The sequence below is a fragment of the Chiloscyllium plagiosum genome, unplaced genomic scaffold, assembly GCF_037043375.1.
Source record: "Chiloscyllium plagiosum isolate Xiang-an unplaced genomic scaffold, Cpla_swu_hap1 HiC_scaffold_6, whole genome shotgun sequence".
Lineage (NCBI taxonomy): Eukaryota > Metazoa > Chordata > Chondrichthyes > Orectolobiformes > Hemiscylliidae > Chiloscyllium > Chiloscyllium plagiosum.
In genome coordinates, this window is record NW_028270144.1 from 9,176,067 (window position 1) to 9,246,186 (window position 70,120).

Consider the following 70,120-nt stretch of genomic DNA (forward strand, 5'->3'; position numbering starts at 1 on the left):
GCATATCTCACTCTTTATTATGCTCCTTGTAAAACAATGTTCAGTAATTTTTAATCTCTGGTTTTCTATCTATTATAAGTGTTTAATATGCTTAGTTGCATAGACTCGCTAGACTTTTCTGGTTACCTTGCTTTGACACTAACTGGCTGCTGTCTAACAGGAAGCAAATGTGACTACACTGCAGCATAAAATTACTACCTTGATATTAAGTTGTGATGTAGAGTGTGTGATTTATATGTAGTTTAATATCGAAGTTTGTGAGACGATTTGTAGCTCGGGTGCTCGTTGTTGTGGTTCTGTTCGCCGAGCTGGGAATTTGTGTTGCAGACGTTTCGTCCCTTGTCTAGGTGACATCCTCAGTGCTTGGGAGTCTCCTGTGAAGCGTTCTGTGATCTTTCCTCTGGCATTTGTAGTGGTTTGAATCTGCCGCTTCCGGTTGTCAGTTCCAGCTGTCCGTTGCAGTGGTCGGTATATTGGGTCCAGGTCGATGTGCTTATTGATTGAATCTGTGGATGAGTGCCATGCCTCCAGGAATTCCCTGGCTGTTCTCTGTTTGGCTTGTCCTATAATAGTAGTGTTGGCCCAGTCGAATTCATGTTGCTTGTCATCTGCGTGTGTGGCTACTAAGGATAGCTGGTCGTGTCATTTTGTGGCTAGTTGGTGTTCATGGATGCGGATCATTAGCTGTCTTCCTGTTTGTAGTGTTTTGTGTAGTCCTTGCATGGGATTTTGTACACTACATTGGTTTTGCTCATGCTGGGTATCGGTTCTTCGTTCTGGTGAGTTGTTGTCTGAGAGTGGCTGTTGGTTTGTGTGCTGTTATGAGTCCTAGTGGTCGCAGTAGTCTGGCTGTCAGTTTGGAAATGCTCTTGATGTATGGTAGTGTGGCTAGTCCTTTGGGTTGCGGCATGTCCTCGTTCCGTTGTCTTTCCCTTAGGCATCTGTTGATGAAATTGCGCAGGTATCCGTTTTGGCAAATACATTGTATAGATGTTCTTCTTCCTCTTTTTGCAGTTCTGGTGTACTGCAGTGTGTTGTGGCCCTTTTGAACAGTGTCTTGATGCAAGTTCTTTTGTGTGTGTTGGGGTGGTTGCTTTCATAGTTCAGGTCTGTGTGTGTGGCTTTCCTGTATACCTTTGTGGTGAATTCTCCGTTCGGTGTTCTCTGTACCATCACGTCTAGGAATGGGAGTTGGTTGTCCTTTTCTTCCTCTCTAGTGAATCGGATTCCTGTGAGTGTGGCGTTGATGATCTGGTGTGTGTTTTCTATTTCTGTGTTTTTAATGATTATAAAGGTGTCATCCACATATCTGACCCAGAGTTTGGGTTGAATTTGCGGTAAGACTGTTTGTTCTAACCTTTGCATTACCGCTTCTGCTATGAGTCCAGAGATGGGTGAGCCCATGGGTGTGCCGTTGATTTGTTCATATATTTGGTTGTTGAATGTGAAGTATGTTGTGAGGCACAGGTCCAGTAGTTTGAGTATGCCATCTTTGTTGATAGGTTCAACGTCCTGTTGTCTGTTCTGTATGTCCAGCAGGTCGGCTATTATTTTTCTGGCTAGGGTTTTGTCGATAGAGGTGAACAGTGCTGTTACATCGAATGAAACCCTGGTTTCTTCCTTGTCTATGTGTATATTTCTGATGATGTCCAAGAACTCCTGCGTTGACTGTATAGAGTGTCTGGATCTGCTGATCAGGTGTTTCAGTTTCTGCTGTAGTTCTTTAGCCAGTTTGTGTGATGGTGTCCCTGGTAGTGATACTATGGTCTGAGTGGGATGTCTGGTTTGTGTACTTTAGGTAGTCAATAGAATCTGGGGGTGTTGTTGCTTTCAGGTTTCATTCTTTGTAGGTCAAACCTGGTTATCTGTCCATTTTTTTTGTAGGTTCCTCAGTGTGTTGTTTATCCTATTGGTGAGCTGTGGGGTGGGGTCAAACTCCCTCTTTTGGTAGGTGTTGGTATATGCAAGTAGTTGTTGTGCTTTTTGGATGTAGTCTGCTTTGTCCAGGATGACCGTCATTCTGCCTTTGTCTGCTAGTATGATTATGTTCTTATCGTTTCTTAGTGATTTTAGTGCTTCTCTCTCCTTGGTGTTGAGGTTATGTGTTTGTCTTTTCCTTGTTGTCAGAGGTACGATACTTTGTCTCATTGTTTGTTGTGTCTCTTCTGTCAGTCCATTGTTCCTGAGCGTGCATTCTAGTACTGCTAGGAAGTCTGCTGTCTTGGCGTCCCTATGATTGTAGTTAAGTCCCTTGGCCAGTGTAGTTCTATCCGTGTCCGTGAGCTGTCTGTGGGAGAGGTTTCTAACCCCGGTGTGTGCTGTGGTGTCCTCTCTGTTGTGTGTTAGTTTGGCCATTTTTTCTTTTAGTGCCGTTTTTTTGCGGTGTGTGGTCCTGTTCTGTCCTATGGTGACAGCCTGTACTATGGTCCGGGTCCATTCCTGATTGGTGGTTTTTGAAATTAACGATTTTTGGCTCGCAATTTCTTGTCTGTATTTGTGAAGTCTGTTGTGAACATCTGTAATCATTACCTGGATCATCCTGAATCCGTTCTGTCTGGCTGCGTCCCTGGCTTGTGGGTTGTTGACTGGTGGTCTGTATCTGACACATGGTGGAAGGATTCGAATCTTTCGGCATTCATGCAGGAACCGGAGTCGTTCGTTTGTGGCGCTTAGGCGGTTGGCACAGGATTCCCATTTCCTGGCTTGTCTTAGCGTCTCTCGCCCGTAGGTGTTCAAAGTTCAAAGCCTCGTTCAAAGCAGAACGAGGACATGCCGCAACCCAAAGGACTAGCCACACTACCTTACATCAAGAGCATTTCCGAACTGACAGCCAGACTACTGCGACCACTAGGACTCATAACAGCACACAAACCAACAGCCACTCTCAGACAACAACTCACCAGAACGAAGGACCCGATACCCAGCATGAGCAAAACCAATGTAGTGTACAAAATCCCATGCAAGGACTACACAAAACACTACATAGGACAAACAGGAAGACAGCTAACGATCCACATCCATGAACACCAACTAGCCACGAAACAACACGAGCAGCTATCCTTAGTAGCCACACATGCAGATGACAAGCAACATGAATTCGACTGGGACAACGCTACTATTATAGGACAAGCCAAACAGAGAACAGCCAGGGAATTCCTAGAGGCATGGCACTCATCCACAGATTCAATCAATAAGCACATCGACCTGGATCCAATATACTGACCACTACAACGGACAGCTGGAACTGACAATCGGAAGTGACAGATACAAACCACTACAAATGCCGGAGGAAACATCACAGAAGCACTTCACAGGAGGCTCCCAAGCACTGAGGATGTCACCTAGACAGGGGACGAAACGTCTGCAACACAAATTCCCAGCTCAGCGAACAGAACCACAACAAGTAGTTTAATATCATTTAGTTTTAGCTTTTAACATTTTCAAGTTTTGAATTAAGGACAAGTGAGTTTTTCTGCGTGTCTGAAAGTTTTAATTATTGACCTGGAAGCATTTCTGTAGCCATGGTGATTTATTTTAAAAACAACTTGATAGAGAGATAACTTTCAGAAATAATAGCTTTGTATACAGTCGGAGTTTTTCTGACAGAGCAAGGTAAACAATTATGCATCAGGGTTTCTGTTTGAAATTTCTGAACTTCTTTATTTTTAAGCTTCAGGAAAATGTCCATTGTTCGAAAGTAAAGGGTTTTATTTATTTCAGTTTGGGGCAAATTTGCAGAAATCCTTGAATAAAAATGGCTGCTTAAAGCATCCTCAGAAAGGAAAGTGATTAATGAAAATATATGGCTTCTGAGTACAGAGTTTAATAATTGCCCCAGACCAGAAATATTTGGATAAAACATCGAGGTTATTTGAAGCAGAGAATGTTTGAACTCAAGTGCATGAAAGCTCCAGGAAGAGACTTTAGATTTTCCAGGCTGGACGTTGAAATCACAGTTAAATTAAAGCTATTGAGATATTTGAGAAAGAGATTTCATTCCTAGAGTCACAGAGTCAGACACATCGTATAAGTTCTGCATCATTGATTCCTTTAGGTACTGTACAAAGGTGTCTTTGGGATCTGTGAAAGACTATTTTTGTGATTAATATGATTATATTTTATCACGTGGTTCAAATCTTGTGGTAGGTGTAAATAGCTTTGGTTTATTTTCTGTTAACTTAATCTATTTTGTAAAATAGACTTCTATCCTATTGTTAAAACCAAATCTGCAACATTGAATTATTTTGTTTCAATGAGAGACCACTTCATGAAACCCAAAACAAAATAAAATATCATCTATCTAGCCAGGCATTAGCTTGGCATCTGACTTGTCTAGTAATAGAATCAACTGGGTTCATACAATAGTACAGAACTTGTATGTCTGGGAATTGACACACAAGGTTGAAGATTTTCATTTTGAACTCATCAGGACAATTTGCAAGAAATACCAATATAAAAGGGAAAACAACCATTTTATACTGTGCAAAAAGAGAGTGCTGATAGGTTTGCGAGTGGACTCTGATTGGTAAAGGCATTGCCATGGAGAATGCAACAATTGGCTGACTGACAGTTGACTGTCAAATTTTGTTTAGATTTAAACCATATGGGTGGACTCTGATTGATCAGGGCATTCTGAGAAATAAGGCAAAAGTGAGGACTGCAGATGCTGGAGATCAGAGTCAAGATTAGTGTGGTGCTGGAAAAGCACAGCAGGTCAAGCAGCATCCGAGGAGCAGGAAAATCGGCCTTTTGGGGCAGGAGCCCAAATGAACTGTCACCTGTTTTGCTTTGTTAGAGAAAGCAGAATGTGTGTACATACACTTTCTATTTTGTGAAGATCAGGGCCTATGTATTAATTTTTGAAGTTTTCAGTGTGCACAAGGACATCACACTATAAGCCAGATTGACAATCTTAAATTGGTTGTCACTCAACATTGAGCACCTAAATATTAATACACAGGGTCCTGACAGAACGAATATTGTTGCTGTTTTAACTCAACATACCAGATGACAGTCACTTTCTGAATCATTTCTCAGGGCTATGCCTTGTCTAATCAGAGTCAAACAGACTGGTTTAACTTTAAATGGGAGTTAATTGTCAGTGATCATCTAATTGGAGCATTCTCCATGGTAACATCTCAACCAATTGGAATCTACTTGTCAGCAAATCAGTACTCTTTTCTCACACAATATAAAAAGGTTGTTTTCCGTTTGTATAGGTCTTTCCTGTAAATCATCCTGACATGCGCAAGACGAAAATCTTGGACAAAATGGCTCTTTTTTTCAGCAATATTCAGTTTTATTCATTTATGGACCATATTTTGCTGGCTAGCCTGGAAAATGTATTAGCCTCATCCTGGAGCTTTCGCCCTACTTGCTTTTCAGAAGCCTGGAGAAAGAACGCCTCATCTTCCACCTTGGGAACCCCCAACCTTACGGGATCAATGTTGATTTCACCAGTTTCCTCATTTCCCCTCCCCCCACCCTATCCCAGATCCAACCTTCCAACCCGGCACCGCCCTTTTGAACTGTCCAACCTGTCCATTTTCCTTCCCACCTATCCACACCACCCTCCTTTCCGACCTAACACTTTCACCCCCATCACTATCTACTTATTGCATTTCAAGCTACCTTCCCTCAAGCCCCCACACCCCTCCCATTTATCTCTCAGTGCCCCTTGGGTCACCGCCTCATTCCTGATGAAAAGCTTATGCTCGAATCAACTCTCCTGCTCCTCGGGTGCTGCCTGACTGGCTGTGCTTTTCCATCACCATACCAAACTACATTTACTTTCTGTTCCAGTACTGGTGTTGTTGTGCAGCAGACTGGACATTTCCTTCCCATCACACTCCTTCAGTTATGTACTCGCCTCATTAATCTAGGCAAAAAGGAGGACTGCAGATGCTGGAAATCAGAGTCTAGATTAGAGTGGTGCTGGAAAGGCGCAGCAGGTCAGGCAGCATCCGAGGAGCAGGAAAATCGACGTTTCAGGCAAAAGCCCTTCATTAGGAAAGGCTTCCTGATGAAGGGCTTTTGCCAAAAACATTAATTTTCCTGCTCCTCAGATGCTGCCTGATCTGCTGTGCTTTTCCAGCAGCACCATCTAATCTAGACTCTCACCTCATTGATCTGTTTATCCCTATGCCAATTTGAAAATATCTCCATTAGTATCTATGGATTTTAACCTCCAAAGGCCCAGTTCATTAATTTAGCTTCAAGTTCCCATTACTCTTTGGTCAAAGCAAGTATGGTCTTGACTTCTCTGCAAGCTGTGTCCAGAGACTATGAGGGTTTGTGCAGGCTGCATACTGTAGGGATTCTATGACGAGCATCAGCTGCTTAGTTGAAGGTTGAGGAACATGTAACTGCACTGTCATTGGGTCTTTTTACCGACTGCCTGAAACCACTTATGGAAACAAAGAAAGCAGAAGCTGGAAGATTGCATGATCGCTAAAGGTTACTTAAACAATATTCCATACCTCATATGCTTAAGATTATGAATGAGTGATGAGTTAAACAAATATAAAGGAAATGTTTACAGCAAATAGACAGGCACGAGCAAATCAGTGTGCGAGAGGAGGAGAGGGAATGATTTCTGGCAATGATTTTAATTACAGGCTCAAAAGCACGAATATTTGTGACATCCCCTGATGAAGATCTGCTGACTCTAATTATGTGTCACTTTAGGTAGAAAACTAGTCTGCGCTCCTGTAGCAGTCGGAAATGTTTCTGCCCCACCACATGTTGGTTATCTATTATTTTTAGTTCAATACTAAATGTGTCACGGTACATTGAATTTGAAGTGTATTCTCGACTTGCAGTTTATGTTACAGGAAGGGTTATAACAAGAATCACAATAATATTGTCACAGTGAATCAATAACTGTAGCTGCAATCCTACACACACATTGTGTAACATCTGATGGCTCCATATCCCAAATATTCTACTTTCATTAAAAAATGAAAGAACTGCAGACACTATAAGTCAGAAAGAAAAATGGAAATTGCTGAGTTAACTCTGTTCCACAACTATGAGGAAGGGTCACTCAACCCAAAACATCAACTCCAATTTCTCTCCATAGATGCTGCCAGATCTGCTGAGCTTTTCCAGCAATTTCTGTTCTTGATTCTATTTTAATTGCTGCACCGCAATTTCTGGACTTCTATCATGAACAGTCTGTTATTATTCCTAGGTTCTTATCTGTGTCTTCATGTGCTAACTGAGTTGCACCACTTGTATACTTTCAAAACATTATGTAATATTTCTCAATATTAAATTTATAAGTCATTTGTTGATAAAATTGCGTAACAGATATAAATTCTTCAGACAGTTATACAGTACGCTCTCTGGCTTTTCTCAGCCATTTTATTATTGATGAACTGTGCATGTTTACAATTGATATCAACATTCAGGATAGAAATGTTTAGAAACGTAAACAAAACTTTCTCTGTCTTGACATGACAGGGATAATGTTCTGAATTTGCATCACCAGCAAGGACCATAATGGTTTAAAAAATTGCACAGTTACATAACCAATTTCTGATAATGGTATCATTAGTTTAGACTCAAAAACTAGCCAATAAATTTCTCATTAGTGATCTGTCCAATATTGTAAACTATTTTATCTTGAGTTCCCAAGATCCAACTGACGTCTAATTTAAATAAAATTCTCCCATGTGCAATTTAATCAAAAAACTATATGAAAATGTAAGGAAGCATGGAATGAGAAATCCATTCAATTGTGACTTTTCTCCATACCATGTAACAGCATGAAGAGACATATGAGTACACGTTCTCCATTCAGTTTCAGTTTGCTAGCTCAATTCATATTCCTATTCCTCCACCCAAAACAACAATGCACCAAGAGACAATTATTTTATCATATGAAATTTTTGATCATCTCAATCTATGGTCCTCAATGTTTCTACAAAAATGGCCCCAATTCATAAGTGAAGAATTCACTCGCTTCATAAAAGACTGAGAAATTCAATGCCTTATAACATTGCTACATTGTCCCCAGTCAAATAGAAAGGCTAGTGAATCATAAGAAAATTAAGGTATCCAGAACAAGGCAATACTCAAATGGAGAAACACTATTATTCATGGGATGAAAAGTAGTCCAATAAAGAGACTAAAGCCATGCCACACCCAAAATACACTTCCAATGGCAAAAAAGCTACTGAAGCCAAAAGTAACTATAGATGTGAGTGACAAATTCAAAGTAAAACTGCAAATAACCAGATTTCATTTTGGCAAGACTGCTAAACCATTGCTAGAGTTAAGCATTGAAGAGTCAGAGCACAAACTTTCAAAGCTCTCAACTTTGGACCTGTACAGCAATTTTCCCCTTGATAATATGCATTGGAATTGAATAACCAGATATACCGTTATATCTGCAGACTCTACACATTACTGGAGAAACTGTCACCCCACTTTAGGTAGCTGATGGGGAAGTTTGAATTCATCACCTGCAGAGTGAATTGATGAGCTATCAGACCTAGAGATCCATAGCAACTCAACAGTGGACATTGAGCAGTCTGGGCAGCAAAGCATGACACAAGGCCAACACTCCTGGAGAAAGAACATCGTGCAGATGAATGGTCAACAGCGTGTACCAATATCATTCTGATCCCAGTATGATATAAAGTCTATGTGCACAAGGCATGTACAAGAGACTGATGAGAACAATGAACTGCTAAAGCATGAGAACAGTCATGTGTATGTTTGTGTAATTTGAGTAACTCAGATTTTTATCTCTGGGTATCAGTGGCTGAGCCAGCATTTATTGCCCATCCCTGGGTGTCCTTGAGAAGGTGATGGTGAACTGCCTTTTTTAAGTGCTGCAGATCTACAATGCAATTACGGATGGAGTTCCAGGATCTTGAACCAATGACACAGAAGGAACAGTGATCCTAAGTCAAGGGTAGTGAGTGGCTTGGAGTAGAATGTGCAGGTGGTGATGCTGCCATGCGTCTGTTGCCATTATCATTGCAGATGGTAGAGGTTACAGGCTTGGAAAGTGCTATCGAAGGAGCCTTGGTGAATTTCTGTAATGCATCTTGTAGATGGTACACACAGCTGCTACAGAGCATTGGTGGGAGAGGAAGTTTATGGATTGTGGATGCAAATTTGTTTGTTTTTCTTGTTTGTTAATGACAAGTGGGATTTTGGTTTCGAATGTAACCTTGGACGAGTTTCTTACCTGGTCTGTCATTGTCATGCAGCCCACAAAACCAGAGGCAACCATTTCACAGGCACTTTAATAGATACAGCACAGACAAGGCTGCTATCCTGTGAGCATAGAACAGAAATGCAGAAGAATCTCAAACAGCTACAGCTATAACAGAGCCAGCTTCAGACTCACGGGCAGAGGGAGTTTGGGTTTACTGGCTGACAGGGGAGGGAACTCTAGACTGTCAGGGGTGTGACAGTGAATGCTGTTGGCCTGAACATGGACAGCATGTTTGTACCCCACAGAGTCATTATCATTTGTTTGGAATGGTGCTTCAGTGAGTGGAGTAATCTTTTGGAAAATAGTGAGACCCTGCAATCGTCCTTAAACACGGTATTGCAGCCCTGAAGGTAGCAGTGTGGGCCACAATGTCAGTAAAAGGGTAACACGGGTGTAGGACTGCTTTCCCATTAGTGAAAGACAACTGGTGATGGTTTTACCTGAGAGTCACTATAATTCAGGTAAGGGAAGAGGTTGAGAAGGATTAACCTTCATATATTCTCAGCTGGTTGCAGGAATTGAACCCTTGCTACTGTCTTCACTCCACATCACAAACTGGCCATCCAGCCAACTGAGTTAACCAAGCCCAAAGAGCAGCAGGCTTTATTTGTATGGTAACCAGCTGCACTTCATGCCTTTCATGTGAGTTTTCACTGAGGCACTGGGTGCCTTCTACTTAAACTCCAAAAGAAGATGAGAAATCAGGATAAGCCATCACTGCACCGGGTTTTGTTCACATGAAGTAAACCTCACTTCCTGGTTAAAAAGAATGGGCTCCAAGGTCAACAACAGCTTGCACTTCTCGGTACATTGTGCCATCATCATTATGAAATACTCCAAGGTACTTCAACTGCAGTATAGAATGTGACACCATCCGAGAGGATGAAAAGAGATTCATGACTATAGCTCCAGTGATGAGGAACTTCAACTATAGAGGTAGATTATAGAAGATGGACCTGTTCTCCTTGGAGAAGAAAAGATTGAGGAGATCTGATGTGAAGGCGAAAGTGAGGACTGCAGATGCTGGAGATTAGAGTCAAGATGAGAGTGGTGTTGGAAAAGCACAGCAGGTCAAGCAACATCCGAGGAACAAGAAAATCGACATTTTGCGAAAAAGCCCTTAATCAGGAATGAGGTTGGGAGCCTTGGGGGTGGAGAGATAAATGGGAGGGGGCTGGGGTGTGATCTGATGTGTAGCCTAGACAGAGTAGAAAGTGAGAAACTATTCCCATTGGTAGAAGTGTCCAGAACCAGAGGTCATCATTTAAGGTGATTATCAACAAAAGCAATAGCAGCATGGGGAAAAGTTATTTTTCTAAGCAGAGAATGGTTTAGTCAAAGATTTCCGTAGTACAGGTTAGGATCCCAAGTAGGGTCACAAGTTGAAATGTTGTGGTTCTGAGCTCTGAGGCAGTAATATCTGACGTCAACCTCCATCCCTTCCCTCTTACTCTCATAGATCTTTTACTATACCCCACTTTACTGCCGGCTCCTGTCTCTCAGATTTTGCTGAGGGATCACAACAACTTAAAATGGGATCACAGTGTAATAATGTTTGGGAGACACTGAATTAGGACTTGGAATGTATTACCTGAGAATGTGCTGGTGGTAGAATCAATCAGGGTCTCAAATGAGAAATGGATCATTGCCTGAAGAGAAAATCTTTGCAAGGTGGTGTGAAAAGGAGGCAGGGAGGGAGTAGATGAGGTGCTGTCACAGAGATGGCATAATTGGGCTTCTTCTGTGCTGTAACTATTCTATAATTCTGTGAAGAAATATATGATACCCACTCACAAAGGGAGATATTAGGGCAAATGACCAAATGTTTGGCTAAAGTGTTTAGACCATCACAATCTTTAATAAGGAGAAAGTGAGGACTGCAGATGCTGGAGATCAGAGTCAAGAGTGTGGTGCTGGAAAATTTATCTCTCAATCTTTAAGTACTAAATGCTGACAAGTAGTGTGGCAATTTAAAGACAGTTGAGGTGTTGTAGAGTTGATGAGATGGTGCATGAACATTACCAACATAAATGAGGAAACTGACATATTTTCTGATGATGTTGCTGATGTACAGTGAGTTCATGAGAAGTAGGAGGGGGCATTGATGGATCCTTTGAGATTACTAGAGGTAACTGTATGGGAACTGGAAGAGAAGCCATTGTACATGATGGTCTGTTTATGCTTTTAAATTTCCTTATGCAATTTATGGTTATCCTCTTCCCTACTGACCACCATACAAACTTTCATGTTATTTGCAAATTTCTTGTACTCATACCCTGATGTTTCAGTCCAAGCCATTATAAAGGTAAAGTTCCCATAGCCCTAGTGTATGATAGGACTTATTATTATAGAGATGAGACTGGTGATAATTTACCCTGAGGGATCACCATGCCTCAGGTGAAGGGAGAGGTTGAAAAGGGGAGTGCTTTGTGGTAACTTCGTTGGTACAGGATTATGAACACATGCTGTTGGTATTACTCTGTATTGCAAACCAGCCATCCAGCCAATTGAGCTAACAGCTCCAATTAATATCTGAAGAGTTAAAATCCCTTATAATTGATCAATGGATTTTGTTGTGAGGTATGACATGGACATTTGATGGACAGTGCATTCTGTAAGGTGAGTGGTGCAGGTGATAGAATGTGGTATGTGAAGATATTTGCACTCACTCATCATTCATTTCAGGTTATTGAGCTTCTTGTGTTACTGTGTCCACTTCCTCATGGCTATACTGCTGATATTGACCCATAATGTTAACTGCTCCAACTGCTTATCTGGAGAGCCATACTGTGGATAGAGAGGCTCTCTACTCACATCACTCTCCTGCACCAAGGCCACCACTGCTGATTCAGATAACAATGGAGCATGTCTGTCTGAAATACTGCACCATTCCTCTGCCTTTTCCATGTCAAAATCAGTTCTGTAATGAAGTTCAGCACATTCTCCAGCCAAATGGAAGGTTCCCTTTAAGAGGTGCTGACTTACTTTTAGTGCTGCTTAGCTCAATGCATACCAGCCTCTCACAATTTTGTGTTTCCTACTCAGGATTCCAGCAATTTCACAGAATACTTGGCATAAGCTCCACACTGCAATCATATAATTAAGCAAAAGGCATTTGTGTTGCTGTGTCAGAATGAATGGGTGCTGCTTAACTGTGTGTAATGATGCCCATGCCTATTTGTGAGTCTTCTTCCCCCCCCCCCCCCCCCCCAAGTGAATCCATGTAATATTATGCATTGAGTAGAATTATCACTGCAAAATCCAAATATAGGAAAAGCATTTTTTTTCTGCTTTGGGAACATTTAAATCCATGTTAGGAGGCAAGTTGCTCAAAAAATTTAGGGAGGCTTATATCAGCACTCTTGGGGCTCCAGTTGTGGTGTCTCTACTTCCAGACCAGGAGGCCTGCCTTCAAGTGTCATCTGCTCCGGATGTGTTTCATCACATGCCTAAAGACAGGGGTTAAAAATGTCTACAGCAGCACTGTAAGGAAGAAACCATTGATATCAGCCTGCCACTCTTGTATAAAAGTGCCCTTATCATTTGCCATGGCAAGTGTGCCATTGTCATCTCTTACACTGATTAAACTGTGCTCTATTTTAGTATTTTTCTTGCTTGCTTAAGTTAGCCATAAAAATCATGGATGTTTAGAGCAAAAAGGGCTTTGTAAAGGACACGATGCAAACTGTATCATATCCATACGAGTCTCTGTTTATGCAATCTTTCCTTATTACTGCACAGGTCATTTCTAATGGTTGCATTTTGGTATAAGTTGATGCTTTTCCGTATGACAGTGATTCTGCATGACTCTGAAGCCATTGTCTGAGACTCCCTCATGGTCAACAAATTCCAAGACATCATATCATTAAAGAAAGCTGGACAGTCTTGTTCAGTCCATTTTAACACTATTCAGGAATCATTCATAAATATGAAGCAGGAAAGATCCAGATGTCCTATCAGTAAAGTATTTCACATAAAGAGGAGAGTGTACGGAGATTAAGAATTAAGAGAGCTGTCTCATTTTGAATGATAACATTATATTCTGGAATTTAAATAGATCATGCCTAGATTTCAAATAAAATGAAACACTGCAGATGCTGGAAATCTAAAACAAACATCAACAATTCTGGAGAAACTCAGCAGATCTGGCAGCATCTGTGGAGAGATAGTGTTTTGAGTCCAAAATGGCTCTTCCTCAGAACTGAAATGAGTTGGAAAATTGTGGCTTTTAATACTAAGTTGTACAAGATTGTGATAAAGTAAAAAGAGAGAAATTATTTTGTCTGGGTCTATAACCAAAGGGTAACACAATTAAGATTTTCAAAAAATTATTTGTATTGCTTGATTGATGTCAATAGCTAAATTGATCCAATGATCCAATTAGGGCCTTCAACCAATTTTACAAATTGGCTTCTCACTGTGTGAATTGAAGTCCATTTCAAAGCTTAATGAATCCATGACTCAGTGACTTTCAGAGACTCCGACAGTTATAATATTTGTAAAGGAAACTGAGATTCATACATTTAAGTAGATATGCTATTGAGCCATAGATCATAGAAAGGTTACAGCACAGAAATAGGCCAATCAACACATGTGTCTGTGCCAGCTAAATAAACTGGCTGCCTCTTCTAATCCCCTTTCTAAAACTCAGTGGCAAGCTTGCAAGTTATACTGCTTAATGTGCAGATCCTTGTTCATTTTAAATAAATTGAGGGTTTTCAACTTCACCAGAAAATATGACAACCATTTGCAGGACACCCACCACTGTGGATAAAACATTTTCCACATATCCTTTCTACTCCCAATAATCTCCTTAAATTTGTGTCCCTTTGTAACTGACCTCTCTGCTAGGGGAAGTACAACTTCCCTGTCTACTCTACCCAACTCCTTTAGTACATCTCAATTATGTCATCCCTCAGACTCATTTGTTCTATAGAAAATCACAGCCTACATAATCTTTCCTCATACCTGCCACTTCCAGACTCCAGAAACATTCCTGTAAATCTCCTCTGTATGCTCTCTCTGACAATTACAGGCAGTGCTGATATGACGCAATAGTTCTGTTCTCATGCGGTCTTGCGTTATAAGAAAATCATGCAATAATCGCGCCATTTAAACTAATGGGGCAGGAATCGTGTCATTGCAGGTAAGGAAAGTTTGTATTCTACAGATTACAGTCTAAATTCTTCAAACGCGTTAAATCCAATTCTCATTAAAGAAACATGCATTATGACATTCCTGTAAAGTGCTGACGAGAATTGCACATTGAACTCCTGCTGTGGATAACCATTGTCTTTTGTATAGTTGCAAAATCTCATCCCTGCTTTTGTATATGAAGGAAAGCATTTGCCTTCTCTATCACATTATCTACCTGCGTTGTCACCTCCAGGGACCCATGGACGTGCATTCCAAGTTTTCTCAATTCCTCCATCCCTCCCAATATCCTCCTGGTTGTTTTGTATTCCTTTTCTCTCTTTGCCCTGCCAAAACACATAACCTCACATTTCTCCCAATTGAATTCTATTTGCCACTTTTCTGCCCACTCAACCAAATCATTGCTCTCAGCCTGCATTCCACAGTCATCCTCTTTACTGTCAACAACTGGGACAGGTATTGTTTTGTTTGAAAATTTCCCAATCATGCCTTCCACATGTAGATCTAAATCATTAATTTAGACCACAAAGAGCAAGGAGCCCAGAATGCAAGTTGTATCACTCTTGTTTCATCTTACATTTTATCATGTTTGACAGTTTTCCAGCAACAATGGAGCTATTTCTGTGTAAAACAAATTATAAGTAGCTTATTGTACTGATCAGTCCCTGTTAGGTTGAAACGAATATCGCTTATTTCTCTTGTTAAGTGTCAATTCTATCAAAATAAACAGGTTTTGAAATCTGAACAACTAAACTATCTGGTTTGTTTTTCCCATTGTATAATGTAAAGCTTTTTTTTGTTTTATTAATATTTTCATATTGATGTAACTTGTTTACTTGCAGCAATACAATAACATGAAATAAAGTTTTGGATTCAGAAGCTAACTTAAACCAAGAGCAATTAAGCTGTTTTTGCTGATAGCTGTGGATAGTCTACAATAGATGGACAAAAATGTAGTGAAATTCCTGTCCAGTGAAAAACCAAGCCAAAGAGGTTAACAGAATATGGTCAACTTTTGATCTGAGCTTGATATCTGTGGTATAACGTGCTCTTGCTTTGCTACCATAGTCAGCATGGAGACAGACACTTTTGTCCAACCAGTATAGCTAACCATAATTCCAAACTAATCTAGTCCCACCTTCCTGTACTTGATCCATATCCTTCCTGAAATAACTGCACGGGAGCCAGTATCCCAATACCAAGTCACCCTTTATTTATTTGTGTACAGTACACTGGCTATGGCCAGCTAGCTTGGAGTCAGTCCACTCAACTGAGGAGATTCTAATCTCCTGGTTATACAACCTATTTTTCAAATCAATCTGTTTCGAGATGTTAGGTGGAACTTGAACCCAGACCTCCCAGTCCAGGGGTACAGAAACGACCACTATACCACAAGAGGGCCCTCTCCTGGTTACATATATTTTCATTATTCTTTTCCCCGCACTACCACCCAACCCTTACATTCTCCCCAGCATTCATATTGTGTGTGCAGGTATGAGACAACAGGTGTATAAATCTTTATTCATTTTCCACCACCAGGAAGAAAGGAAACACCCAAGTGGCCAGTGACAAGCAGTGCCCTTCACATCAAAGGGCAATGCTGTGTGATCAAAAAAGTGAAGGGGAGGGCAGGGATTAAATCAAAATAGAGTTGGAGGGGGAAATAAAGCACTCCACTCCCTGCGGTGCCCACCTCTCCTTGAACAGCTTGAGGTGTTGGTAGACACCGTGTGCTCCTTCTGCAGGGACACTAGGGCATGCTCTCCTGGTTATATGCTCTCCTGGTTCACCCAGGTTAACAACTCCAATCAAAAATCTCATAATCAACGAGGTCAACCTGGATCCAATAGCTATACTTCCAAATATTACTTATTCATATGCTTAGTTAAATTTCTTTTAAACATTGCAACTATACCTGCATCCACTGGACGTTCATTGCACACACAAACCACTGTCTTTCTATAAGAAATTGCCCTCATGTCTTTTTTTAAATGTTTCTTCTCCCCTGAAAAATATACCCCCCGGTTTTAAAATCTCACACCCTAGGGAAAAGCCACCTGCCATTCACTTTATCTATACCCCTCATGTTTTTATAAACTTCTATAAGGTCACCACTCAACCATCAATGCTCAAGCAAAAAAGGTCCAGCATATCCAGCCTCTCCTTATAATTCAAACCCTCCATTCCTGACAACATCCAGGTAAATCTCTTCTGAACCCTCTCCAGCTTAATAATATCCTTCCTGTAGCAGGGAGACCAGAACTGGACACAGTATTCCAGAAGAGGCCTCACGAACGTCCTGTACAACCTCAGTATAATGTCCCAACTCCGCTACTCAAAGATCCGAGCAATGAAGGCAAGCATGCTAAGCATCTTCTTAATCACCCTCTCGATATGTGACACAAACCTCAAAGAATTATGTACCTGAATCTCTTGATCTCTCTGTTCTACAACAAGGACCTACTTTTAATTGTATAAGTCCTGCCCTTGTTTGTTGTACCAAAATGCAATACCATGCATTTGCCCAAACTCCATCTGTTGCTCTTCAGCCCATTGACCCAATTGATTAAGATCTCTTTGTAACCTTAGACAACCTCTTCACTGTCCACTATACCACCAATTGGGTTTAAATGTGACAATCCAACACTTGAATACTCATCTATAAACTTCTTTTCAATTTTGAAAGCTCACTGAATAATGTCGTAGACAGCAGTGCAAACAACCACAAGCATTCAAAGCAGAGAAAAAAAATCAGGCCTTTGTGATTGGATAACGCAAAGCTTGGACAGCAAATCCCTGAAACAAAAGTGGGACAGTAAACTGTGACTTTGTTTGGTTTTATATTGAATACAATTCTTCATTTCATTTTCTTAGGACCTCAGAACTGAAGCAATGGTTGAACATTCCGGATAACATTTTATGAATCATTACATTCACATGGGAAGACATAAGCAACATTGCTCCCAAAGCAGTAATAACAAAGCAAAATTAATGATTCAGAGACATATTAGATAGATTAAATTCCTAAATAAGCTAAATGACTCACAACAAACTAATTCCCAGGCATTGTTGGTAATTGTGTCAGACCATGAAAGATAGACAAAGGAGTTATAAAACAGTAATTGCATACTGGAGTGAAGAAAGTTGAGTGTAAACAAGCCAACCGAGATGGTCATTTCCTTTAATTGAAGGTAACAAAGTAAATGCAGACAAGTACAGATTTCAGCATTACTTTCTGGAACTCCATGCTGTGAAACCTCAATCTCTCCTTTCTAACACTTTAGCTTTTCACCAAAACTTGATTGCCTTGTGTCTCACGAGTGATTCAACAGTCACCCCAGTGATCCCCATCTCTATTTTCCTACTATATCACCAAAAAAAACCTCTTCAAATTATCTTGCTTCTGCAGCACAGTAGCAAATCACTCTACCCAATCCCACCCATCTAATCCTATTAGTAGATCTTCCTTCTCCTTCACTCTCATGTAGTTAGCTTCTGCTTAAATGGAGCAGTACAATAATATCATTGATTGTTCTGTGCTGTTGTGTAGGTGCTATGTCTAGCATTTACTGTCCATTTCTAAATGTCATTGAGAAGGTGATGGTGAGCCACTTCCTTGAATTGCTACAGTTCATGTGGGTAGGTCATGAACTTATTATTTTAGATGATAGTGGTTGCATATGGGGAGGTTCTATCGAAGAAGCAATTTGGCGATTTGCTGTATGGAGAACACATTGCATCTTTAGATACAATGGTAAAGGAAGTGCATGTTAAGGTGCTGGGTAAAGTGACAATGATGCAGACGATTTCATCTTGAATGATGTTACTTTTTTGAATGTTATTGGAGCTGCATTCAGTAAGGCAAGTGGAAAATATTCTATCACACTTCTGACTTGCATCTTGACGATTGTGGCTCGACTGTGGGGAGACAAGGGTGAGTCATTCAGAGCAGTAACTCCTAACTGCTCTTGGAGACACAATAATTATCCAGCTGGTCCAGTTAAAGTTAACAGTTATAGAAACAAGTGGTCTTGGTGACTGTGTGGATATAAGTTTAGCAGCTAATTTGGGGTCAACTACAACAGCAGGATAATCTGGTACAGCTTCAAACAATTGTCAAGTAGAAGGATGGAGTTAATGGTGAGGTAATGGAATTTGTAGCATGGATTGAAGACTATGGTCCAAATCTTCCAGTTCTATTAGCACAGAATAGTGAGGAACTTATTGGGATTGAGAGTTACACAGATTTGGAAGAACTGATAGGTCACCATACACTGGAACCCCAAACTTTCCATTGCCTGAGATGGTTTCATGGCTGCCTCTGCTTGTGGCCCCAACTTGACCTCTCAACATATAAACCTGGGTAGTTTGCCTTCTCCTTATAATCCTGATTTATTGAGTGCTGCTCTTAGAAAGCAGAATGGCAAATAGGAGTGATCAGGAGCCAAAGCTTCACTCTCCTGTCACCCAAAAACACCAACTGCAACCAAACCCCTATCAACACACCCAACTTGCCTCCACACTGACACCCTGGTCATAACCCACCACTGGCATTGCTGACTTACTGATACCCTCTACTCAGTCTCCTACTGACAACACAGCTCAACACCCCTGCTGGACATTACGTATGCTTGAGCAAACATTTCTAGTTTTATAATTGGGGAAAGTCATTGTTGAAGTTCCTGAAGATGGTTCAGTCTAGTGAACTGCTCTGCGGAAATACTTATCAATATCTTTGGCTAAGATGACAAGACCAAAGTAAGGGTGTAGATGGAATACTCTTCCCTGCGATACTCAAAAAGCTTAACAGCATCCAAAACAAAGCAATCCACTTGATATGGCCCCCAATTGCCACCTTAAACAAACAATTCCTCTTCTGACACACTATGTCTGAAGTGCGTACCATCTACAAGATGTACCCCTATAAACTTCCTGGACTTTAATCTCACAATTTAAGACCATAAGACCATCATAGATAGGAAGAGGCATACATTATTTAGCTCTTCAATGTCGAGAGTGTGTGCTGGAAAAGCACAGCAGGCCAGGCAGCATCCGAGGAGCAGGAGAATCGACGTTTCAGGCAAGAGCCCTTCATTTGGCCTCTCAAACCTGCTCTGCCATTTTATAGGATCATGGCTAATCTGACATTCCTCATGTTCAGTTTGCTGCATTTTCCTCATAACTCTTGATTCACCGACTACCAAGAATCTATCTATTGCCATCTTAAATATACACAAGGACTCTGTCCCCACAGCTCTCTGTGGCAAGGAATTCCAAACATTCTCAACCGTCTGAGAGAAGAAATTCCTCCTTTTCTCAGTCCTAAATTGACACCCCTTTATTCTGAGACAATACAGAGCTGAAAATGTGTTGCTGGAAAAGCGCAGCAGGTCAGGCAGCATCCAGGGAACAGGAGAATCGACGTTTCGGGCATAAGCCCTTCTTCAGGAATGAGGAAAGTTTGTCCAGCAGGCTAAGATAAAAGGTAGGGAGGAGAGACTTGGGGGAGGGGTGTCGGAAATGTGATAGGTGGAAAGAGGTCAAGGTGAGGGTGATAGGTCAGACTGGGGTGGGGGCGGAGAGGTCGGGAAGAAGATTGCAGGTTAGGAAGGCGGTGCTGAATTCGATAGATTAGACTGAGACAAGGTGGGGGGAGGGGAAATGAGGAAACTCGTGAAATCCAAGTTCATCCCTTGTGGTTGGAGGGTTCCTAGACGGAAGATGAGGCGCTCTTCCTCCAACCGTCGTTTTGTTGTGGTCTGGCGATGTCTTTGGACTCCTCCATCGCCAGATATGCAGGTCTTTGGACTCCTCCATTGCCAGATATGCAGGTCTTTGGACTCCTCCATCGCCAGACCACAACAAAACAACGGTTGGAGGAAGAGCGCCTCATCTTCCGTCTAGGAACCCTCCAACCACAAGGGATGAACTCAGATTTCACCAGTTTCCTCATTTCCCCTCCCCCCACCTTGTCTCAGTCTAATCCATCGAATTCAGCACCGCCTTCCTAACCTGCAATCTTCTTCCCGACCTCTCCGCCCCCACCCCAGTCTGACCTATCACCCTCACCTTGACCTCTTTCCACCTAGCACATTTCCGACGCCCCTCCCCCAAGTCCCTCCTCCCTACCTTTTATCTTAGCCTGCTGGACAAACTTTCCTCATTCCTGAAGAAGGGCTTATGCCCGAAACGTCGATTCTCCTGTTCCCTGGATGCTGCCTGACCTGCTGCGCTTTTCCAGCAACACATTTTCAGCTCTGATCTCCAGCATCTGCAGACCTCACTTTCTCCTCTGAGACAATACACTCTGGTATGAGATTCTCACATGAGGGGAAACATCCATTCAGCATATATCTTGCCAAGCTCCTTGAGTAGCTTTTATGTCTCAATTGGGTTGGGATAGCTGGACGGCAAGGACAGGTTGGACCGAAGGGTCTGTTTCCATGCTATACATCTCTATGACTCTATGAGTTCACCTATCATTCTTCTAAACTCCAGTGAGTAGACTCCCAGTTTGTTTAGCCTTTGCTGATAAGACAATTCCTTCATATTGGGCATCATCCTGGTAAACCTTCTCTGAATTTCCTCCAAAAATGATAAGGGTACCAAAACGCTTACAGTACTCTAAATGTAATTTCGCCGGCCCCTTGTAGAGCTGCAATTCCCTACTGTTATTCTAAAACCCAGTTGAAATTAGGGCAAACATTCCATCAGCCTTCCTGATTACCTGCTGCACCCATGTACTAGCTTTCTGGGTTTCACAAGTACCTCCCAGTCCCGTTGAACACCTTTTTTCTATTTAACTAATATTCTGTTCTTTTGTTCTTCTTTCCAAAATGAAGAATTTCACATTTTCCTGCATTGCCAACTTTTTGCCCACTTATTTGGTCCATCAATTTCTTTCTGTGAACTATTTGTACCTCTCCCTTAACTTGCCTTTCCATTTATTTTTGTGTTATCTGCAAACTTGGTTCCAGTATATTCACTTCCTTCCTCCAAGTCATTAATATATATTGTGAGCAATTGACTTCCCAGCACTGTTTCTTGTGGATCTACATTGGTCACAGGATAAAAGCAAACTACTGCGGATGCTGGAATCTGGAATCTGAAACCAAAAGAGAAAATGCTGGAAAATCTCAGCAGGTCTGGCAGCATCTGTAAGGAGAGAAAATAATTTGTGTTGCAGATGTTTCGTCCCCTGTCTAGGTGACATCCTCAGTGCTTGGGAGCCTCCTGTGAAGCGCTTCTGTGATCTTTCCTCCGGCATTTATAGTGGTTTGAATCTGCCGCTTCCGGTTGTCAGTTCCAGCTGTCCGTTGCAGTGGTCGGTATATTGGGTCCAGGTCGATGTGCTTATTGATTGAATCTGTGGATGAGTGCCATGCCTCTAGGAATTCCCTGGCTGTTCTCTGTTTGGCTTGTCCTATAATAGTAGTGTTGTCCCAGTCGAATTCATGTTGCTTGTCATCTGTGTGTGGCTACTAAGGATAGCTGGTCGTGTCGTTTCGAATTCGACTGGGACAACGCTACTATTATAGGACAAGCCAAACAGAGAACAGCCAGGGAATTCCTAGAGGCATGGCACTCATCCACAGATTCAATCAATAAGCACATCGACTTGAACCCAATATACTGACCACTGTAGCGGGCAGCTGGAACTGACAACCGGAAGCGGCAGAGACAAACCACTATAAATGCTGGAGGAAATATCACAGAAGCGCTTTACAGGAGGCTCCCAAGCACTGAGGATGTCACCTAGACAGGGGACGAAACATCTGCAACACAAATTCCCAGCTCGGCGAACAGAACCACAACAACGAGTAGCCAAGCTACAAATCTTCTCACAAACTTTGGAGAGAAAAGAGTTGATGTTTCAAGTCTAAATGACCCTTTGTCAAAGCTTTGACAATGAGTCAGTTCGACTCTAAATGTCATCTCTTTTCTCTCCTTACACATGCTGCCAGACCTGCTGAGATTTTCCAGCATTTTCTCTTTTGGTTCCATTGGTCACAGGTTGCATTGTTGCTGATTCATGCCCATTAGCTAACTCTCTATTCACACAATCCCTCCAAAACCATGGGCTATTATCTTACAACTTCCCTTTTGTATGGAACCTTGTTGAACACCTTCGACAAGTCCAAATTTAACACCTGTACTAGTTCCCCTCCATCCACACTGGTTGAGACTTCCTTAAAAAAGTCTAATAAATTTGTAAGACACTACTTGATTAGATTATGATTTTCCAAATGTGCTGCTATTACTTCTTTAATAACTGAATTCAATATTTGATTTCTACCACCTAGAATGACAAGGAAAACATGGAATTACAACTCTTAAAAGTTCCCTTCAATTTCAAAATATTTTGCTGTTCCTTCATCACTTCTGGTTCAAAGCCCTATACTTTCCAATTTGACAGTACTTTAGGAATGATATTCCCTTTAATGTTGTGTGGCGTGTAGTCATTCATGGGTCTTGCACATGCCAATTAATGCTTTGATGCACTGATGTCCAAGTCCGGAAATTGCTGTTGTTAGCGAGTTTTGAGAAGATTTGTAGCTCAGGTTAAGGTTCTGGACGTAGGTGTGCTTGCTGAGCTCAGCGAACACACCTACATCCAGAATCGCTGTTGTGCTCAGACTTTAGAGAGCTTTCTAGCAGCAGCAGAAATGATAGGGAATGGAGTATGGGCGGTTACATCATGTGAATAACGACAAGAAGGCTGATTACCACCACTTTTTCAAGGGCAGTTTGGGATAAGAAATGAATGCAAACCTTATTATCAGCGTACACATCACGTGAATAAATAAAAAATGTTCCTTTGTACACAGTCCGACTCCAGTCATTGGCTTCCTCTAATGCTCATTGCCTTAAGTTTTACAAAATTCCACATTTAGTCAAATTCTGCTTTGACTTCAATAGCAGTCACACTCACCTCATTCCAGGAATTCACAGGAATGGGGTGTTTTTATCCACATTTGCACCAAGTCTGAAAGTCAAAAGCTAAGTGATCCTAACATAACCCCAAGCTGAGCATTGGTGAGCAGGCTCTGAGTCAATGCTGTTTGATAGTAGTTTCAACAATCTCATCACTCCACGGATGATCTAATTGACCGACAGATTAATTGATTGGGTACTTAGGATGTAGCTGGGCAATTTCCTTTATTTGTGAAGGTGAAGTTTTAGATGAGGGAACAAGGGAGAAAGGTTCCGCTGTCAGGTCGTTCTTCACACAAACGGCACTCAATACTAGCAATGCAATTGAAAGGAAGGAAACAGTGAAGACGACCCTCAACAGGTGTAGTAGCATTAGCAGAGTGCCAAATTAAACATGACAATTCTCCTGAACTAATTCATTGCTGCTCCAGTGTTTTTTTTGTACCAGGTTTTTAATCTGCAGTTTTGTTTGACACCTTCAGTTTTCCAATTTCCATGATGTTTTTTTTACTCAAAGGGTTGTGAATCTTTGGAATTCTCTATCCCAAAAGGTTTTGGAAGGTCAGTCTTTGAGTATGCTTAAGGTTGAGATTGATAGATTTCTGATGACCAATGGGGTTATGGGGGTTGGGATGAATAAATGTGTTGGATAAGCCGTAAATGTTAGAGTTGGCTGAATTGCCTCCTCCTGTTCCTCTGTTCCCTATAGTACATTGGAAAAATATATAGACCAATGCATAAATTTAAAAGTCATCAAGGAATCTGGAGAGCAAGCAGGAATATGAGACTGAGATAGAGGATTAGCCAGAGGGGATTTGAAGGGCCAAATGGCTTATTCCTTCGAGTTTCTATTAAGATGTCTTCTATTCTACCTGTACAGAAATGTTAATACATATCTTTGGAGCACATGTTAATTAAACCTAGGCCTCCTGGTTTAGAAGTAGGTACAAAATCACTATGCAACAATAGCTCTAAGTCCAATATTTTATAATCAACCTAGAATGTGGGTCAAATACAGGCAAATGAGACTAGTTGAGAAAACCCGGTTGGATGGACAAGTTAGGCCGAAGGGCTCTGTTCCTGTGCTGTATGACTCTATGACTCCATATCTTTTCTGAGGTGCAATGTTATTCGACAATTCATGTATCGCTGGATATCAGAGTGCGTCTGGGAAAATTAACAAACAGTGAAATTCACAACTAATATTGGAGGAACCTATTTGAGCAAAGTTCACAGCACAGAATCAGATAAGTTAATCGTTGTTTTAAGTGTGTCCAACAGAAAGACTGCAGTAGTGATAGAGTGGGTTCTTTCTTGATTATATATTTTTGGAGATATGTCTCTTGAAGAAACTTAAAATATAAGCCATAACTATTAATTTAACCTAGGGCAGTGTTTTGTAGAGAAATAAGACGGTGTTATTTTCTGGGACTGTAAATTGTGATGGAAAAAAAAATGGCCTTTAGTACAGTGATATGTACTTCTTGTCAGATGTGGCAGTTTAAAGACAGTTTAAGGGTTACTACGGATTATATCTGCCATAAATGCTATTGAATGCGAATCTTATCAGGTTGAATGGATCGGTTGGAGAGCCAGTTAGAAGCAATGAGGAATATGCAACAGTATGTGATGGATGGCAGTTATATGAAGGGGGGGAAAGTCTCAGGTACAGTCACATGGATAGGTTAACTCCAGGAAGGGTAAGAGAGGTAGGCACCAAGTGCAGGAGTCTTCTGTGGATATACCCATTTCAAACAAGTATGTTGTTTTGGAAAATGTAGGGGTGATAGATTCTCAGGAGAACGTCGCATGAACAGCCGTGTCTGGTATTGAGACTGGCTCTAATAAGGGGTACGTCAGCTTCCAAGAGATCAATTGCGTTAGGGGATTCTGTAGTCAGAGGTACAGACAGACATTTCTGTGGCCAACAGCAAAAAAGCAGAATGGTGTGTTGCTTCCCTGGTGCCAGGATCAAGGATGTCTCAGAGAGGGTGCAGAATGTTCTCATGGGGGAGAGGGCCAGCAGGAGGTCATTATCCATATTGGAACCAATGACATAGGAAGGGAAAAGGTTGAGATTCTGAAGGGAGATTGCAGAGAGATGGGCAAAAATTTAAAAAGGAGGTCCTCGAGAGTAGTAATATCTGGATTACTCCTGGTGCTACGAGCTAGTGAGGGCATGAATAGTAGGATAGAGCAGATGAATGCATGGCTGAGGTGCTGGTGTAGGGGAGAGGGATTCACATTTTTGGATCATTGGAATCTCTTTTGGGGTAGAAGTGACCTGTACAAGAAGGACGGATTGCACCTAAATTGTAAGGGGACAATTGTAACATACTGGCATGGAAATTTGCTAGAGCTGCTCGGGAGGATTTAAACTAGTAAGATGGGGGGGGGGGGGGAGATCCAGGGAGATAGTGAGGGGGGGGGGGAGATCCAGGGAGATAGTGAGAAAGGAGATCAATCTGAGACTGGTATAGTTGAAAACAGAAGTGAGTCAAACAGTCAGGGCAAGCAAGGACAAGGTAGAAATAAACTGCATTTATTTCAATGCAAGGGACCTAGCAGGGAAGGCAGATGAACTCAGGGTATGGTTCGGAACATGGGACTGAGATATCATAGCAATTACAGAAACATGGCTCAGGGATGGGCAGGACTGGCAGCTTAATGTTCCAGGATACAAGTGCTACAGGAAGGATAGAAAGGGAGGCAAGAGAGGAGGGGGAGTGGCATTTTTGATAAGGGATAGCATTACAGCTGTGTTGAGGGAGGATATTCCCGGAAATACATCCAGGGAAGTTATTTGGGTGGAACTGAGAAATAAGAAAGGGATGATCACCTTATTGGGATTGTATTATAGACCCCCTAATAGTCAGAGGGAAATTGAGAAACAAACTTGTAAGGAGATCTCAGCTATCTGTAAGAATAACAGGGTAGTTATGGTAGGAGATTTTAACTTTCCAAACATAGATTGGGACTGCCATAGTATTAAAGGTTTAGATGGAGTGGAATTTGTTAAGTGCGTACAAGACAATTTTCTGATTCAGTATGTGGATGTACCTCCTTGAGAAGGTGCAAAACTTGACCTACTCTTGGGAAATAAGGCAGGGCAGATGACTGAGGTGTCAGTGGGGGACCACTTTGGGGTCAGCGACCATAATTCTATTAGATTTAAAATGGTAATGAAAAAGGATAGACGAGATCTAAAAGTTGAAGTTCTAAATTGGAGAGAGGCCACTTTTGATGGTATTAGGCAAGAACTTTCGAAAGCTGATTGGGGGCAGATGTTCGCAGGTAAAGGGATGGCTGGAAAATAGGAAGCCTTCAGAAATGAGATAACAAGAATCCAGAGAAAGTATATTCCTGTCAGGGTGAAAGGAAAGGCTGGTAGGTATAGGGAATGCTGGATGACTAAAGAAATTGAGGATTTGATTAAGAAAAAGAAGGAAGCATATGTAAGATATAGACAGGATAGATCGAGTGAGTGCTTAGAAGAGTATACAGGAAGTAGGAGTATACTTAAAAGGGAAATCAGGAGGGCAAAAAGGGAACATGAGATAGCTTTGGCAAATACAATTAAGGAGAATCCAAAGGGTTTTTACAAATACATTAAGGACAAAAGGGTAACTAGGGAGAGAATAGGGTCCCTCAAAGATCAGCAAGGCGGCCTTTGTGTGGAGCCGTAGAAAATGGGGGAGATACTAAATGAGTATTTTGCATCAGTATTTAATGTGGAAAAGGATATGGAAGATATAGACTATAGGGAAATAGATGGTGACATCTTGCAAAATGTCCAGATTACAGAGGAGGAAGTGCTGGATGTCTTGAAACGGGTAAAGGTGGATAAATCCCAGGACTAGGTGTACCCGAGAACTCTATGGGAAGCTAGAGAAGTGATTGCTGGGTCTCTTGCTGAGATATTTGTATCATCGACAGTTACAGGTGAGGTGCCAGAAGACTGGAGGTTGACAAACGTGATGCCACTGTTTAAGAAGGGTGTTAAGAACAAGCCAGGGAACTATAGACCAGTGAGCCTGACCTTGGTGGTGAGCAAATTGTTGGAGGGAATCCTGAGGGACAGGATGTACATGTATTTGGAAAGGCAAGGGCTGATTAGGGATAGTCAACATGGCTTTGTGCGTGGAAAATCATGTCTCAGAAATTTGATTGAGTTTTTTGATGAAGTAACACAGAGGATTGATGAGGGCAGAGCGGTAGATATGATCTATATGGACTTCCGTAAGGCATTCAACAAGGTTCCCCATGGGAGACTGGTTAGCAAGGTTAGATCTCATGGAATACAGGGAGAACTAGCCATTTGGATACAGAACTGGTTCAAAGGTAGAACACAGAGAGTGGTGGTGGAAGGTTGTTTTTCATACTGTAGGCCTGTGACCAGTGGAGTGCCACAAGGATCCGTGATGGATCCTCTACTTTTTATGATTTACATAAATGATTTGGATGTGAGCATAAGAGATAAAGTTAGTAAGTCTGCAGATGACACCAAAATTGGAGGTGTAGTGGACAGCGAAGAGGGTTACCTCAGATTACAACAGGATCTTGACCAGATGTGCGAATGGGCTGAGAAGTGGCAAATGGAGTTTAATTCAGATAAATGCAAGGTGCTGCATTTTGGGAAAACATATCTTAGCAGGACTTATACACTTAGCAGGACAAAGTCCTAGGGAATGTTGCTGAACAAAGAGACCTTGGAGTGCAGGTTCAAAGCTCCTTGAAAGTGGAGTTGCAGGTAGATAGGATAGTGAAGAAGGTGTTTGGTATGCTTTCTTTTATTGGTCAGAGTATTGAGTACAGGAGTTGGGGCATCATGTTGTGGCTGTACAGGACATTGGTTAGACCACTGTTGGAATATTGCATGCAATTCTGGTCTCCTTCCAATCGGAAAGATGTTGTGAAACTTGAAAGGGTTCTGAAAAGATTTACAAGGATGTTGCCAGAGTTGGAGAATTTGAGCTATAGGGAGAGGCTGAACAGGCTTGGGCTGTTTTCCCTGGAGCGTCGGAGGCTGAGGGGTGACCTTATAGAGGTTTACAAAATTATGAGGGGCATGGATAGGTAAATAGGCAAAGTCTTTTCCCTGGGGTTGTGGAGTCCAGAACTAGAGGACATAGGTTTAGGGTGAGAGGGGAAACACATAAAAGAGACCTAAGGGGCAACGTTTACACGCAGAGTGTGGTATGTATATGGAATGAGCTGCCAGAGGAAGTGGTGGTGGCTGGTACAATTGCAACATTTAGGCATTTGAATAGGTATATGAATAGGAAGTGTTTGGAGGGATATGGGCTGGATGCTGGCAGGTGGGACAAGATTGGGTTGGGATATCTGGTCAGCATGGACGGGTTGGATCAAAGGGTCTGTTTCCAGAGCTGGTGGGATTTGAACCTGTGTCTCCTGGCCCAGAGGTAGGGACATTACCACTGTGCAACAAATGTCAGCTATCTTCCACACAATCTGTTTTCTAATATAATTTACACCTTGAGAGTAGGTGGTGGGGGGTGAGCTTGAATCTATGCTTCCTGGCTCAAAGTTAGGGACAGTACCACTGTGCAATAAAAGCTCTCTCTGTCAGATATCTTTGAATCACGTCATTTTGTTCTGCGATGTTATTACACACCTCTAGAGCAGGTAGGGGACTTGAACCTGAGTCAGAGGCAGGGACACAACCACTGTCCAACAAGGGTTTTCCCTGTCAGATATCTGCTAGCCTTTCTGAGGTATTATTATACACATCTGGAGCAATTTTGAAGTGGGATGTTATTACATACCTCTAGAGCTGGGGGAGGACTTGAACGCGGTTCACCTAGCTCACTGGGCATGGACATTACCACTGGATGTGTCCATACACACGCGCACACATGGCTGGCACGTTGTGACGTTCCCCCACCAAAGGGCACAGGGGGCGCTGGCAGCCGAAGCCGCTCGGCAATCTCCGGAGGCGCGGTGCACTGTGGGTGCAGGTGCCGAAGCCGCTCTGCCATATTTACCAGCGCCGCCATTTTGTCGCTGTTTCTACCGCGTCTCCGTGGGCGAGGCCTCGGGGAACCTGCGGCCGCTGGAAGCCCTGCAAGCCGGGGGAGCGGTGATACTCGAGCAGCGGGCGGGAAGCGCGTTCAGGTTGCCCCCGCCCAACGAGAGAGAAGAGGAGGGGGGGGGGAAGCCTTCGACCGGAGCGTCCACCACACCCGGTGGCTGTGGCGATGGGCCGGTCTCGGAGCCGCAGCTCGTCGCGCTCGAAGCACGCCAAGAGCAGCAAGCACGGCAAGCGGCGGACCCGCTCGCACTCGCGGGACAAGGAGCGGCCCCGCAAACGCTCCAAGTCCCGGGAGAAGAAGAGCCGCCGGCACGCGGCCAACCGGGAGTCGCGCTCCCGCTCCCGCTGCCGGACCACGCCGGAGCGCATCGACATCTTCGGCCGCAACCTGAGCAAGAGGAGCAGCCTGGATGAGAAGCAGAAGCGGGAGGAGGAGGAGAAGAAAGCCGAGCTGGAGAGGCAGCGCAAGATGTGAGTGTCGCCGTTTCCGCGGCCTGCTCCGAATCGCTGAGGCCTCGGCCTCGATTTTGACACCGTCCCGGAATGGTGTCGGGGTGGGGGAGGAGATTTCCTGCTGGGGGAGGGGCCTGTGCTGGCCCTGGGAGTAGGCTTGGGGAATGGGCAGGATGAGGACGGGGGGTGGTGGGAGGCGGCCGAGGGGCCCAGACCTGCTGCAGTGTTTTCAGTTTGGTGATCGATCTAAAATGGCAGCCTCCCCACTCAGTTAAAGAAAGAGTGCCCACACTTTTATGTCCTTCTGGAAAATATAAAGGTCTGACTCCCACTTGTACTGGGGGGGGAGGGAGGGGGGAGAGGTGGAGTCGTTAGTACGTAAACCAGGAGTACCTGATCCTTCTATGGTATTTTAATATTCGTAGTTTCTTTTATGAACTTCCCATATTCCACCCTGTGCATACCCTTGCAGTGATTACATTAAGTCTGCTAATCCTTGGGTAAGAGTTTTGCTAATATACTGTACTGGCTCAGTGCATTGTTTTGAGGGGTTTTGGCAGGGTCATTCCCTATGAAAAGGTTATTTCCCACTGGTTGTTGAAGACAGCACATTAGATTGGATATCACTCTGGCAATTGAAGAACTTTAAAAAAAAAAGTTTCTGTACCATTAAGGTTTGTTTTCCAGTGGAAAGATATGAAATTGATCTAAATTGCATGTGTTTGAATTCTGTAGAAAAATAGATCAGCATGTTGGTGCTTAATGGGTATTACAAACCCATTAACATTCTTGCACTCATTGTACAATGCTTTCCAAAGTTACACCTGGAATTATTTTAGATTAAAATGTGTGCTAAACGTATAACTTTATATGTGTTTAGCTTGCAGTCTGCATACTATTCAGGTTTATATCCAGGACCTTGCAAATGCACTCTGCTGTTGCAGGTTATTCGCGAGATAGGTTTATATTCTTTGAGTCCAGAAGAATGAATGGTGATCTCATTGAAAAACAGTTTCTAAGAGTTGACAGGGTATGTGTAAGAAGGACTTTTCCTTCTGACTGGGGAATCTGCAGTCAGGATCTGGAGTTGATTATTTAGGACCGAGATAATTGTCAGTTCAGTTGAGATCAATATATTTTAGACACTGAATCAGTGACTTAAGAGCAATGGGGCAAGCTGAAATTGAGGTAGATATTGAATCATGAAGCAATCTTGGCCTCTTGCTGATTCATTTTTCTTTTTGTTTCTGCCCTCCAAGAAGATCTTGTCAGAGTCTGTGGAACTCGTTGCTGCTCATTGACTCTATTTCTACATAACTGCCAGCCACCTGAATTATCTACTTTTAAAGAAGTTCTCACCTCGTCTTAGTTACTCTTGTTAATGTTTCTGTCCCCTGGAACTACTCTCCCCTTAAATCTGTCATTAACACCCCTCTCAGAAAAAGTTATTGATCTTTCTGCCCATCTCCATCTCCCCCAACCCTTAATATCTTGAACTTACCTGTTCATTTTATTTCTGTAAATTCATGTTTGGATTGTTCCAATAAGATTTCCACTCCTGCCAGTACTAAAACAGTTCTAACTGAAGCCATAAATTTCATTTATTGTTTCCTTCTGTATGGTGTGTTATCTTTTCTTGACCTGCCAGCAGCCTTTGAGACTTCTTTCTACCATCCTCTTCTCATATATTTGTTATTCAGCTGTGTCAGACTGAACATATCTGGTTTCATTCTTCTTCCAGTCAGATCCAAAGCAATTGCTTTTATTCATATTGCAATGCCAGTGCATCTCTAAAATTCTTCAAAAATCTCCCCACCCCATTGCAGCAACATGTTCCAAATAGCTGAAAATTGTTGTGCCACTTTCTTGACGTCCAGTACTGGAAGCAGTATTTTCCTCCAACTAAATATTGGGATTGGAAGGTTTTCTTCAGTTCCTGTTGCAAACTTTATTCCTCTGCTACCAACTCCCATCACACTCCCTGTCAACTTGAGACCAGCCCAGCTCATTTGTACCCTTGTTATTGTATTTGACTCGGGTCAGTTTTTGACTACATGTCCTTGCAGTCATGAAGACCACTACCCTCCATGTGCATAATATTGTCTGACGTTTGGATGTAAGTTTGCTCGCTGAGCTGGAAGGTTTGTTTTTGGAGTTTGTCTGACTTTGCTCAGTGCAAGCTCATCTGCTAAAACTCTTCTTGTGCTTATGATAAATCTCTTTGCCAAATCCTATGCTTTTCTCACAGACCTCCATAGATTTGGGGTATTCAAAACTCAATATGTCATCCTAACCTGCAACAGCTTCGCATTCATTCATTTCCTGCTGACATGTATTTAATTCTGGTCTGCTTTGATCCCCTCTTTGACCTGGAAGCTCCCATCTCAACACAGTTGAGTTTTGTGCTCCCTCAGTTCTGATCTTGTACGCCACCTACTTTAATCACTCCATTATGCTTTTAGCTACCTCAGGCACAAACATTAGAATTCCATCCCGAAAGCCCTTGATGCACCTTTAAAAACTGCTGATCACTTTTGAGATGTTTACCACCTTTAGAAGACTTTATAAATGTGTTCAGTTCCATTATTCATTTACTGCAAAGCCATTTTTAGTACAAAATTAATTTAGTTTCCACTAGTCTGTTATCCCTGTATTGAATTTGTTTACTGTGTATGCGGAGAGCTTGAGCTATAAGCATATTTCAGTATAAGGAAAGTGAAATGTGTCGTGGTCTGGCAATAAGTGATTGTTGCAAAATATGCCCAGTACACACATTTCTGGTGTCTCTGCTACTATGTAGACTGCCTAAAAGAGATTCTATTGAATAGAGGACACCCCCTTTCTTCCACGGTGTTGACAAATCCAACCAATTCACCTCAATTTTGTACCTGCTTCCAACCCACCTGTTGCCTTCCATTTTCCTGCATGTTCTATATTGGTGAACTACCATGGCACAGGCTAAGGAAGTGGTAACAAAGCAAAACTTGTGGGGAAGAAAATTTGTGGGAGATTCATAGAGTTCATGATAAGAGTGCTTGAAAGACATTGAGAAAAAGACATTGCAAGGCAAACAGGGAGATTTGTAGGAGAGAAGTGGAAGCAATTAAACACTCAGTTTTGGTTTGTTTGGATAGCTGTCTGAGAGAACTCTGCTGCAATACAATAAGATAATTTTAGGGCTGTAATCCAATTTTGGGATACAAATGTAAGCTGCATATAAACATGGATTAAGAAAGAAAGATGTTTGGTTCTCCACTTTTTTTGCAGTCTAAATACTATTGTCCATTACTGGCTTCCACTCCAGGGCTATTCGAGCAAAAGTTCTGAACCCATTCACTTATTTTGTTTTAATCTAAAGTGATGTTGCAAGTCTTCTATGTAGTTCAGGTCCATTTTGCTTGGGGTGGCTATTAAATTAGTGATGAAACTTGCCTTAAAATCAATACTGCTTATTGGTTCTTTATTAAAATATAGACAATCTCAATTCATGCTTGTAAAATTAACACTGTACAAGGTTGATGTGGAATTTTGATCTAAAGATGTCTTGGGGGCTTGATAGTCGCTTTTCTCCTTTTTGAGTAATTGTGTGACTTGTTTAATGGAGAAATTATGTCGATTGTGAACTAAGTAGTCTTTGTTTCTTTTCAGAAGTATGTATGTATGTAAGTGGAATATATATAAGTATATAAGTGGAAATTGAAGCAAAGTTAGAACTAATTCAGAAACAAAGGGGAATTTCTGTGCTTGAAAATAGAATGAGTACCAATCTGTTTTTGTCTATATATCTGCTGCTGTGTATTTCAGTTTTATTTAGATTAAAGATAAAGGTTTTTCAGTTCACCTTCATCTAACACTAATTAAGAAGTGAGAAGATAAAAAGTAACGTCAGTGATCTATCACCTACCACTTCCTCCTCTAACTTTGCTATTGCTAGTGTTGTCAGCTATAATTCCCGATGAAGGGCTTATGCCCGAAACGTCGATTCTCCTGCTTCTCGGATGCTGCCTCACTTGCTGTGCCTTTCTAGCACATCACTCCCGAATCTGATCTCCAGCATCTGTGGTCCACACTTTCTCCTTACCAGCCATTATCAAATGCTCCCTTCCCATGTCTACCCATCTGATCTTTTCATGTTATTCATTGAGGTCATATCATTTAGTGAAAATCAGGTATGGGATAAAGTTCATTCCACACTTTGCAACCCCCTCTCCCAATCTCCACGTATTTTCCAATGAACTTGGAATTGCATCCTCTCTGATATTAAGTTGACATTTCCCAAATAATTTATCACTTCAACTCTTCCAAGGCTGCTGATCATTGCTATATTGCAAATGATTGTATGCCTTGGAAACTCATAGGCTAAAATCTATCACACCACTGTATCTGAACTCAATCTCCTATATTATTGGGGTTATAAGTTCCAGGAGTAGGAGGAAGTATCTTTAACCTATTAATTCTCACCTCATTTTCTCCTTCCCAACTTGCACAATAATGAAAAAATGTGCGTTATTCAAAATAAAGTTTTGGGTCTATGAAATTTCATCAGATTTCATTGTCATTTGTGTGGGTGCTTTCTTTCAAAACAGCTGTGTGGCATGTCTCCTTCAAAGCTAGGATGAACTTTCCTAAAATCAAGTGTAACTATCGGGAGGTGACGTGAAATTAACTGGATTTGCTACTGTAAGCTTTGAAAGTGCAACAGTCATTTCAGATGTTATGTTGTTACCTTATTGTAATTCAGTAGCCCAGTCTTCAATTTCTAATATTGCAAGCATAATTTCTTAAATTATTCATGAGCTATGAAGTACATTATAACAATGCATCAGGAGTGAGAATGATGAATGAGTGTGTGTGTGTGTGTGTGTATATATAATATATGTTACACGTGAAGAATTAAGCTCGATTCAAGCAATACCTCTTTATATCCCTTCATCTGTTCTGACGAAGAGGTCAGTGGGTTTGAAATGTTAACTCCATTTCTCTCTGTAGATGCTGCAAACCTTCTGAGTTTCTCCAGTTTATTTCTGTTTCTGGCCCTTAACTCTTTTCTTCCTTTAACCATTATGTAAAAGTGCAAACTTTGTTGGAGAACAGTAACTCCTGATTATTTTAATATAACTTATGAATGTTGAACCATCCCTGTTCTCAAATACACTTGGAGTAATCGCTGAACAGTCAGGATTGAAATATTTTCTTCTCTTCCTCCACATAATGGTTGAGAGCATTGTGACCAATCTCTTTATTACTTTGGATGAGTGTTAAATTTGAGCTGTTATTGATCTGTTTAATGTGGTGCAGCTTTGACGTGTATTTATCAAATGAACCATGTGAATGTTCTGGAATATAGTTTTTTGAATGCTGCTAAAAATCTCAAAAAATTGATCTTGGAGACTTCAGTTGGCAGACGTAGACTTCAAATGCAATCATGTTAGAAAAAGAACAGAAAACACTTCAGAATCAATGTAGGGTGAATTAACCAACAACAGTATTTTATCCTTTGCTTAAATCAAAATCCAGATTTTAGATGAAGTGGTTGTCTATTTTTGTACATAATGTATATTAGCTGAGGCAACTATTTAACTCCTAAAATAAATGGTCCAGTGGTACAAGCACAAGTACAAGTCTAATGTGCCTGCTCTGCTCCCATATCCTTTTCTTTTTCAAATTTGTTCCTCATTTAACCCCTTTATATGTGTTGACATGCTGTCTCCTCCAGTCACCATCTCTCAGACATTCCATAGGTGCACCGTCCTACGTATTAAAAAAATGCAATGTTTCTGTCTCAGTCCTGACTTTCAATATACTTTTGTCTCACCTTTTTGTCTGGTACTTCCCTGGCCGATTTCACCTTAAACTTAAAAAGGCCTGTACTGATCAAACAATCTGCTCGCATCCTAATTCATTACCCATCATGTTCATTGACCTACTGTGGCTCCTTATCTAACATCACGTTTGAAATTTTTATCCTTGGTTTACTGTTTCTCCATAGCTTTACCTTTTTACATTCCACTGGTCAATTCACCTTCTGAGATCTCTGCAGTTACAGACACTTGTGCATGGCTGGTTTGATTCACTTTAACCATGTCTTAAGTTTTCTAGGTTTTAACCTTGTGAATTTCCTACCTAAAACTCTGGTTCTGTGCATCTCTCCCCTCTTAAGATACTTTATTAAGGTTTTGGTCATCTATCCTAATATTGTCTTGTCTGGTTCTGGTTCTTTTGTCACAAGTATTGCATTAGGATGCTTTGCAATGTTAACTGTGTCATTTAAATAAAGTTGTTCAGTATGTTACATTCAGTCTTCTATGAAAAGCCCCTTCTGTTTAGGAACCAAAAACATTTTCTATCTCAGTTTTTCAATTGGTCTTTGTGTTGCCTCACGCCAATTAGTGGCATGGTGGCACAGTGGTTAGCACTGCTACATCACAGTGCCAGAGACCCAGGTTCAATTCCCACCTCAGGCAACTGTCTGTGTGGAGTTTGCACATTTTCCCCGTGTCTGCTTGGGTTTCCTCCGGGTGCTCCGGTTTCCTCCCACAATCCAAAAATGTGCAGGTTAGGTGAATTAGCCATGCTAAATTGCACGTAGTGTTAGGTGAAGGGTAAATGTAGGGGAATGGGTCTGGGTGGGTTACGTTTCGGCGGGTCGGTGTGAACTTGATGGGCCGAAGGTCCTGTTTCCACGCTGTAAGTAATCTAATCTAAAAAACTAGACTTCACACTTACTTTCTGAGATTTGTATGAGTAGGGTAAAGCTCAGGCTACAGAATATTCCCACTATTGACTTACAAAGATTTCATATAGATTGACAATTATCTTTTAACTTCTATATCTATACTGAGTTCCTGATATTCTATTCACCTTTTTATGACTTTATTTACTTGAGATGCTCCTTTGTCTTGGGAATGTAAGCCCTTGTCCTTTCTACATGATTTTATTTACACATTTGTGCTACGATTTTGTTTCAGATACAGCAGTCTTCATACTGAGGTTGTATATATACCTCAGATAAACATAAAAGATCTCCAGGCACTATTTTAAGTACAATATTTTCTCCGTGTGGCTACCGTTAATTGACCCCAAATGAATATCACCAAAACAAACACTCTGATCATTTTCTGTTTGCTATTTGTGAGGAACTTGCTTTTGAAAATTGATTACCATCTGTGTCTGCAGCTGTAACATCAGAACTAAGAAAAGGATGAAGCTCTTAACCTTCCTCTGCCATTCAGTAAAATTGTGGCTGACTATACCGTGCAAGATGGGAAATGGTGAGCTCGTTGTACTGCACTTAATTACAAATGTCATTTGACAAGGTTCCACATAGGGCATTGTGCAGAGTGGGAGTTCATGGCGTCGGGGTAACATACTGGTAGGGTTAGAAGGCTGGCTGGCATAAATGAATCTTTCTCAGTTTGGCAAAATGTGATGAGTGGGGATCTGCATGGGGTCTGTGGTGTGCCTTCAACTTTGTAAATGTATATAAATGACTCAGATGAGACAGTCAAAGACATCATGGCCACATTTGCAGATAGGAACATAGAAACAGAAGAATGCCATTTAGCTCCTTTGAACCTGTTCCACCATTTAATTAGATCATGGTTGATCTGTGGCCTAAGTCCATGTGCCTACCTTTGGTTCAAATTCCTAATACCTTTACGTTACAAACATTTATCTGTCTCGGAATTTAAATCTACCAAGTGATTCAGCATCCACTGCTTTTTGTGGCAGAGTGTTTCTTTATGTATAGAAGTGCTTCCTAACATCTTTCCTGAACTGGTTTGGCCCTCATTCTCAGATTATGCACCCTGGTTCTAAAATTCCTAATAGTGAAAATAGTTTATTTTTTATCTATCCTGTCTTTTCCTGTTAATATTTTGAAGACTTTGATCAGATCACTCCTTAACCTTCTAAATTCTAGAGAAAACTGGCCAAATTTATATAATATCTCATAACACAAGACAAAGATAAAAATCACACAACACCAGGTTATAGTCCAGGTTATAGTTGTGTGATTTTTAACTTTGTACACCCCAGTCCAACACCGGCATCTCCGAATCATGACAAAGATAGGTAGGAAAATATGTTGTGATGGTGACATAACAAGGATGCAACCCTAGATAGAAGTTGAGTGGGCAAAAATTGAGCAGATGGAATGTAATATGGGAAAATGTGAAGTTGTTCACCTTAATGGAAAGATTAAAGTAAAAGTCAATAGTCACTGCACGGAACAGATCTAAGTAAAGAAAATAGATAGTATTGCTGTGAGCACATATAATTGATGTAAAATTATAGGTATCCAGCAAATTGACTTGGTTTTTCCCTTGTTGGTCTCTTACACACATGCCCAAACAAGATAGCAGGCAAATATCTAGCAAGCATTCATAGTATTATTGGGATGCATTACAACCAGGTATCTAGGTAGTTGTATAGGTGCAGCCATACTCAACTGTTTCATCAATGACCTTTCCTCCACCATAAAATCAGAAATGGGGATGTTCGCTGGTGATGTGATGTTGAGAATCATTCATAATTCTTCAGATGGTGAAGCAATCTATGTGGCAACACTTTGCAGCAGTGAGTAGGCCCAGCAGTACGGACTTGTGACATTGGAGGAGAGTTTGCGTTCCTGGTGGCTTCTAGATTATCAAGGCGGTCCTAACATTGACTCGTGACTGTTACTGCAAAGTATAGTTTGTTTTCAATGGTGTCCGTGTCCAGCACAGATTCAAGGAGGTAGAGATGGTTTGGGCCCAATTTGAGACCCAGAGGCATTGGTGGCTGCATTGGCAAGGTTGAGCCCAAAGCAGACTCGTGGCAGCAGTGGAGTGAATTTGGACAGGTACAGTACCAGGCAGTGTCAATGGTATCTGCATTGGTCAGGGTGTCAGTGAGGGCGAGTGTTGACTTTGGTTCCAGCAGCAATGGCAAGGCTCATCAGGCCCCTGGCCCACGACTGAACTCTTAACAAGAAGGACTTGAAAGTTGGACATTTTTCTTTATTTCTTCATTTTTTAAATCAGCCTTTATGGTTTATTTTTGCATTTAAAGATAGCGCAAGAGAGCTGTAATTTTGTAGCAAGGTACATGTGACAGTTATTAATTCAAATAACAGTACAGTGGTACCACTTCATTTGTTAAATTTTGATACTTTAAATTCACTGTCATTGCCCAAGCTGACTGAAGCAAAGTATGAAAGTTCTTTGAGGTTAAATATGTTTGCACCTAGTTTACCTGGTTGCAATGTATCTCAATAGTTAAAAATTAATTTGGAGAATTGTATTAGATGTTGGAAATTGCAAAAGTCCATTTCTTATATAAGAGCTTTCTGAGGTCTGCTTTTAGACAATTCATTTGCAAGTATGTTTATTTCCACAAACTTCCAAGTGCAGCGCTTGTTGAAAGGTTTGGTTAACTTCAGTATATGAAGAAGCAAACAAGGAAAGGTTGAGTGCTTCATCAAGCTGTCAAACGCTCCCTTCATTAGTCAATGCACATCTTAGAGACAGAAGAACAAACTCTAGACCAATTCAACAAGGTAAAATGACAAATTCTTCTCAATGCCAAAGATGATCCAAACAAGTTCAGGAACTCAAACAGCAAATGCTGGAAAGGCTGAGCAGGCCTGGCTACATCTGTGAAGAGAAATCAGAGTTAACATTTCAGGTCCGGTGACTCTCAGAGGTCTGAGGAATGGTCGCCAGACCTGAAAGTTAACTCTTATTTCAGCAGGTCTGGCAACATGGGAAGAGAACCTTTCCAGCAATTTCTGTTTTTTTGTTTCTGATTTACAGCAGTTCTTTTGGGTTTTAAGTTCAGGAACACTGGACTTTTCCACCTACTTTTTTTTTGTATCCATTACTATTAGCCAAAGCAAGGGACTAATCCTGATTTTTTTTTTTAATTGTTATCCTATTAGTAGTGATACTGATACTATAGTACTGATTTTGTGCTGATATCTTTCAACATGAGCAACTATGCTTGTGGGAACTGAACTAGTTCCCAAACTAATGCAGAATCTGCTCTTCATTGCACAGATCATATGAATTAACCTGTTTTTAGAAACATCTTGTTGACCCCTTTTGGGAAGCCTTTATGTACATTGTTCAGGTATAAGTGTTCAAATGTGTCTTATAGTTTTACTGAAATCGCATTCACAGCACTGTGTTTGGTTCCCCTACGGATATTTTGTTTTCATATTTCTGTACTTATTTTTCAGTGTGGATAATTGCCCATTGCTGCTTTTTTTTTTCCATTTTGTTTAGTATTGTGAGTTTAAAATCTTAACTGCTTGTTTTTAATCTTGGAATCGCTTAAAGCAGCGATTGGAATAAGTTACCTCAAGGAATCTTCATTAGCTCACTTTCATCCTATGAAAGAGCTAAATGTCAGCAGTTCTGCAAAACATGAAGGCTTGGCAAAATTACACTTTTGCCCGAATGAAGTCATTCCAAGTAATGTTTTTCAGTGGATTTCTCCTTTGATTAGCAAATTCAGTTAATAACTGACCAGACAGCTTGTTCAGCAAATCAAAATAACCACAAAAATTCTGAATTTGTGGGAATATAGAAGGATGAAAGACGGCCTTATTGAAACAAACAAGTTTCTGAGGGGACCGGGCAGAGTCAATGCTAAAAGGTTGTTTCCCTCTGTAGGAGAATCTGGGATCATCTCAGAATAAGAAGTTGCACATTTCAGTCAGAGATGAGGGGAGGGAATCTGTGAAATTCTTTACCACAGCCGGCTGTCATGGTTAGGTCATCAAGTATATTCAAGGCTGAGAGAGACAGATTTTAATCAGTAAAAGAATCAAGGGTTGTGGGGAAAAGGCAGGAAGGTGGATGATCAGATCAACCATGATCTCACTGAATGACGGGCTGAATGGCCTACTCCTATTTCCATATATATGGTCACAGCAACTAGTTGCTAATTAGTCCATTTATTCAGATGCTGGTGCAAATAGAAGATTCTGCCGCATGAGGCTGGTTTTCATATAGACTGGTGAAGTCACTTATCATGTGGTCAGCAGGGTAATGTGTTCACGGTGCTGACAATTCATGGATCAAATAATTTAAATTGTCCACAGGGCCAGATTTAAATGGGTGTACAAAAAGTGCATTAGTGTTGAAAATAAGCAATTTGAAATTAGTAAAATTGAAACACAAGGCCATTTGATCAGAAATGCCAGAAAAGGACAACACAAATCCTACAAGTCTTGAGAAAGATCCAAAATGGGTAGTCATGTTTTAGAATCTGCCTTGTCACCTTCAACTATCTGAGAGTCCAAATTTACTCAGACTTAACGGATGAAAGTTCCCTTCATAAATTGCAAATACTCTTTTAAGAAAAAGTCTCACTTATATTATTGAGGAATGGCAACTAATGCAAAAATGTCTCTCTTTACAAGTAATTAACAATCTCACTCATAAACCACGAAATGGCTGTTGTAGAGAGAAAAATCCCATTAAGCAATTATCTTTACAGTTAGGACAGAAGATAGGAAAGATTTACTTGGCATCTGGCCTGATGCTTAAATTGTATTCCTGAAATATTATTACCATTCTTCAGAAGCATCTTTGATTTAATTTGGCACAAAATTCTTCAAATATTGTGGATGGGAAATCTTCTAATCTTTGCAAGAAGGCATGTTCCAAATTTGCTTGGGACAAATAGATCGCGTGGTATAGACAGGATAGATCGAATGAATCCTTAGAGTATAAAGGAGGTAGGAGTATACTTAAGAGGGAAACCAGGAGGGCAAAAAGGGGACATGAGATAGCTTTGGCAAATACAATTAAGGAGAATCCAAAGAGTTTTTACAAATACATTAAGGACAAAAGAGTAACTGGGGAGAGAATAGGGCCCCTCAAAGATCAGCAAGGTGGCCTTTGCGTGGAGCCGCAGAAAATGGGGGCGATACTAAATGAGTATTTTGCATCAGTATTTACTGTGGAAAAGGATATGGAAGATATAGACTGTAGGGAAATAGATGGTGACATCTTGCAAAATGTCCAGATTACAGGGGAGGAAGTGCTGGATGTCTTGAAACGGTTCAAGGTGGATAAATCCCCATGACCTTATCAGGTGTACCCGAGAACTCTTGTGGGAAGCTAGAGAAGTGATTGCTGGGATATTTGTATCATCGATAGTCACAGGTGAGGTGCCGGAAGACTGGAGGTTGGCAAACGTGGTGCCATTGTTTAAGAAGGGCGGTAAGGACAAGCCAGGGAGCTATAGACTAGTGAGCCTGACGTCAGTGGTGGGCACGTTGTTGGAGGGCATCCTGAGGGACAGGATGTACATGTATTTGGAAAGGCAAGGACTGATTAGAGATAGTCAACATGGCTTTGTGCGTGGGAAATCATGTCTCAGAAATTTGATTGAGTTTTTTGAAGAAGTAACAAAGAAGATTGATGAGGCCAGAGCAATAGATGTGATCTATATGGTGTTCGACAAGGTTCCCCATGGGAGACTGATTAGCAAGGTTAGATCTCATGGAATGCAGGGAGAACTAGCCATTTTGATACAGAACTGGCTCAAAGGAGAAGACAGATGGTGGTGGTGGAGGATTGTTTTTCAGACTGGAGGCCTGTGAACAGTGGAGTGCCCCAAGGATCGGTGCTGGGTCCTCTACGCTTTGTCATTTGCATAAATGATTTGGATGTGAGCATAAGAGGTACAGTTAGTAAGTCTGCAGATGACACCAAAATTGGAGGTGTAGTGGACAGCAAAGAGTGTTACCTCCGATTACAACAGGATCTTGACCAGATGGGCCAATGGGCTGAGAAATGGCAGATGGAGTATAATTCAGATAAATGTGAGGTGCTGCATTTTGGGAAAGCAAATCTTAGCAGGACTTATACACTTAATGGTAAGGTCCTAGGGAATGTTGCTGAAAAAAGAGACCTTGGAGTGTAGGTTCATAGCTCCTTGAAAGTGGAGTCACAGATAGATAGGATAGTGAAGAAGGCGTTTGGTATGCTTTCCTTTATTGGTCTGAGTATTGAGTACAGAGTTGGGGCATCATGTTGCGGCTGTACAGGACATTGGTTAGGCCACTGTTAGAATATTGCATGCGATTCTGGTCTCCTTCCAATCGGAAAGATGTTGTGAAACTTGAAAGGGTTCAGAAAAGATTTACAAGGATGTTGCCAGGGTTGGAGGATTTGAGCTATAGGGAGAGGCTGAACAGGCTGGGGCTGTTTTCCCTGGAGCGACGGAGGCTGAGGGGTGACCTTATAGAGATTTACAAAATTGAGGTGCATGGATAGGATAAATAGACAAAGTCTTTCCCTGTGGTCGGCGAGTCCAGAACTTGAGGGCATAGGTTGGTGAGAGGGGAAAGAGATCTAAGGGGCAACATTTTCACGCAGAGGCTGGTGTGTGTATGGAATGAGCTGCCAGAGGAAGTGGTGGAGGCTGGTACAATTGCAACATTTAAGAGGCATTTGGATGGGTGTATGAGTGGGAGTGGTTTGGAGGGATGGGGCTGGGTGCTGGCAGGTGGGACTAGATTGGGTTGGGATATCTGGTCAGCATGGACGGGTCTGTTTCCATGCTGTACATCTCTATGATAAATAATTGACAAAAGATACTCTCAAAAATGCAGCCATTGGTTTGCAGATAGGAACCCATCACTCAAAAAATTGCAAACATAGTGATGCATGAAATAGGTGTGGAAGGTGCACTCTAAATTGCTTAGTGGCATCATCTTCATAAGTCAACATTTTGACTTTCATTTCCCATAATATCTTAAGAAACATCTCATCTGATGATACCCCTAATCAAATGTAGACAGCCCATCAAATGCCACTTCCTTTACTGGTTTTAAACCATCGTCAAATGGCTAAAATATCTGTCGAGAATAGAATATTACAGCGCAGTTCAGGCTGTTCAGCTCTTGATGTTGCACCGACCTGTGAAACCCATCTGAAGCCCATCTAACCTACACTATTCCATTCTCATCCATACGCCTATCCAGTGACTATTTAAATGCCTGTAAAGTTGGCAGGTTTACTGCTGTTACAGGCAGTTCTTTCCACACCCCTACTACTACTCGTAATAACAAAACTACCTGTGACATCTGTCTTATGCCTATCACCCCCCAATTTAAAGTAATGTCCCCTCATGCTAGCCATTGCCATCCAAGGAATGGCTCTCGCTGTCAAACCTATCTCACCTTCTGATTATCTTATGTCTCCATTCAGTCACCACTCAACCTTCTCTCTAACAAAAACAGCCTCAAGTCCCTCAGCCTTTCCTTGTAAGACCTTCCCTCCATGTCAAGGAACATCCTAGTAAATCTCCTCTGAACCCTTTCCAAAGCTTCCACATCCTTCCTATCCATGACCAGAACTGAATGCAGTACTCCAAATGTGGTTGCACCATAGTTTTGTACAGCTGCTGCATGATCTCATGGTCCCAAAACTCAATTCCTCTACCAATAAAAGCTAACACACTGTATGCCTTCTTAACAACCCTATCAACCTGGGTGGCAACTTACAAGGATCTATGTACCTGGACACAGAGATCTCTGAATTGAATTGAATTGAATTTATTGGCATGTGTACCAAGGCAGGGTGAAAAGCTTTGTCTTGCGAGCAATACAGGCAGTCCACATAGTTAAGTAGCATAGATAAGTAAATAATAGGTAAACATACATCCACGTCCCTGCTCATCTACACCACCTAGAATCTTACCATTAGCCCAGTACTTTGCATTCCTGTTACTCCTTCCAAAGTGAATCATCTCTCACTTTTCTGCATTAAAGTCCATTTGCCACTTCTCAGCCCAGCCCTACACTTTATCTACGTCTCTCTGTAATTTACAACATCCTTCATCATCATCCACAAATCTACCAACCATAGTGTCATCCCCTCACCTGGGTCATTTATAAAAATGACACCCAACAGTGGACCAAAACAGATCCTTGCAGTACCTCACTAGCGATTTCTGATCCAAACTGCTAAATCACCCTCATTCCCATGCCTCCACATATTGTACTTGATGGTTTGTACAGCATACATTAGTTGTCAGTTTCTTCTCCTTGTCTTTTTGATTAGATTACTTACAGTGTGGAAACAGGCCCTTCAGCCCAACAAGTCCACTTCTCAGCCGAAGAGCAACCCACCCGACCCCTTCACCTAACGCTATGGGCAATTTAGCATGGCCAATTCACCTAACCTGCACATCTTTGGACTGTGGGAGGAAACCGGAGCACCCGGAGGAAACCCACGCAGACACGGGGAGAATGTGCAAACTCCACACAGACAGTTGCCTGAGGCAGGAATTGAACCTGGGACCATGGTGCTGTGAGGCAGCAGTGCTAACCACTGAGCCACCATGCCGTCCCCGCCCCCGCTTTTTCAATTTTCTCTGAGCATTCCATTTTTGACCTGGTTCTCAGTTGTTATACACCTGACAACTGCTTTTTTGTTCGCACCTTTAATTACTCAATCCTTCCTGTCCCCTCATAGTTAACTTTGTTTTAAGCTTCTTAAAACTCTAATGTGCCCCAGTCTGGTACAGCTCCTGATTATTTCCTCAGATGATAAATTGAGACCCAAGCTCTGAGTCTATCTTCTCCCTGATGTTTCTGATGCCTTACAAGATGACTTGGTGTTCCCATTTTGTCCTAATTTAGAAAGCTCAAACTGTTTTTAAACTGTTTTCCTTCTTGATATAAATAGAATGAAAACTTTAAAAAAATTGACAAAAGTATGTGGGTCCTGCTCATATTAATGTTCGAGTTAATGTAGACATAAGGGCCTGGATGTTCCAGTAACTCATAAAGCTGGTACTTTTCTCAAGGATTGTGTCCTTTTTTTTCAGAGGGGTCGTAAAATAGTCCAAGCTCCGAAACAATAGATGATACTTTAGGCCACAACTTTCATGTTTTAGAAGTAACCTATATAATAGAAGGGGTATGGTCAGCCCTAAAAGCTGAAATCTTTTTTGAGTCAGTTCAACAGTAGCCTGTGTGGAAATTGGCTGCTAGTCTCTCTCCTGCTGCCCTTCTAACTTTGACCTGTAAGCCTTTGTTTCATTTTTACTCTGTGTTTGAGTGGTTTGCTTATTGGGACTATTGTGTATTTTCAGAACAGCACAATTAAGTCTTGTTTGGATAGATGAGGTCTGTGGGTATTCTATATTCTGTTCTTTAGGTTTCATTCTGTAATTTTGTGAATAAAGTTTTGTTTTAAAACCTGGTAGTCAACCTAGCTAACTTACTCCGGGTAATTTTCCCTGTACGCTTACCGAAACAAATTGCAAAGTTACAGTCTGGGCTGCCTGCTTAAGAATGTTTTGAGTGCTTGAGCCTACTTCCGAATAGTCATTGCAGCAGCATGGACTTGTGTTATGCACCATGACGCTGTGAAAGCCCAGAGGCAGCAGACTCAATGGATACTACTTGAGAAATGGATGGCTCACATGGGCAGTTCCCCAGCAACTGGGGCAGACCATGTCTCCTCTATCCTTCCCCCTTTCACCCCTCCCCCCCCAAAAAAAAATCCATAACATCAGAGAATTCAAAACCCTTGATTAGCTCCTGGGTAACTATTAAGCTGATGCACAACTACACCTCCCTTGACTCCTTCTGCCATTGGGACCCCTGACAACTGACTACATGTTGCCTGCCCTGATACTGTTCTTTTGCCCCATCTCCCACAAAACACCAGCCCTGACAACCATGCACACTCTGTCACGCACATATATACACTGTAACTCTACATGTTGCTGCTAGATATGGAAGTCTCAGATTTCAGGTATGCACTGAATTTCTGAAGTAACCAGGCTCTAGATACCTAACTAGAAATGCAAAGCCCGATAGCAGCATTTTTTAAAAAACAAATTACACTTGTTGGAATATCTGGACCAAGATTTACTCTTGAAATGGGAATTATTAAAGGATCCTATCATGCTTTGATTAAAAAAACAAATACAGGTGCACAATCCTTTATCTGAAATGCTCGGGACCAGCTGGTTTTTGGAATTCAGAATTTTTAAAAATCTTACTGGAGGAGTCGACTCACTCAATAAAATGTGCCTTGAGAGAGAATTGAGGCCTGCTGGTGCTTGGCCACGCCCTCACACGTCTCAACTGAGTGACATGCTTCAAGTGGGTGTCAACTTGGGTGAACTGTTTGCATGCCAAACAACCTTGTTAATAAGAAAAAAACTCTCAAAAAAACTTTGGAGCTTTTCAGAATTTTGGATAAAGGATTGCCTACCTGTACTTGAAAAATTTCAGTCAGAACCTATTAATACATGTATTTATGACCTGTTTAATGGCAGTAAAAATATACTTTGCAAATCAGGATACACAAAACCATTAGCAATGCTTCTGATGGATTTTGCTTTTGCAGCTCCTAGAGTACTTTCAGTGAAATGAATTTTATGCATTTTTGCATTCCTTAATTAAATGCATTAAAATTATATCCCTATAGATTCTTTGATGTACTCATGCTACAAGCTTGGACTGGTTTCACCTGTGCCATTGAATCTTATGCGATCACACTCAAACTTGGAGGAGGAAAGCGCTTCTGTGGTGTTTCCTCCGGCATTTATAGTGGCCTGTCCCTGCCGCTTCCGGTTGTCAGTTTCAGCTGTCCGCTGTAGTGGCTGGTATATTGGGTCCAGGTCTATGTGTTTGTTGATGGAGTTTGTGGATGAGTGCCAAGCTTCTAGGAATTCCCTGGCTGTTCTTTGTTTCGCTTGCCCTATAATGGTAGTGTTGTCCCAGTCAAATTCATGTTGCTTGTCGTCTGCGTGTGTGGCTACTAGGGATAGCTGGTCGTGTCGTTTCGTGGCTAGTTGATGTTCGTGGATGCGGATCGTTAGCTGTCTTCCTGTTTGTCCTATATAGTGTTTTGTGCAGTCCTTGCATGGGATTTTGTACACTACGTTAGTTTTGCTCATGCTGGGTATCGGGTCCTTCGTTTTGGTGAGTTGTTGTCTGAGAGTGGCTGTTGGTATGTGTGCTGTTATAAGTCCTAGTGGTCGCAGTAGTCTGGCTGTCATTTCAGAGATGTTCTTGACGTATGGTAGTGTGGCTACTCCTTTGGGTTGCGGCATGTCCTCGTTCTGTTGTCTCTCCCTTAGGCATCTGTTGATGAAATTGCGAGGATATCCGTTTTTTGCAAATACCTTGTATAGGTGTTCCTCTTCTTCTTTTTGCAGTTCTGGAGTGCTGCAGTGTGTTGTGGCCCTTTTGAACAATGTCTTGATGCAACTTCGTTTGTGTGTATTGGGGTGGTTGCTTTCATAGTTCAGGACTTGGTCTGTGTGTGTGTGGCTTTCCTGTGTACCTTTGTGGTGAATTCTCCATTTGGTGTTCTCTGTACCCTCACGTCTAGGAATGGGAGTTGGTTGTCCTTTTCTTCCTCTCTTGTGAATCGGATTCCTGTGAGTGTGGAGTTGATCCGGTGTGTATTCTCTATTTCCGTGTTTTTAATGATTACAAAGGTGTCATCAACGTATCTGACCCAGAGTTGTTGTCTAATTAATCATTGGTCAGGTCTCCAGTGGTGAATTCTCCTGCTCTCATTCAAAATAATTCTAAGGGCGCTTTTAACTTGCACCTGAGAGGGCTGAAGTTTTATTCACACTTTCAGCAGCTTCCTTAGTAATATGGTGCATAGTCAGCCTATGTTATGTGCAGTTGTGTATGGATTGGCCCACAATATTCTGATTTAGAATGGAGGCTACTACCCCCAAATTAATAGTAGAACTGTTTGTTCTTGGATTTTCTCACTTTTACATGCTTACTAATTGTTTTCTTTCCTTCACTTAAGTCGACAGCAGGAAATAGAAGAGAAGCTGATTGAGGAAGAAACTGCAAGAAGAGTGGAAGAACTTGTAGCCAAACGTGTGGAAGAAGAGTTGGAAAAACGTAAAGATGAGATTGAGCGTGAGGTACTCCGACGTGTCGAGGAGGCCAAGCGCATTATGGAAAAGCAACTGTTGGAGGAGCTTGAGCGGCAGCGGCATGCTGAGCTCGCTGCACAGAAAGCTAGAGAGGTAACGCTCGATCGTTGGAAAAGCAAACGACAGTCCATGGCAAAACTTTCAGTCGCAGTCAATGGTCACCACTTAATCTTCATCAGTAAATGGAATCAGAATACATCTTTCCCTTTTCCAGCAGTCTGCAGTACCATAGCTTTGTTTTTCATAAGTTGTATTTCTTCTGATGTACAAATGAACATTTTGTAATGGTTTGAGATGCTAAATGTAGTTTTTAATTAGGCTACACAAAGCATTGTTCCATGGCATTTGCTCTTTAAATTCAAGAACTTTTGGTAAAAAAAATACTAATGTGCCAGCATAATTTCTGTTGAAAATCTTTTCCCCACAATTGAGTTTAATTGAAACTTTTGCCATGGCTGCAGAATTTTTAACCTAACCACGCAAAAGCTTTTTTCCTTAAGGCTTTTCAGTCTCGCAATTTGCCCTTCATTTGTGTAAACACTTTGTATTTCATCCTTACTCCAAGTGGCTTAGTCTTTCCAAAGCTGAAGTAGGTCAATGTGGTTGAACTTGCAGTGCTTGCTCATGGCAAGTGGTTTATGTTTGCTATATATCCATCTTAAATCAGATTATAAAGGGGAAATTTTATCTTGAGGTTTCTGATATCAGCCTCCATTTTATTCAAAGGATTCTTGTGGGACTGGAGCTAGTCCTTTGTTACCCACCTCCAGCATGTAGTTATAAGTACCTATTTCTCCCAAGAGGGCTATTGGCGACTGGTGAGTCCCTCCTTGAAGCTAGACATCCTATATATTAAATGGTCATGGTATTAGAAGCTGGAAAATGTCTTCCTGTGAAATAGTGAATTGCTACTTCTGTTAATTTTGCTTGCACTCATCACCCCTGGATTCTGAAATGAAATGTTTAGTTATACAGAAAAGTGCAGTACCTAGCTGACCATTCAACTTCAAAACTTTTCACATTAACCGTTTGAATATAAAGTGACTTAGGGAAGTGGTGGTGCAGGGTCATTTCACTGGACAACAGGCTAGTATGTGGAAACATGGGTTTGAAGCTCACCATGGCAGATTTGAACTCAATAAAAATCTGGAATAAAAAGTTGGTTTAATGGTGACCATGTAACCCATTGTCAATTGTGTAAAAGTACTTTAGGGAGGGAGATCTGCGATATTCCAGATCCAAAGCTATGTGGTTGACTTTCTACCTGTGGGCAATTAGGAATGGGTGATAAATGAAGGCCGAGCTAACAAAGCCCTCATCCTGTGAATGTTTTACAAACCACCTCATTGATGTGTGCATTTTCCTTCAAGTAATACATTTAAACTTTAATGCCAGGCATTGTGTAGAATTATGACTAAAGCAAGCAGTATAGTGCTTTATTTACCATATGGTGCAAGCAATCCAGTGTTGCTTTGTAAAGTTTTATACGGCATGTGGCCCTATGCATTTATGCTGACACCCTGTTCATACTGACCACAAAAGTTGAAGTCCCAGTTCCTTTTCTGTACATTCATGCCAAATATTTACAGGTCATGTCAATGACATTATAAAAAAAATAATTTTCCTTTGTTTTATAATTATCAAAGGGTTTTATTATCTCTCACAAACAGCCCCTGCCTTCGGGTAGGTGTAGTTTTTTTGTAGTTGATCAGATTTTCTGGTAAATGATGGAAGGAGAAAATGTCATAATCTCATGATTGTCAAATTGAAACCACAGACTTAAGTTTGGATCTTTGCTGCCCCTCTCCTTTTGTTTATTTCAGCATATTTGACTTTCATTTTATGCCTTCCTCTCTTCCCCTGCCTTCATATCTCAATTCGGACCACAAACGAGATCGAAGCCTAGTCTCAGACCTAATGCACAGCAGTCATATGACCTTAACACTCAAAAAGAAATCCACGTGTAAAGTTCCTTACTTTGTACAAGAGATAAAAAAAAGTATACTGTAAGCTTTAATACCCCTCCTTTTCTGGAAGGTAAGAATGAATTGCATTTGTTTGTCTTATGCTGTGTCATGTTGACAAACGGCATTAGCACATTTAGTGATTGCCAGTGCATCAACATTGATGACTAAGACTGTATATTATTGGCCTGAGGTCTTCAAAGGGATGGTGGTTAGTTTGTTTTGTTGATGAAGAAGTATTTGTTATTCCTCTAGAAATATAACCACCAGACCTTTGGTTACATTGACTTATGATGCATTTTACAAGTAATTACGTTTTGATACCTAAACTTGCAATTTCTTGCTTTAATCAGTTGACGTCGTGAAGGAGTGTTTTTTTTTGTTTACTCAGTTGGTCTGTCACAAAATTTTTCATTTCAGAATTTTCTTGTTTGCAGCCTTGAAGGGGAAATCATTCTACATTTTCTTTACATTGAATGCATCAAAGAGCAGCATAAAATGTATTAGGAAAATGCTACAGTTAATTTAAATGACATTTTATAAAATTAAAGACCTACAAATTGAGTTTATATTCTGAAACACTATTATAAGTTGCATGATAGCCAGTGCTGCCTTATTTTTGTGTTTTCATTTCATTTTAGTTGTAAGTGTTCAGCATATTGATATACTGTAAGATGATGTCTATTATGTTATAATTTGCATTCTAACTTATTTGTATCCAGGTATTTAAGTTCCAGGGTTGATGAGTGTCAGCTTGTAGCACGTTACTAATCATAGTAAGATCATTTTTTTCATGTTTCTTCATAGTTTGCTTGGCTTCATGTTAACATTGTCATCCTACAGACAAAGGGCAAATTTCCTGGGCCATTCACAGTACAGAAAGTATAATTTTCCGTTCTGTGCACATTGAGAAATTGTAAACATTAAACACCTACTGGGTGTTTGCCTGAACTTTGTAGTGGAATGACCTTCAAACTTTCAAATGTATTTAGTAGCTGAAGTAGATCATAACAAAAATCTTTCGATCCCAAAATCAGTATAAATCGTTCAGCATTTACTCATTCCCTTGTAATAACAAAGCTCCTTGATTTGAAAAGTTGCTGGATCACAAATAGCTTAAATGGCACTTGATGTTCTCAGAACGGAACAAACCATCATTTCTTCTACTGTGAAAGGTGTTCTCAGTTCCACAGAAGGATGGATTAAAGTTTGTATTTTTCACTAACAGTAAATGTATCTTTCTTATTAATTGTTTGCCTTAGGAATGGTGATTTATATTGTTTCTTCTTACCGTAAACATCTGCATTCCTCAGCTCAGCCTACGTTGTGTTGTGTTTCTTGTTATTGGCTGAGCTGCTGATGCAGGTGTTGCCAAGCTAACAGTACAAATCAGTTTAAAGAGGAAGCTGGCGCATATGGCAGCCGAGGAGCACACTCTGCAGGACACTGGACGAGACAGTAAATATTCAACTTTTAATGCTGATTAATGGCGTTATAGGTAAAGAATACGTAGGTATTTGTAATAGCTGAGAAAAAACTCTATCTTTTTTATTTTTGTTAATGTAATTGGTAAAGTTTCTTTAGCAGTTGTATTGTGTGGTTTAAAAATAGTAATATCAGCAAGCCTGACAAAGGAGGGTTTGGGTCATTGCTGTTTGAGGGCTGGGGTGGGATGGTTTAAACCCAGGAAGAATTTAATTAGGGGCAAAATAGTTCACAAGAATGGCAATAAAAATGTGGCTGTCTTGGGCATAGTCAGAGGAAGGAAAGAATACTAAGGGAAGGAGCAGTTAGTGTAGATGCAATATTAAAATTATTTCTCTGTATTAACATTATATTGTCTCCTATTTAGGAGGAAGAACGAGCTAAACGAGAAGAACTTGAGCGAATATTGGAGGAAAATAATCGAAAAATAGCAGAAGCTCAAGCTAAATTGGTAGGTTTCATTAAGATTAAATTAATGTATTAAATGGAATTGAGCAAATCCTTCTCTTATTGTGAAAGATGTTCTCAATTCCATAGTAGGATAGATTAAAGCTTGTATTTTTCACTAAGCGTAATTGTATCTTAATTACTTGTCTTGGGAATGGTGATTTATAGTGTTGCTTACCATTAAACATTTGCATTCCTCTCTTCAGCCTGTATTGTGTTGAGTATTGGTGTTGACTGAGCTTCTTGTTGCAGTTACCAAGCTAACAGTATAAATTTTTTTAAAAATGAAGATGGTGCATATGGCAGCTGAGGAGTCTTTACCTCTATTTACCATAGAACATAAAGGTGGTATTCTTCTAACAGAACAGAAGGGTTTGACCTGATAAGAACGGTATATTGATATTAATTTCTTCCAAACATGAGGGTACCAGTTCATTATACTTAGTTACAGATGCAAAATATATGGCTGTCACCCTATGAGGATAGAGGGATTATATATCCCTCTTTAGTCTTTTTTCACAAAGGAAGAATATTCTTTTGGGTTTCCTTACTTTATGGTTGCAGTGTACTTTAGTTCATTAAGGAACTTCTAAGTGTTAGCTACTCAATCCAATTATAGTAACTCCACTGTCACTGGCTCAGGTTATAGTTCATGTCATGTTTTCAAGTCTCTCAGTATCTATGACTCAATGCTGACTCAATGCATGTCTTCAGCCTTACTATTTGATACATTTCTGTGTTGGGTATCTCTGAGTTTGATGCAAATGAGTGCTTCACTGCTTGACTACTGAAGCTTCTAAGTTCTGGTTCTCTAGCTAGACTACAGAGTTCTTGATTTTACACATGAATATTCCTTGTTGAAATTCGCAGCATTCTTGAGCATTTGTCTTCTAATCAGTTTTCTGATCTGGTACGCACAACTAAGGCAATTGCATTGTGATTCGCACAGCTTTTCTCAACATCAATTACAAACTGGAATCAGCTTGCCAATTCAAATTAAGTAGCCAGAGTGCTGTGTTTGCTTACTGGAATTGATTGATTTTTTTGCTTCTTTCCAATGGACTGGGTTGTTGCTGAAAACATTTCATCTAGCTTCAAGTTCCTGAGCACGCACTTAACTCAAGAAAAAACAGTTGAACAGCTCCCCCTCCCCCCTGCCAAAACAACCTACTAAAGGGTGCAAGTTAATACGTTCTCAACTAAGATATGATCATTGTTGTATCCTTAACACCATATCAACCCAAGTACAGCCATCCTGTTTGGTCTCACTTCTAGTTCTTACTCAGACATTGCTCGAACCTATAAATGTTTGGCCTTGCCATTCAATTTGAAGTCTTTGTAAGAGGCAATAGCCAGTTCTCTACGGTAATTTATTTGACTATTGTTTATGATCCTTTGTGATTTAATATGGATGATATTGTCCAAGCAACAAAATAGTTATTTTAATGACAAATGGACTGTTGAAATCGAGGACCTTGACTTCAGGACTCTTATTTGGTTCTACTTGATTTAATTGAAAATGTCAAACTTTGGCCCAATTAACAAAGAATGGCTGAAGGTTAGACCTTGTTAGGCATGAACCTTTGCAGATATCATATTGTAATATTTCAGGATTTTCAAAAATTTCACAGTCTAGCGGTCAGTATGGTAGAATGTTTCATGGTACAGGATGGCGTGGACCTCTGCAAACTCAGAAGCAAGTCTCTTTAAGGGCAACGATAGATTTTTGGGGCAGATAAAATAGCTCTGTGATCACTAGGGTTTCAAACGATGTCCCTGTCATTACTAACAGCCTTTGCTGTAGTGGTATAGGGAAGGACTCAACGTACAGCAAATAGCTACTTATTTTGCAGTCTCCCTGTTTAAAATCCAAAAATGTCCTTAAACAAGTTGTGTTGTGAATGTCAAGTAATAGAATTACAAATCAAGTTAAAAGTCCATGAGGTGCAGATGTGACAGATTTATGAACTCATGCAGAAACATAATTTGCTTTCAGCATCCAAAAAATTAAAACTATAGAGATGTTACATGGATGATATCTAAACATTAATGAATTCAATTGCAGTAATTCCATGTGAACACATGCGATCCAAGTATTGTGCAGGTCTATGACTATATATCAATGATTCATAAGACCCACTTACCCATGATTCTCAAGACTTAAGCTCCTGGGTCTTGGGAACAGACTTTTCAGCAATATGCATTTCACCTCTGATATTTCTTCTCATGGTATTATCTTGCCTCAATAATAACCTCACTTCTGATACCCAATTCAAAACCAGAGCTCATAGTTCTGAGTGATTAGTACCTTTGATACATTATTGAACACGTGCTACATTGTTGAAGGTAGTTTATTTGTTGCATTATCTATGTAGATGGATTTAGAGAATCCCAAAGGACTATTCAAATGAGAGCAGGTGTATTTTGATATCATGGTCAATATTTATCTCTCAGCTGACACTTTGCATAATGTTTAATAATATTTATCTCACTTGTGGGATCTTGTGTGTAAACTGGTTGCTGCATTTCCCATTATGTCATTACTGAAAGCAATTCAAAAGTATTAAATGGGCTTTGGAGTATTTAGAAAATAAGAAAGACACAAGTTGTTAGAGTATATAAATGTGAGACCTTTTATATAAATTACACCAGGTCAAGCCTTGATTTCAAATTATAAATGGGCTCAATTTCCTTAGTCCTTTGGACATGAAGGTATATCCTGTGACAGCATGGATCTATACGGTACACTGATCTGAATTTTTTTTATTTTTTGCGTGACTGCTATCTGCCCAAAAGAATCAGAATTATGTGAATGTTTTCTGTTTTCAGTGGTGAATGAACTCTTGCCATTCAGAGGTTTTTCAGTTTGAAATAACATAATACCAAGTTGTTTTCTTTTAATGTCTTGGTGAATGAAGGTATCTTGGTGCCTTTTGAATCTGACAACTAAAGGATTGGCATCTAATATTGGTTTCCTCTATGACTTTTACTTAAATGTATCTCAGAAAATTGAAGTCATTTCAGATCAGGTTTGCCTGAGCTTGCTATTGTGACCCATTCTCAAAATTTCAACTTGTTTTCTGTAATGGAAACTGTTGATTTTTAAGCAATTGATTTTTAAAATTTGAATTTGCAGGCTGAAGAGCAATTGAAAATTGTTGAAGAGCAAAGAAAAATCCATGAAGAAAGGATGAAGCTAGAGCAAGAAAGACAGCGCCAACAAAAGGAAGAACAAAAACTGATCCTGGGCAAGGGGAAGTCCAGGCCAAAGCTGTCCTTCTCACTGAAAAGTTCTGTTGGATAACTTTGTGCTTGTGTTCTTTTTTTTAACCTTGTAGCTTCATGTTGAAGTGTTTTTGGAAAAGACAAAGTTCGAATGATCAGATGTGGGCTGTGCTCTACAACATTTCTTAGCAGAATGAGAAATGTGATTTTAAAACTGAAATCCAACATCCTGTTTATCAGTACAATGGAACCCTGTATAGAGCATCTCTGATTTGTAGATGTAAAATGTTCTCAAACAAATCATCCTCATCAGTTTTCTTCACAAATTGACTGTAGTAGATTGGGACTTTGAAAGATTAAGGGATCTTCACAGAGATGATCTAAAGATGGGTTCCGCTGTCGTTAACTTAGCAAACCCAATGTGATGTAAATGTTAAGTAGTATTGGGATGATGTAGTAATATCAACTGTAAATGAAGCAAATTAGCAATGGTGCCCATTTTAAATTCATTTGTTTTTGATCTGTAATCAAAATTGATAGCCCGACAAACCCTGAATTAACCGTGGAGTCTGTCTGTGGTGTGTTAACAAATTCAATGCTGTTGTCTCTGGAATGGCTGCTGACATTCACAGGTAAGGAAACTCACCACATTCTGGGGGCAAGGAGAATTATTGTCTGGATCTGCAGTACACATACCTCTTAATGTTCTGATTTGTTTTCATCATTTAGCAAAAGTTAGCGTGCTTTTTTCCCCATATTGTAAATGTACAAACTACACAAATAAAAATAAGATTTTAAATGCACTATATGAATTATTTCTTTATTTAAAGAACTTTGGAAAACAGATTGCAACTGCTCTTCATTGTCTCACTGAGATTGTGAGAAAGTATATATACATGATACTGGCTAGTTATTGAACGTACTGATAAGTGTGCTGTTAGCATAAAGAAATTGTGACAATAACAAGCATGTGGTGAATTCTAACATCTTTACCAGTTGTTTTTCCCATGCTCCTATAGCACACTTTGTTGTGGACAGAATAACAGCCTTAAACAATATGTGATACAAAGTCTGATAATACTTGTGATCTATAATTCTATTGTACATGGTGGTACTTTAAAACCCTACACTGATTCAGTGTCTGTCGAGGATTGTGTTTTATCACAGGATTTGTAGAAGCACTTGAGACTGTGCGTCACTTGTGCACAAAGCTTTTTGAACTAAAATAAATGCATGCAAGGAGATTGCCCATGGCACCAATGTATGAATATGCATATGAACAAAGGAGCAAGAGTCGCCCCATTCAGCCCTTCAAGCCTACTCCCAATGGAACAAGACATGGCTGATCCAATTGTAAACTCTTTCATATTCTTTGCAACCCATTCAACCTCAATCCAAACATGGGAAAAGGAGCTGAATTACAGAGGGGAGGTGGGAGTAACTGCCTTTGACATCAGGGCCATGTTTGCAAATAGCCGCTAGTCTCACTTGGTAATTGCACATTCCATTGAGAAACAAGAATCTATCAGCACTATTTGGATTAGAGGTTAGCTGGGAAGCAGGCAAACATTGGAGCTCTGTAAATCAAGTTAAAAATATCTGTGGGGCAAAGGGAAACAAAGTTAACAGCACAGGATGTTCTGAGAAAGGTAGAATTTATGGAGGAGTAAATAAAGCTTGCAATGAGTGTTGCCACTATAATGAACAAAGGCATGGCGACAAGGAAAATCGAGAACCATAGTTGTAGCAAAAACAGAAATCGCTGGAAAAGCTCAGTAGATCAAGCAGCGTCTGTGGAGAGAAATCAGTTAACATTTTGGGTTCAGTGACCCATCCTCAGGATTGATGGTAGCTAGGAAAAGATTGTTTTTAAGCAGAAGATGGGGAATGGAGTAAGGAGTAAATGATAGGTGGAGATTGAGCTCAAAGAGAGAAGAACAGTTGAACTGGCAATGGTGTGGATAACAATCAGCCTTGGGAGAATGAATAGCTATAATAATAAATCTATTATTGGCTAACAATGGATTGTATGTATAGCAAACCATGTAATAAGGCTGGGTGTGTTTGGGTTGGGGAGAAAGTGAGGTCTGCAGATGCTGGAGATCAGAGCTGGAAATGTGTTGCTGGAAAAGCGCAGCAGGTCAGGCAGCATCCAGGGAACAGGAGAATCGACGTTTCGGGCATAAGCCCTTCTTCAGGAAAGCCCTGAAGAAGGGCTTATGCCCGAAACGTCGATTCTCCTGTTCCCTGGATGCTGCCTGACCTGCTGCGCTTTTCCAGCAACACATTTCCAGCTGTGTTTGGGTTGGGGTAAGGATATGGCTTTAAGCTCTTCAATTGTTGAATTCAAGACTTTGTACAGAAGGTTAGAGCACCCAAGTGGAAAATGAGGTGCTGCTCTTCCAGCTTGTCCTGAGCTGTGCTGCAGCACTGCAGCAATCCTGAGATAGATGTTGGCAAGGAACTTAGTGGTGTGCTGAAATGGCTACCTCATTTTCTTTGTCAGATCTATTACAATTCCATGACTTTCAAAAAAGCTATTTTGGTTGTGCTGCAAGTAGAAACTAGGAAGAAACTCAGGAATCATTAGAGGGGAAGGATAACACCATAGCAGGAGAGTCAAAGAATCTTTTCAGTTTATCTACTATAAACTCTAAAGAGACATGATAAGCCGATACAAAGAATAGATCAGATGCTAAGAATCATTGTCTATGCTGCAGAACCAAGAAGCCTTACATGCATAAGTAGCGCCTGGTTATTAAAAAGTAATACTTTTACAAATGCATACAACACTTGAAGATGTGTTGAAGTAACTACAGAGCAGCAAAAAGTCAAAACAATTGCTCATACAAAGGATGTTAAAGTGAACTAGAATTATCTAAAAAAAATCAATGTATCTTTAGAAGAAATTGATTCAACCAATCAAATTTGACAAATCTGTTTATGTTAATGGCTACCACATTATTTTTAAGCTTGACGCAGGGACAGATGATGTTGCCTTATCAAATAATTTATCATGGGTGATTAACCAAGTTACAGCCAACAGCAGTAAAACTATATGGCCCAAGTGGAACAATCCTCAAGGTTTAAGATATGCTTCAGTTAACACTACACAAACAATGTTTATGTTGATAAAGTATTTATACATGAGTTAATCAAGAAACCTCATTCTTGAGCATGTGTACATGTCGTGACTTCAATCTTCTTGAAATATCAGAAAGAGTTCAACTAGTTTAGTGCACAATGAATAGATCAAGAGAGACGAACAATGCCAGTATTGCCCAAAGAAGAGGCAGATCAGACCTCTACTCGCTAGAGTTTAGAAGAAATAGGAGATTTAAGATGCAAAAGGAAGTTTCAATATAGGTGTAGAGAGGATGTTTCCTCAAATGGGGCAATCTAGAATGAGAGGCCACAGTTTTTGGATATGGAGTAGCAGATTTGAAATAGAGATGAGGCAAAATTACTTCTCACTACTGTAAAGAGTGATGGATGTTGGGACGTTGGTTAAGTTTGAGGAGGAATAATGGGCTGAAGGGTTATGGAAAGGGACAGGAAAGTGGAGTTGAGGCTGAGATGAGATCGACTGTGATTGTATTAAATGGTGGAAGCTGCTTATCAGAAAGTGGTCGCAGTTTTTGCTTGTAGACTGGGAGCAGGGACTCCTAGTTATTAGTGAGGCAATGGTGGCAGTTCCTGGTTGTGATAGATTGTGGGCGGGGATTCCTCGTTATCGGTGAGGCGGTGGCAGCAGTTCCTGGTTTTGGTAGGCCCAGAGCCAGGAGCTTCTGGTTACCAGTAAGGTGGTGGCAGCTTCTGGTTGTGGTAGGCTTGGAGCAGGGACTCATAGCTATCGGTGAGGTGATGGTAGCAGTTCCTGGTTGTGCTAGGCCAGAGCCAGGGGCTCCTGGTTATCAACAAGGTGGTAGCGGTGGCAGAGCTGGGGGACTCCTCATTGCGAGGTGAGTGTGGGTCCAGCACAGGACCCAGCATAGGTGAGGTGGGCAGTGACAGAAGAGTTGGTGGCGGAAGAGAGGTGATTCTGACGTTGGTGAGTCCAGCAGAGGGTGGCCAGTGCCAGTGTCATTGGTCAAGTGGCTCAGGACTCATGGCGAAGTCAGCAGAATGAAATGGACTCTCAACTATATTTATTTTTATTCTTAAAATATTCAAAATGGTCCTGGATTGTGCATTAGTTGAAGCTTTTGCTCTATTTTACTGTTCATTATTGAGTACAAGTAACAATAAATCATCATTCAACTTATTTCATGCAATTCTGTATAAATATAGATCATGGGCACTTGCAATAAGCGCAACTAAATCAGGATGGATGTGCTGCCTGGGCCATTATCTAATAACTCCACAAGCTTCTGATTGAGGTACTATAATGCTTGACTCAGCAGCTGAAGGAGTCTTCATATTTGGCTTTAATTGATCACTTACATTTCCTTCTTCTGCTTCACTAATTGGTTCCAAGTGCAACTTATTAATTGACTCCCATGGAGTGGGTATATCTCTCTTGGTGTTGCTACTGGTGCAGTGTGTGTGATGCAGGATGCTATAAGGTGATAAATTGAGATCCCATTTTCATTTCAACCATCTCTTGGACAGCTAAAGGATTAGGGAAAATATATACTTTAGATTTAGGATTACAGAAAGTGACCCATTGAAGCAACTTTAAAACGACTTTTCTACATTCAGGAAGATATATAACTCAAAGCTGTTGCTGTTCATGTATGGCAAGAGTTACATAAGTGTTATGTAGCAGTCCTGAGCCCTTTGGCTGCAGATGAGTAAATGGATGAGTCAAGTCAACAAAGAAGGAAAACTAAACTGAAGGCAATGCCGACTGACAGTGAGGTGGCCTCTAAGTTGCCACTTCAGTTCCAGGATCTTCAAAGCATTTTATATAGCATTCAGTTCATTTTTAGATTAGATTCCCTACAGTGTGGAAACAGGCCCTTCGGCCTAACAAGTCCACACCGACCCTCCGAAGAGCAACCGTCCCAGACCCGTTCCCCTACATTTACCCCTGACAAATGCACCTAACATTACAGGCAATTTAACATGGTCAGTTCACCTAACCTGCACATCTTTAGACTATGGGAGGAAACCCACGCAGACACGGGGAGAATGTGCAAACTGCACACAGACAGTGAGGCGGGAATTGAACCCGGGTCCCTGGTGCTGTGAGGCAGCAGTGCTAACCACTGAGCCACCGTGCTGCCATTTATTTGTGAACCTTATTGATAAGCAGCATGAATTATGCAAAATGAAATAAATGTGAGGTAACAGCCAAAATGAACAGAGTGCCATGTGTGTGTGTGTCTCTCTCTCTCCTGAGAGACTGGAAATCAATTTGTTTTCACTGCCCCATTAAATTACCATCTCAGTAAGTAGGTTGAAGTGTAATGGTGCTAGGCAGTAGTTTTGTTATCATCTAGGAAGGGTGAAAAGAATGCATATTTGAAGGAACTGACAGTAATCTTAGTCCAAATAATTCTTATAGCCACAACCTTTAAGATTTTAAAATCTTTCTTTTATCTGATGACCTATTATACTGAGAAGAAAGAAGACTTCAGTCAATACAAGTCATTGTGACAATGCCAGCAATAGATCCCCTGCTACTATCACAATCTCAAAAGCCTGGCTCGAGTTTTAAAGGTTTAATTTGAATCATCATCCGAATACCAACTGTTGCCAAGTGTCTTTCATTGCTGGAATTCATCCGCAACCTTTAGAACAAGAAGCATTCCAGCTAGTCTCGTATTTGATCCAAAGTTATCCCACCATAGGGGTTGAGAGTGCAAATTATTTAACTCAACACAAAGACATCAACCACTTTAAAGGTTTGAAAGCACCAGAAATTATATATCAATTAATTTTTAATTGCAAAGGGGTCTGGTTACATTGTTTATGAATTTAGTAACAGCTTCCTACAATACCCAGAAGAAAGTGATATGGCACATTTTGTTGAGCCTACATAAACTGAAGCAATCAAACTTTGGAAACATTACCATAAATAGGATGGAACACGTCTAAGATGTACATGTAGAGAGGTAACAGCACATATATTCCTGAAATGTCACATACTTTACATGCTGAACTGATTGTTTGACTGAGGAGTCAAACTTAATGTCAAATTAGTGAGAACAAAAGTCAACTAAATGTGTTAATTAAATTTAATTTGCATGTGAAAATTGGGCATTACGTATAGTAATTTAGAATTGCTAAGTTATTTCTGTTATACTTTGGGACTGAGATGAATGTTTCCAAGTTGCTTTATGATTTAAAGTCAAACATAAGACAGTATATTTTACCATTAAATCTCAATTAGGAGATACTTAAGTTTCAGCATATTAATATGATAGGATGATAAGAATCATTCTGCCTCAGTTGAGAAATCATAGATTTAAACCATAATTAAGGGAAAATGTGGTTGTTTTTGACATATTTCAGTTCCTGCTTATTTCATATTGTAAAAAAAATCATAAACTCTAATTAAAACATAATTTTAATGCAAATTATGACAATTAATATCATGCAGAACATTTCAGTGAAAAATAGTGACTAATATGAGACAGGCATCCTATGTTAATACAGGAATGAGAAATGTGTTGTTGAATATGTTGAACTCTTTCTATTGAACTGTCATCACATATTATTACAAACTTATTTTTATTATTTCCATTTTCGCCATTCTAATTTCCAACAGCTCCACAAATGACAATGGACCCAACCAACATTGTGATAGCCCACACTTAAGATATTAGCTACATTGGTAAAGTTGCCTTTGTTACCAATGTCTAATTTTTCCTTAGAACCCTCAGTGGTACTGGGCACTCTTCTTCAATGCTTATATATAAACATCTGAAAATTGATAGCCAGGGAGTGCTATCCAGCCTGGTCCATATATGGTGCCTTGTGCATCAAATGCACTCCACACTACTCAGAGTCATGTCATTTCCAGGTAAAGGCTAAAAGCCCTAATTAGTCATAGAGTCATACAGTCATAGAGATGTACAGCATGGAAACAGACCCTTCGGTCCAACCCGTCCATGCCGACCAGACATTCCAACCCAATCGAGTCCCACCTGCCAGCACACAGCCCATATCCCTCCAAACCCCTTCTACTCATATACCCATCCAAATGCCTCTTAAATGTTGCAATTGTACCAACCTCCACCACTTCCTCTGGCAGCTCATTCCATACACGTACCACCCTCTGCGTGAAAAGGTTGCTCCTTGGGTCTCTTTTATGTGTTTCCCCTCTCAACCTAACCTATGCCTTCTAGTTCTGGACTCCCCGACCCCAAGGGATAAATTGCCTATTTATCCTATCCATGCCCCTCATAATTTTGTAAACCTCTATAAGGTCACCGCTCAGCCTCCGACACTCCAAAGAAAACAGCCCTAGCCTGTTCAGCCTCTCCCTATAGCTCAAACCTTCCAACCCTGGCAACATCCTTGTAAATCTTTTTTGAACTCTTTCAAGTTTCACAACATCTTTCCAATAGGAAGGAGACCAGAATTGCATGCAATATTCCAACGGTGGCCTAACCAATGTACTGTACAGCTGCAACATGACCTCCCAACTCCTGTACTCAATACTCTGACCAATAAAGGAAAGCATACCAAATGCCTTCTTCACTATCTTATCTACCTGTGACTCCACTTTCAAGAGCTATGAACCTGTACTCCAAGGTCTCTTTGTTCAGCAACACTCCCTAGGACCTTACCATTACGTGTATAAGTCCTGCTAAGATTTGCTTTCCCAAAATGTAGCACCTCACATTTATGTAAATTAAACTCCATCTGGCACTTCTCAGCCCATTGGCCCATCTGGCCAAGATCCTATTGTAATCTGAGGTAACATTCTTCGCTGTCCACTACACCTCCAATTTTGGTGTCATCAGCAAAATTACTAACTATACCTCTTATGCTCACATCCAATAATTTATATAGGTGATGAAAAATAGTGGACCCAGCACGGATCCTTGTGGCACCCCACTGGTCACAGGCCTCCAGTCTGAAAAACAACCCTCCACCACCACCCTTTGTCTTCTAACTTTGAGCCAGTTCTGTATCCAAATGGCGAGTTCTCCCTGTATTCCATGAGATCTAACCTTGCTAACTAGTCTCCCATGGGGAACCTTATTAAATGCCTTATTGAAATCCATACCGATCACATCTACCTCTCTGCCCTCATCAATCCTTTTTGTTACTACTTCAAAAAACTCAATCAAGTTTGTGAGACATGATTTCCCACGCATAAAGCCACGTGGACCATTCCTAATCAGTCCTTGCCTTTCCAAATACATGGATTCCCTCCAACAACTTGCCCACCACCGACATCAGGCTCACTGGTCTATAGTTCCCTGGCTTGTCCTTACCGTCCTTCTTAAACAGTGGCACCACGTTAGCCAACCTCCAGTCTTCTGGCACCACACCTGTGACCATCAATTATACAAATATCCCAGCAATCACTTCCCTAGCTTCCCATAGAGTTCTAGGGTACACCTGATCAGGACCTGGGGATTTCTCCACTTGTATGCATCTCAAGACATCCAGCACTTCCTCCTCTGTAATATGGACATTTTTCAAGATGTCACCATCTATTTCCCTACATTCTATATCTTCCATTCCTTTTCCACAATAAATACTGATGCAATTGTTACAAAGAGAAATGAAAAAGACGTTCTCCCCAACTCTCTCAATTAAACATTGTCCAGGAGACTACACTGGTCTTAACTGAAGTGTTCCTTTTGTATGAGCAGGTACCCACTTTCAGAAGATGTTTCACCTCTCAATTGAAGGAATTGCATTGTGAGCCAGAAATATGTTTCACAACTATAGACTCTGGCAAAATAATCTTCTAATGTCAAACCTATTTCTCCTCTTAGGTAACTTCAGAGAAATCAGTGCAATATTAATACTAAAAATATGCTCCTGGTTGTGTGAAACTCCTGATGTATGTTGGAATGGTGCAACCACAATAGTGTTAGGAATTGAGAAGGATAAGAAAATTGGTCTAACACCAAAATGTTAAGGCTAGATTTGGGCCACTATTTGTTTATGGTACAGGTAGAGGCAGGTGGATTGATCGCAAGCCTGAAAGCACTAAAACTAAAAAGCTTACATTTATATACCACCTTTCACAATCTCAAGCCCTTCCCAAGGGCTTTGCAACCAGTTAAGTCATTGATCTAGCGAACTAGTGATTAGCTTCTAAGATTTCAAGAACCAAAATGAAATTGGTCACCTATCACCAAATACAGAGCCAATACAGATATTTCACTACTAGAACATTGCGTTGCTATCCTACAGAGAGCAGAGGACATGATAAGATCTCTCTGAAACATGAATACTGACTGACACTATTTCAAGCCTTACTCATAAACAAAGTTGAGTGGGTTCCAGGTAGCCAATGAATGCTTTTTTTCCCAAATTCAGTCGGGTTATTACTAAGTATTGCAATGCTACTGGAATGATAGGAAGGTAGAAAAGCAAATTCAGGAGAAGAATAACAAACATTTGAGTTATTTTGACTCGAAGTTGAATTAACCAGTTGATAGCCAATTTGGTGGTGATTTCAGTCATATTGCTACAATAACTTTGTCTTTGTACTAATCTCTACAAAAACATGTAACAGTAACAAAAATGCATTTATTGATGCCATATCTTTTACGTAGTAAAATATTCCAACATCTTTCACAGGAGCCATATAAAACAAAATTTGACAATAAACCACCGAAGGATACATTAAGGCAGATGATTAAAAGACTGAAGAAGAAGTGTGTTAGAAAGGTTTCTTCAAAAAGCCAAGACAGAAAGGTGGCGAGGTTTAGGGAAAGAAATCAGGGCTCAGAAATGTCAACAATGTTAAAAATGTACTAATAACTCTGAACTAATTTTAAAGATATATATTTGCAGAAAGCATTGGATTATAGTGTGCAGGAAGAAAGTTCTTCCTTTTGTCGGACTTGAAATGGCACTGTGCGACCTATCAATAAAGCGTTTTGGGATGTCCCGAGGTGTTTAAAGATACTTTACAAATACCTTTCCACAAATGAGATTTTCAAAATTGCTTTATGAAATGAGACAATAGCAGATTGTAATGGGTGCGTGGAATGCTCTGCCAGCAGCCGTAGTAAAATCTGATACATGAGGGACATTTAAGCAACCCTTGGATAGGCACATGGAACTTATTACAATGAAGATTATGTCGGTTAGTCTGAACTTAGAGCAGGATAAAAGGACAGCACAACTTCGAGGGCTGAGCGACCTGTACTGTTCTATGTTCAGACAGGGGAAAAAAAAGAAATGGCCAATATCACTTTCCAGACTTTGGCATTTTCATTATCATCGGTAGTGTCCAATGTCACATTCACTAGTATTCGTTAGAATTGAACAGCTCATATTACTCAAATAAAGTGGCTGGTTGAGGTACAGTACTAGATTTAAATAATGGCAGTGAACTTCTTGTGTGTGTTACTGCCAGGAGCTGGTCTGATGGGAATTTATTGAAAACCACTCCTCTCCAAAATGGCTCGCAAATAAAAGAATTTAATGCTACACTAAATCCCTAAAGGGCCATAATTCTCATCGGTTAGAAAATTACCTCCACTATGTTATTAGGATAATATAAATTTTGTTAATTAGCCCAATTTCATAAGGAAGATCGGGTTAATTACAAAAAGTATTCTTACTGTAAAAAAGGTTTAGGTTTTCTACCTATGAAGATTCAAGGGCATGATTATTACGGTATGATAAAGGATAACAAAGTCATAAATAAAATTAATTAGCCTAATTTGCATATATGAATTATGCTCCTTTGTTATGCTTTCTCCTATAATTCAAAAATCATAAGGGTCAGTTTTATGCTAAATTTGGGAGTTATATCAGTTAATGCATCATTGAGTTCTCCTAATTACATTTAAAGTTCTTGTATGAAGCAGCCATAAGTGTTATTCTAAAAAAAGATGAATGTTGTTGCTGCATTATAAAAACCATCTAATTCTTTAATTGTTAAAAAAGACTTCAACAGTAACCAATCATAAGTATCTGCTATTATCATCAAATTTTGCTGTCAAATTATTTATCTCCCTCTACCTCCTTGCTTCTTTGAGATATGCCTGATAAAATCCTTCATCTCTAGGTTTAAGGTACATTGTCACTGTGGGAACAAACACTGTCTAATTAGAGGAAATTGGGATTACTGATCTATAAATATCGACATAATTAAATGCCACATATCTAGCTTACATATCATCTTTCAATGGAACCATGTGTCAAACATATTACTTTTGAGACTATTGTACCTCAAAGCATCAGAATTATTGGGGGAAAATAAATAAATGGTGTAAATAAGCTGGTAGGTTAAATTACCAATGAAATATCTGATTGTCTAAATGTGAATGATTTTAAAGGTTGCAAAAAACTCCAAAGAGGAGCAAACAATTTTCAAAAGTACCTTAACTAAATTCCCATTTTATTTTTAATGTTACCATCCATACGCTAGCAAGACCAACAAATAATATAATCTGAACAATTTTGTTGTAACTTTAAACTGCTATCTTTACTCGGGTGACTTTTATACAACACGTGTGATGATCATGTGGCTTTCAATAGGTTATTTTGTCCTTTTTTTTAAGAGAGGCTATATGGCAGAGGTGCTGAGCTATCTCTCAGAAAGTAAATTTGTGAAGCGTTGAGAATTTTTTAAAAGTTGGAACAGTAGAGCAGCCTGGGTTTTGCCAGCTCTCATAGACCAGGCTTTCTAGTCTTAGTTTTAATTTTTAGGTTTAGCTTTAAGCTGTTGCGCTCTCCAAAAAGTTGTGAGTGTCAGCGAATGTCTCTTAGCTGCTACTCTCTCTGAATCTACTCTTGATGCTTTTTCCTCCTGGATCGGAGAACTGCATTTGGAGTACTGTGTGCAGTTTTGGGCCCTTTATCTTAGAAAGGATGTACTGGCCTTGGAGCAGGTTCAGAGGAGTTTAATGATAATGGTCCCTTGAATGATAAGCACTGGGTCTATAATCGATGGAGTTTAGAAGGATGAGGAATGATCCGATTGAAACTTACTGAATACTGAATGACCTGGACAGAGTAGATGTTGGGAAGATGTTTCCATTGGTAGAAGACATTAGGACCCAAGGGCACAGCCTACTATAAACAGAAGATCTTTTAGAATGGAGATAAGGAGAATCTTCTTCAGCCAAAGCGTGGTAAATCTATGGAATTTTGAGCTACAGAAAGCTGTGGAGGCCAGATCATTGAGTATATTTAAGACTGAGATAGATAGGTTCTTGAGTATCAAAGGGATCAAGGGTAACAGGGAGGAATTGGGAGAATGAGAAGCCATAATTGAGTGGTGGAGCAGACTTAATTGGCTAAATGGCCTAATTTCTGCTCCTATGCCTTATAGTCTTATGCATGTATGAATCTGTGTCTGAATTTTCCTTTTTGCCAAAGGGTGTGTTTATGTGATGTTACCTGGAACAGGTAATTAGTAATAGTTACTGTACCTGTTATTCTGTTAAGTTTTCCAACAGTTAAATTAATCTAAATTCCCCTTTCTTTAGCTGCATTTTAACTACAATGTTTAAATAAATTGTGTTTTGCTTAACATCAAGTAGTTTGACTAATTGTGTTGCATCTAAGACACTTAACATTTGTCTTTGAAATAAGAAAAAGTTAAGGTGTAGGCTACCTTCCTAAAATATTTTGAGGGGGTCCAATCTCATCCATAACATACATGATGAGAAAGGTCACAGCATTCTGGAAAACAAAAACTGATTGATTTATTGATTGATTGATTGTCACATGTACTAAAGTACAGTGAAAAGCTTTGTTTATGAGCAGGACAGACAGATCATTGTAAGCAAGGATGTACAGATCAGAAAGGCTTAGACAGAGGCATACAGGTGACATTGCACCGGGCGTGCACTAGGCGAGGTCAGGTTTAGCAAGGTCAGTATTATTTAAGGCTGGATAGACCATTTATTAGTCAAATAACGGCTGGAAAGAAGCTGTTCCCAAACCTGCTAGTGTGTGTTTTCAGGCTTCTGTATCTTCTGCCTGATGGAAGAGGTTGTAGGAGATTATTACCAGGAATCGATGGGTCTTTGCTGATGTTGGCAGCCTTTCTGTGGCAGTGAGCTGTGTAAATGGAGTCCATGGATGAAAGGTTAGCTCCCATGATGGTCTGGTCTGTACACAGAGTTTCTTAGAGTTTTGGGCAGAGCAGTTGCCACACTAGGCTGTTATGCACCCGGACTGTATGCTTTAAATGGTGCAACTATAGAAGTTTGTGAGGATCCTATTGCCAGAAGTTTGTTTTTAATGCTAAAAGCACCCATTGTGAATTCCACAAAAATTGACCTAAAATGATAAAAATGTCCTTGTTTGACTAATTTCGGTCCAGTAGAAATCTAGCTTAGAGAATGCAAACAGCTTTTAAATGAAATCCTTCAATTCAATTACATGAACTAAAAGGTTTCTTGTGGTTGTTGTCTGTAGACATATTTTCAAACTTAACACTTGTTGATTAATTTAATTTTATGTGCCTTCTTTCTGAATCGAAATGGTGGTATTTTTGAAGTCTTGGAACGCCCAAGCTATGGAAAGGAACAAATGAATTCATATGAATGTGTCTATTTGAGGAATTATTTTGAAAAGAGCCAATCAGTTTGGGAAAGCTAAGACAGTTATGAAACTCTTTCTGAGAATTCAAAAGAAGTATACATTCCACATACCTCCCACAGTTATAAGGAACACAAAGAAAATAACTATTATATGATTTAAGATATTTAAGAATTAACCAGACTATGAACAAAGTTATAATCAATAGTGGTGAGCGTGACTAACCTTGACATTGAGATAGCATTTTATTGATCCCTGAAACTATCAGGATAAAGCAACCCACTTTCAAAACTTACCCACCATCTTTGACATTTAACCCCCCCTCCCCCCCACCCCCATCACCACCACTGATACATTGTGGCAGCAATGTGTACTGTTTACAAGATGCACTGCAGTAAAACAGTAAGACGTCTTCAACCACCCCTTTCTCTCCAGCTGCTGTTAAATGGACAAAGGCACATGGTCCTCCATTCCCCCCACTTGCCCCAAACCACATCCTGACTTGGGACTTCATCGCCATTCCTTCACTGTGGTTGGATCATATTCCTGGAACTCCATTCATAGTAGCACTGTTGGTGTCCCTACACCTCAAGAACTGTGAAG

General features: G+C 40.5%; 1 protein-coding gene across 1 annotated transcript; it reads left to right on the forward strand.

The window, feature by feature from the left end:
• Positions 1–29,342: 29,342 nt before the first annotated feature.
• arglu1b (arginine and glutamate rich 1b) lies at positions 29,343–56,676 on the forward strand. Its single transcript, XM_043691181.2, has 4 exons — positions 29,343–29,843; positions 48,620–48,845; positions 52,569–52,652; positions 55,785–56,676. The coding sequence occupies exons 1-4, from the start codon at positions 29,539–29,541 to the stop codon at positions 55,950–55,952; spliced, it is 783 nt and encodes a 260-aa protein (XP_043547116.1). The 5' UTR covers positions 29,343–29,538; the 3' UTR covers positions 55,953–56,676.
• The last annotated feature ends 13,444 nt before the right edge of the window (positions 56,677–70,120 follow it).

Excerpts from the sequence above, each read along its gene's own strand:
- arglu1b (XM_043691181.2), top strand. The coding sequence starts at position 29,539 with ATGGGCCGGTCTCGGAGCCGCAGCTCGTCGCGCTCGAAGCACGCCAAG. Across the intron at positions 48,846-52,568 it reads CTGCACAGAAAGCTAGAGAG|GAGGAAGAACGAGCTAAACG; the intron begins GTAACGCTCGAT and ends TCTCCTATTTAG. Across the intron at positions 52,653-55,784 it reads CAGAAGCTCAAGCTAAATTG|GCTGAAGAGCAATTGAAAAT; the intron begins GTAGGTTTCATT and ends TTGAATTTGCAG.